This window comes from Molothrus aeneus, unplaced genomic scaffold, assembly GCF_037042795.1.
Source record: "Molothrus aeneus isolate 106 unplaced genomic scaffold, BPBGC_Maene_1.0 scaffold_310, whole genome shotgun sequence".
Taxonomy (NCBI): domain Eukaryota; kingdom Metazoa; phylum Chordata; class Aves; order Passeriformes; family Icteridae; genus Molothrus; species Molothrus aeneus.
Window position 1 is genome coordinate 1 of NW_027098975.1, and position 70,419 is coordinate 70,419.

The 70,419-nt window shown below is 47.6% G+C and overlaps 1 protein-coding gene, 2 long non-coding RNA genes and 1 pseudogene across 3 annotated transcripts; 2 read left to right on the forward strand and 2 right to left on the reverse strand.

The window, feature by feature from the left end:
* Positions 1-738: 738 nt before the first annotated feature.
* Positions 739-9,458, reverse strand: LOC136570386 (uncharacterized). Its single transcript, XR_010785535.1, has 3 exons — positions 9,305-9,458; positions 8,653-8,724; positions 739-886 (listed from the first exon to the last, which is right to left on the reverse strand). It is a non-coding gene; the product is annotated as an uncharacterized lncRNA (long non-coding RNA).
* A 729-nt stretch (positions 9,459-10,187) lies between these two features.
* LOC136570385 (uncharacterized) lies at positions 10,188-14,418 on the forward strand. Its single transcript, XR_010785534.1, has 3 exons — positions 10,188-10,341; positions 12,026-12,104; positions 12,291-14,418. It is a non-coding gene; the product is annotated as an uncharacterized lncRNA (long non-coding RNA).
* Positions 14,325-18,583, reverse strand: LOC136570384 (cytochrome P450 4F3-like). Its single transcript, XM_066570863.1, has 12 exons — positions 18,398-18,583; positions 17,987-18,131; positions 17,560-17,613; positions 17,101-17,228; positions 16,616-16,746; positions 16,135-16,402; positions 15,783-15,849; positions 15,579-15,708; positions 15,376-15,509; positions 15,230-15,294; positions 15,063-15,145; positions 14,325-14,963 (listed from the first exon to the last, which is right to left on the reverse strand). Exons 1-12 carry the CDS (start codon positions 18,581-18,583, stop codon positions 14,783-14,785), a joined length of 1,572 nt encoding a protein of 523 aa, XP_066426960.1. The 3' UTR covers positions 14,325-14,782.
* Positions 18,584-19,052: 469 nt separating this feature from the next.
* Positions 19,053-22,201, forward strand: LOC136570382 (N-acetylmuramoyl-L-alanine amidase-like; annotated as a pseudogene).
* The last annotated feature ends 48,218 nt before the right edge of the window (positions 22,202-70,419 follow it).

A 70,419-nucleotide genomic window follows, 5' to 3' on the forward strand; every position in this document is an offset into this window, starting at 1 on the left:
GGGTTTGGATGGGGACAGCACCCCGGGGTGCCCCGCGAATGGAGTTGGGTGTCACAGGGGTGGGGACAGCACACCTGGGTGGCCCCCTAGGATGGATCCAGGTGTGCCACATGGGACAGGGGCGGTGGGGGACAGGGACATATCCTTGGGTGCCCCCAGATGGATTGCTGTGTGTCACAGAGGACAGGGGCGGTGGGCGACAGGGACAACCCCCTGGGTGCCCTTGGCGGACCTCGGTGTCCTCTCCCCAGGAGAGGGGCTGCTGCTGAGCAATGGGCAGCGCTGGGCACGGCACCGGCAACTCCTGATGCCCGCCTTCCATGGGGATGTGCTCCAGAATTACCTGGGAATCTTCAACCAGAGCACCCGTGTGCTGCTCGTGAGAGATCCCAGATGGGCATGAGTCTCCACCTGCACCCCAAATCATGAGTGCTGCACCCTAAATTCTGACCTGAGTCCCTCCCGCACCCAAAATTCTCTTCTGCACCCACTGCTGCATCCTGAGTCCTGTCCTGCACCCTGAGTCCTGTCCTGTACCCAAATTCTGTACTGTCCCATACCCCAAACCCAAAGCTGCCCCCAAACCCCAACCCACCCCTCGTTCATCGCCACATTCCTGTTCCACACCTGCTTCCCACTCTTCCCCCTCTCCCACTCCTGTCCCACCCCCCAGTTTATCCCCTGTCCCTGATCCCCTCCCTGTTCCCTCCCCAACCCAGTCCTTCCCCGCAAGTGGGGGTCAGTAGCAGTGGCAGCTGGTGGGGGGCCAGTGGAGTTGGAGGTGCTGCAGCCCCTGAGCCTCCTCACCCTGGACACGCTCCAGAAGTGCATCTTCAGCCACGAGAGCCACTGCCAGGAGTGAGTGTCACCTGTCCCCATTGATCATCTGTAAGAGACAGTCTGAAGTTTTCCTCATTTGCCTCACAACCATCGCAAAGACAGAGATCCCTCATCTGCCTCACGACCACTGTCATGGACGGAGATTGAAGCCCCTTCCCACGGACTGAGACCCTTATAACTCTAACACAGGGGGCTGGCCGGACTGAGGTAAGATGTTTGCCAAGTGTTGCCTGCAGGTGTGTTCCCTGGACCAAGAAAACAATTGGTCTCGCTCACTGCTGAGAACATGGACTGTCTGTAAACTTACCTCTTCCCCACCTTGGTGGAGGACTATAATACAACCAACACTTTGAGATTCTCCCTGTCGTGACAAGACGGATCTATTAGCTGGACCACAAGGGTTTCGTCTCTCCACTGGTAGCTATTCCCCCCCTCTTTCTCTCTCTCTCTCTATCCTTTATTCTCCTTTCTAATCCTTCTATCACATCTGCTGTGGGCACTCAATAAAGGGCGCATTTGTTTGGATTAATACTAAAATCCCCTTCCGTGTTGCTTTTGCAGTCTGGGATAAGTTAATGAACCATCATAACTCCTGCTTGTATATAAGTGGATCATGACACCATCCTGGTGGTTGTGGTGCCTACCATTGTCCCTGCTGGCCATCCCTGTGGCTGTGCTGGCCCTGCTGTAGTCCCTGTTGACCATCCTGTCCCATCATTGTCCCTGCTGGCCATCCTGGTGGCTGTGCTGGCCCTACCATGGTCCCTGTTGACCATCCTGATGACTGCATAGGCCCCACCATAGTCCCCACTGGCCATCATGGTCCCACCACTGTCCCTGTTGGTCATTCTGGTGGCCCCAATGGTCCTGCTATCATCCACGCTGGTGGCCACAGTGTCCCCTACATTGTCCTGGTACAGGCGGCCCAGCGAGTACATCCAGGCCATCCTCGAGCTGAGCTCATTGGTGGTCCGGTGCCAGCTACAGCCATTTCTCCACCCATGGTGGCTCTACAGCCTCTCCTCTGATGGCCGGTGCTTCGCCCGCCTTTGTGCCACTGTCCACGCCTTCGCTGCTGATGTGGTGCAGTGCCAGCGCCAGGCACTTGCCTGCCTGGGCCACCAGGCCTGGCTGGACGGCCACTGGGGACACAGCATGGACTTCATCGACCTCCTGCTGCTCACCAAGGTGGGGCTGGGGTGGTGGCCATGGGGACATGGAAGTGGTTAAGAGGGTGGTTGTGGCCATGGGGAGATGATAGTGACCATCAGGGGATGATGGTCAAGGGGATGGTGGTGGCCATGGAAGGGTTGGCCATAGAGGCCACTACCATGGTGGTGGCCATGGGGGGCTTGGGCATAGACTGGTGGCCACAGGGGAACAGTGGTGGACATGGGCAGCATTGACCATAGGGCTGGTGGCCAGTGGGATTGTGGTGACATAGGGTGGTGGCCATGGGGCCAAAGCGGTGGCCATGGATAGGATTTGGCCCCAGGTGGCCCACGGACTGGTGGCCCCAGTGGCCCATGGCTCATCTTGCCCCTGCAGGACGAGAATGGCCACACCCTGTCGGATGAGGACATCGCGGCTGAGGCTGACACCTTCATGTTTGAGGGTGAGCATGAGCTCCCAGGTGCCATTGGGAAGGAGCCACTCCAGTGTCCCCTCACTCACCCAATGTCCCCACAGGCCACAACACCACAGCTACTGCACGGGGCATCCCACTTTTGTGGCCCGTAGAGGCCAATAGCCTAGAAGCTAACGGCACCACAAACCCGGTAAAGAAAGCAAGCAAGGAACTGAGTTCCCTAAGAACTGCAGTTTAAATCACCTGTAATTCTAGTGCACGAAGATCCAGACAAGAACAGTGGGCTGTGAGTATCGTTCAGTTGGGTGGATGTGACAGTGTCTGATTGAAAGTGAGAGAGTGAGACTCAATATTATTGCGGAGTGATCAACGAGTCCTTCTCTCTGCAGTTCCATCACCCCGCGAGGGGCTTGGCCAGTGAAGGGACCAAGCGAGTGGTGTGAGACAGTGGTCACAATGGGTCAGGGGAACAGTAAGACCTCTGGCTCAAGGACCCCCCAGAGAGGTTCAACGAGCCCCCAGAGAGGCTCAAAGGGCCCCAAGAGAGGCTCAAGGTTATGGGGCCCCCAGAGAGGCTCTAAAAACAAGAAAGGGAGTGAGTAACCAGAGATACCCCCTGGGATTAATGACTGCACATTGGGATGCAATGCCCTCTTGGAAGGGGAAAAGTAAAGAAAGCGGCTACATTATTGTATGGTAGAGAGGACTAAGGAAGAAATTAGGCCTGATCATTTATATTGGCCAATGTTTGGGTCCTTTGATGACTGGATGTGTGAAGCTTTAAATATTTATGTAAATAGTAAGGAACCCTTTGATCAGGAGGAAAGTCATTATGTGGCACTTTGGAGGGGGGTCTCTGTAGCGATAACATTATACCCCCTGAAAACTAAAAACAGGAGAAAGATGGAAGAAAAAGAAAAAGGTTGGGAACCATTAGACAATTTGCCCCCTCCCTATCAAGGGCAGGAAACTCTCTCCTCCCCTGAGAGGCCCAGGAGCTTGACAACTCCAGCCCTATCACCACCATCTAGTAGGACTTGGAGCAAGAGGAGAAAACAACGTGAGGAAAATAATTCTAGTGGGGAGGAGAAAGATGAAGAGACTATTCCCCTTGAGAGAAGTACTTATGGGTAGAAATGATAGGGGAATAGGGTTGGTAACAGTCCCACTTAATACTGGGAATGTAAGAGAATTTGAAAAGGAAATGGGGCAGCTGCTTGAAAATCCTTTAGGGGTTTCCGAGAGCTTAGACCAATTTTTAGGCCCAAATACCTACATCTGAGATGAGCTTCAAGCTATATTAGCAATACTATTTACTATAGAGGAAAGGGAAATGATTAGGCAAGCAGGAATGAGAGACTGGGAAGAAGACACCAGGCAGGGTCCACGTGGTGATCAAAAATGGCCTAATCAGAATGAGCAGGACAGACAAAATATGAGGGACCTTAGAGATATCATTAGACAAGGGATACAGCATGCCTCGAGGGCAAAATATTAACAAGGCCTTCAGTGTACGCCAAGAAAAAGATGGAACACCTACAGATTGGCTTGAGAGGCTCAGAAAGGGCCTGCAAAAGTATTCAGGAGTGGACCCAGATTCCCCAGTAGGAGTTGCATTGCTTATAACTCAATTTGTGGCAAAATTATGGGGAGACATACAAAAAAAAAAAAAAAACAAAAGGCTAGAGAAATGAGAGGATTGGCAGGACTGCGGTCTCCAAGAGCTACTGTGGGAAGCCCAAAAGGTGTACGTGAGGAGAGATAAAGAAAAACAAAAGGCAAAAGCCAAGATATTTGTAGCAGCTGTGAGGGAAACTCAGAAGGGGGAAAAGAAAGCAGAACAGCAGAACAAAGACCTAGGGGAGATTGTAAGAAACTTCCCCAAATTAGAAACCCCAGAGATGGTCCTGCAGATTATCATTGCCATTACTGAGGAAGAAGAAGACACACAGAACGAAGCTGTAAGCAACGACAAAAAGATGAAAAAAAAAAGAAAAAAAATGTTTGAAGAGGACAAATAGGGGTGTCAGGGGCTGTACATCTTGGGGACCAGAACATAGAAAAAGTCCTTGATAAAACCAAAAACAGGTCCACAAGGGGAAGAAATTACCTTTTTAGTAGACACTGGAGCAGAAAGATCATCTATACAGCACCTCCCTAAAGGGTGTAAAATTAGTAAAGAAATTGCTCGAGTAGTTTTGGGAGCAAAAGGGGAACCACTTAAGGTAGCCATACTTAAAAATGTTGAAATTTAATCAGAAAATAAGATTTGTTTGAATGATTTGTTATTGGTACCAGAAGAAGAAAATAATTTGCTAAGAAAAAAATTAATTCTAGATTTAGGAGTAAATTTAGAAGTGAAACAAGAACTACAGGTACACTTTTATACCTTAATGTCACAAGAGAAAGACAAAATTAATCCAAAAGTGTGGCACCATAATAGGAAAGCTGAAGATTGGACCCATTAAGATAGAAATAAGTAATCCAATTGTTTCCCTAAGAGTATTAGAAGCTTTGAGGGTACCATCAGGGATAGCTGTTGTCCACGTAAGAGGATACCAGAGGGGAATGGATTATTGGACTCATGGGAATAATTTGGCTGATGCAGAAGCACAAAGGGCAGCAGTATGCTTACCCGTGTTCTTAAATAATTTGAATAAAAGTGAAGATGATACAAAGTATCAAAAATGCTGTATCTCAAAGGAAATACAAGTGATGGAGAAACTAGGGGCTAAGCAAGAAGGGGGTAGGTGGCTTTTACCAGCTGGTAGAGAAATGCTATCTAAAAGTTATGTTAAAAGAATAATTCACCAGTTACATTAATGAACTCATTGGCCAACACGAGCACTAAGCGACCACTTTTTAAAGTTTTTAGGGTGTCTAAGAATATTTGATATAGCAAAACAGAAGACACAAGGATGCATTATTTGCCAGAAAATTAACAAGAAGACATCTAGACAGACCCCACAGAAAAACTGCGAGGAAGGCAGAAAAACTGCGTATAGGCCTTTTGAAAAGATACAAGTGGATTTTACCAAACTACTGAAAGTGGGAAGATATAAGTATTTGTTAGTAATAGTAGACCAATTAACTCATTGGGTAGAAACCTACCCTGTGACACGAGCAACAGTACATTTTGTTACAAAGATTATTTTAGAAGAAATAATTCCACGATTTGGGATGATTGGAGTGATTGATTCGGATCAAGGTTCTCACTTTACCTCAAAAGTGTTAAAAGAAGTAATGAAAGCTCTAGGGATCTCTTGGGAATAATATACCCCTTGGCACCCTCAGAGTTTGGGGAGAGTAGAAAGAATGAACCAGGCCCTAAAGCATCAGCTAGCAAAACTAACAATTGAAACAAAACTATCTTGGATTAAGTGCTTACCACTGGTGTTGTTAAATATTCGAACAATGCCGAACTCAGAGCATGGGATCTCCCCATATAATGTGTTATATGGGATGCCATATTCTCAAGAGATGCTGGGAGATATAATAACCTGTACTGAAAAGGATTGCAATTGCTATCCCTTTGGAAGCACTGAATGAAACTATTGTAAGGAGAGGTGGTATTATCATTGTTGCAGGGGTTATCCTCCAAGTGGATTGTGTCCAGAGTGTAAACACATTGAACAGAATTTAACTGAATATATTGTAAAAAAGAAAAGAGAATAGAGGAAGGGACATTAGAACTAGATTCTTATGAGTGGTGGATGTTATGGAAATACAGATTAAGAGGGGGACGATCAAGTGAGGCAAAAAATAAAAAGATTGAGCATCGCAAACGTAATCGAGTCCCTTGCGGATCCGAGCCAGTCAAAGCAAAGAAGTGGGAAGTATTTAAGAAACAGCACGAAACCTGGGAAAGCTCATACAGAACCCCTGAAGAATATCCTTGCTGCTGAGAAGATGGTACCCCTCACTGCTGGGAGCACCCCACTAGGCAGAGGAGGTAGAGGGATAATAAAACTGTGGGGCCTTCTGGTACTGCTGAGTCTTCCATGGAATGGGATAACCAATCCCTGCTTGAAGGGCTACCAAAATGTAAAGTATGGCTGGACCACAGCCCGAGCATTTGCAGCAAACACTCATATTAATGCAGGATGTTATGAGCCAGGAAAACTTGAAACTGTACAATAGGAGAAAAGAGTTACTGGGTAGCAACAAATTCAGGAATGGGAGAATGGGCACCTCAAAACTATCAATTTTGTCCCCAGGGAGAACCATTCCTCTGTTTTACCAAAGGTGGAATGTGGGGATACTCAGATAAAGGGGGAGTACAAGATAAATTCAAGGAAGAATTAGTGAAAAAAGTCACAAAGAATTTAGGGGAAATTCAAACCAAAAAAGAACAAGAGCAGGAAGTGATCTGTATAAAAAAATTAAGAAAAGACTCAGTGATCGGGACCTCCCTATGTTAGGAAAAAAATTTGTGTATTGATCTGATGCAAAAAGTAGTTAAGGAATTAAATGTGACTAACTGTTGGGTTTATGGGGATCCCAAATGACTGAGCAATGGCCATGGAGAGGAGAAGGGGTTGGACCTGATCAGTTGATATTATGGAACAGGACACAAAGATTTAATGAAATTCAACCTGAGGGGTAAACATTGAGTCATGAAGTAGTAGGTCAAATTTGTATTTCTAGGAAAGGAAACAATTTTACTACAAACGTAGGACACACCCATTGCAAGATAATATATACCACCAACTCCACTTTTACAACGTGGTGGCCAAAACCACCAACAGGTTATTGGTCTATCAACTGTACCAAGGGAACTGTTTTCTGGAAAAGTGTAACACATGCTAATCCTTTTGAAGAGGTAAAAGATCTTAGGGGATATTGGGAAAATCTGGGGCAGATGGCTGAAAATTAGACAGCTTCAAATGGATTATTTTCAATTGCTGGTAAAAGGGCATATACTGAATATCAAAGAGATGGAGAGGTACCTGTACGATTGGAATTATACAACCTGCATTCTTTTTGCTACCAAAGAGCCAAGGTGAATATTTAGTACTACCTCTTTATGAAACTCTGCGCAGAAGAAAACAAACTGAAATAGGAGGAAAACAGTCCTGGAAAAATGAAGAATGGACTTCCCAACAGATCATAGATTACTACAATCCTGCCTCCTGGGCTCAGAATGGCAGTTGGGGTTATAGAACCCCTATGTATATGCTTAACCTAATCATTAGATTACAGGCCATTGCAGAAATTACTTCTAATTAAACATCAGAGGCACTGAAGCTTGTAGCTAGACAACTAAACCAGACCAGAGCGGCAGTATATCAGAATAGGCTAGTCCTAGATTATTTATTAGCTGAAGAAGGGGGTTTTGTGGAAAATTTAGTACATCTGAGTGCTGTTTAGAGATTGATGATAATGGAGAAGCTATTACAAATTTGGCAGGTGAAATTAAACAAGTTGCATGTGTTCCAGTGCAAAAATGGAATTCCACATTAACTGACAATTGGTGGAATAATTTGTTTGAAGGAGCCTAGTGGAAAAATGAGGGTTCATGTTGCTTTGTTCTGCATTAGGTCTATTGTTTATACCATGTATGGTTCCATGCTTTATTAGGCTAATATACTCAGTGATCCAGGGAATGCAGATTTCAGCAACGCCCATAAACCCTAAAATAACAACCACCACGGGAGAAGAAACTCAATCCCTTATGATAGTCAAGGCAAAGCAGAACCAAAAAACTGCAACACAAAAAGTATTAGCTCAATTTGAAGCAAAGACATGAATCAATAACATAAAGGGGAAGGATTGTAAAAAATGTTTTTGTGGTTTGTGTCAATTGGCAATGGAATCAGCAAATGCTTCTATCTGCTGTGTCCAAAATAGACACAATGAAAAGTTTTGAAACTTTCTGACCAAATAGCCAAATAAAGCAACAAAATCAAAGAAGTATAGTAGAGTAAAAGAGATGAGGTAGCAAGACGGCTGATACTTAGAATAAAATAGAGGAAGTTGGGGTAAAGCTAAGAGATATTGCAACAAAGCAATTAAATGCTTATGTGTAATAAAAAGCTTGATACACTTGGCAAAATCATGTAGCAGACAGCAGTGTAAGGCCTCCCTCCAGAAGGATAGGAATCAATGGCCACTTGGAAAGATTATTAAATTCCTGATCCTAGCTTATTGTTATTTGCTGATTTGGACTAACCAAGCACATTAGAAAATGCTTTGTGGGCTTAAAAACAGTAAATATACTTTACCAAACTTTTAAGTGGTGTGTGCCGTGAGTGGAGCAGTGACTCCCCGGCCAGCCAGCGCTGCTTGCTTGCTTGCTTTAAAATAAAAGGATATAGAAATAAAATTCGGATTGACTATTGAAATTTTATATCAATTCAAACGCGGCTCCCAGGTGTTCCAGGGTCCCTTTTCTCCAGCATCCCTCCACTCCAGGCACTCAGCGCTTCCCCTGCTCCCCGACTATACTTTCAGGGTCGGGGAGCCCGGGCCCCACTCATCTCCCGGCTCCACCACCCCTCCAGCCTGCCGGAGCTCCCCCAGCTCTGCTATCGCCCCTCTCCCCACGCCGGGGCTCCCGCCTTTCATCCCCCGGCTCTCACGGAGATCCCCAAAACCCGTATCCCGCCCCGCCGTAACCGGGCGATCGCCACGTGGGGCCCGCAAAATCCCCCCAGGACCATTTCCGGCTCAGCTTTGCACTCCTGCGAGATCCAAAAATATCTCCTCATCAAATAAATAAAAAATACCTCTCTCAGCGACACCGAAATACAATTGGCAATCGACTCCGGAATCGGCAGGGCCTAAACCACAGCAAAATCTCCCTCTCCCCGCCAAAAAAAAACACTCCCGGAGCTGCCGCGATCGACTCGGGGCGCGCTTCTCCTCCGCGCTCACCTGCGGGATGCGGGGCAATGCGATGCTGCCGGGGCCAGCCGAGCAGCGGGCTCAGCGGGCTCGCCGTGGAACCCCGCAATGCTCCCTCCCCTGCTGCTGCTCCTCCTCGAGCTGCTCGCCTTCGTGCTCCTCCTGTTCCTGCTCCTCCCCTTCCCCTCTCTCTCCCCTTCCTCCCGCTCCTCCTCCGCCCCCGCCTTAGATCCTCTTTTCGCAGCCCCTCTGCCCCACGGCCGTAGCAGCACCGGCTCTGGGGTAGGGGGAGAAACCCCCAGAGCCCCCAGCGATGGGCAGGGGGCTGGGCTCCTGGGTGATCCGTGATCACTAAGACTACGGATCGCCGAGTCTCTGTCCAACGAGAGTCACTGTGGGTTATCCAGCGCGGAACCTCCCATGGGGGATGGAGCTGAAGCAGCGCACGAAGCTCCTCCCGCACTGGGGGCACCTGCAGGGATTCCCTTGGTGCTGCCTCCCTTGGCGTCGGGTCCCGGTGGAGTTCTGGGAGAAGCGCTTCCCGCATTCGGGACGCTGTCAGGGCCTCTCCCCAGTTCCAGGCAGAGGAATTCCGCTCTGACCGATTTCCTTAGCAGTGACTCCGCAGTTCTCGGGAAGAGCCGCAGCGCCCAGCGCTCCCCACTTCCACCCCACCTGCGCCACCGCTCGTACCTAGAGAGCCCCGGGAGCGGAATTTTGGCTCGGGGGGAGGGGGATGGGACGGACGGACCTGCACTGGGGGGCCCCCGAGCCCCCTGCCCATCGCTGGGGGCTCTGGGGGTTTCTCCCCCTACCCCAGAGCCGGTGCTGCTACGGCCGTGGGGCAGAGGGGCTGCGAAAAGAGGATCTAAGGCGGGGGCGGAGGAGGAGCGGGAGGAAGGGGAGAGAGAGGGGAAGGGGAGGAGCAGGAACAGGAGGAGCACGAAGGCGAGCAGCTCGAGGAGGAGCAGCAGCAGGGGAGGGAGCATTGCGGGGTTCCACGGCGAGCCCGCTGAGCCCGCTGCTCGGCTGGCCCCGGCAGCATCGCATTGCCCCGCATCCCGCAGGTGAGCGCGGAGGAGAAGCGCGCCCCGAGTCGATCGCGGCAGCTCCGGGAGTGTTTTTTTTTGGCGGGGAGAGGGAGATTTTGCTGTGGTTTAGGCCCTGCCGATTCTGGAGTCGATTGCCAATTGTATTTCGGTGTCGCTGAGAGAGGTATTTTTTATTTATTTGATGAGGAGATATTTTTGGATCTCGCAGGAGTGCAAAGCTGAGCCGGAAATGGTCCTGGGGGGATTTTGCGGGCCCTACGTGGCGATCGCCCGGTTACGGCGGGGCGGGATACGGGTTTTGGGGATCTCCGTGAGAGCCGGGGGATGAAAGGCGGGAGCCCCGGCTTGGGGAGAGGGGCGATAGCAGAGCTGGGGGAGCTCCGGCAGGCTGGAGGGGTGGTGGAGCCGGGAGATGAGTGGTGCCCGGGCTCCCCGACCCTGAAAGTATAGTCGGGGAGCAGGGGAAGCGCTGAGTGCCTGGAGTGGAGGGATGCAGAAGAAGGGGACTCTGGAACACCTGGGAGCCGCGTTCGAATGAGGAGAGGATGAGCCCTGAGATCCCCAAAAGACCCTCAGCATGCCTGAGCAGGACCCGGGGTAGGGGGGATGCCCAGGACCCACGGGCCCCCAGCAGCTCTGAGAAGAGGAACCCCCAAACCCCAGAATAACAACACTGGAAACAGGGAATGCCTGGGAGAGGTTTTTTTGTCTCCTTGATTTTTGGAAGTTTTTCTGGCCACCAGACACCCAGAGACTTCTAGAAATGGACTTGGCCAGTGGGACCTTCAAAGCCAATGTCCTGGTTTAGGGCAATTTTGGGAGAAAAACCTCTAAAGGTGTTTCCTCTAGAAGAGCAAATTCAAGCAGCCCCTCCATCATCTGGTTCTGGAAAAAGATTTCCTTGGAGACAAGTGGAAAAAACTGTTTCTTTAACAGGCAAAGCACTCACCAGCCCCAAAAATAACAATATTAAACAATAAAACCTCTTGCTATTCCAAAAGAGATGACAAACTCACAAAGTCCCTCCGTGGGCTGTAGCTTGGTTCGCTCAGTCTCTTATCAGTCTCTCAGGTGCTGAAAATGCCGTGGCCCAGGCCTGGTGGGGCTCAGGTGTGAGCACCTGGTGATCTTCTGGGTGTTCAGTCCAGAGCAGGTTTAGACAGGTCCAAAAAAAAGGAAAAACCAAAAACCACAGTCCAGGGAACTTCTCCTCTGGTAGCTAAAACTAACTAAAAGCAAAGGAGGGCTCTGTCCCACTGTCTGTCCATCTGCAGACAACAGAAGAGCAGGAATGTGGAGGAGTGAAGGAGGTTCTGAAAACAAATTCCGTGCTTCTTCTTCCTCCCTCTGTGTTCTCAGAACCAGTGTTAAAGGTGCAAAACTTATTTCAGACAAATGGGGATACAAGCATCATAAATTCATCCCTGGGACCCCCAAAAGACCCTCAGCCTGTGTAAGCAGAACCCAGGAGAGGGGGAATGCCCAGGACCCATGGGCCCCCAGCAGCTCTGAGAAGAGGGACCCTGATAACCCCAAAGTGAGGACACTGGAAACAGGGAACTCCTGGGAGAGATTTTTGGACTTCTTGCTTTTTGGAGATATTTCTGGCCACCAGACAGCCGGTGACTTCTAGAGATGGACTTGGCCAGTGGGACCTTTGAAGGCAATGCACTCACATCTTGTTTTTCCCTCAAATCAGGATTTCCCATTTCCAAACCTTATCTGGATAGAGGAGAAGTCTGCGAGGAAGAGGAAGATGCCTTGGGATAGCCTGGCAGGTGAGGAGGAAGTCAATGCCCCTTTCCCCCTCTCTCCTGCTCCATCTCCCAGCCCAGCACGGCCCCCGGCTGCAGGACAGCCCCACTGCTGATGCTGTCCAGCCAGGGATGCACTGGGGGGATCTCCTTCCCCTTCCCTGTGGCACGGAGGCAAATCCCATCCTTTCCTTGTCCTTCCTCCCCCAGGGAAGGAGCTGAGGATGGAGACCAGGGAGGACAAATCTAGGGAGGCAGAACCTTGTGGCCATTTTGAGTGGCTCCATGGCGCAGGAATCCAACGGGGAGGAAAAGCCCCAGAGAACCTGCAGGAGGAGGGGCTCCAAACCCAGCCCAGGATGCTCCAAGGAGGAAAGACCCTGTGCCAGGAAGGCAGCCAGAGATCTGGCCAGAGCTCTAAGCTGGTGGTCAATGAGCAGCTTGATGATGGCAAGAAGCCCCACCAATGCTTGGAATGTGGGAAGAGTTTCCTCACGAGCTCACGCCTGGTCCTCCACCAGAGGATGCACACCGGGGAACGGCCCCATGAGTGTGGGGAATGTGGGAAGAGCTTCAGGATCAGCTCCCACCTGTACCACCACCAGAGGATCCACACTGATGAACGGCCCTTCAGCCTGAGCTCCAGTTTGATCCGCCACCAGAGGATCCACACTGATGAACGGCCCTATAAATGTGGAGAATGTGGGAAAGGCTTCAGGAAGAGAACTGAACTGTCATCAGATGATCCACAGTGGGATATGACCCTATGTGTGTGGGGAATGGGAGAAGGGCTTCCGTAACAGCTCTGACCTGATCATCCACCAGACAATGCACACTGGGGAATGCCCCTGCATGTGCTCAGAATGTGGGAAGTGCTTCAGCCAGAACTCCAACCTGATTGCCCACCAGAGGATCCACACTGGGGAGAGGCCCTATGAGTGTTCTGAGTGTGGGGAGAGGTTTCAGAGTCAATACCATCTCCTCAAGCATCAGCAGATTCACACAGAATAGAGGCCCTTCTGCTGCCCTGACTGCGGGAAGGGCTTTAAGAAAAACCACCCTCCTCACCCACCAGCGGATCCACACTGGGGAGAGGCCCTAACAGTGTCCCAAGTGTGGGAAGAGCTTCTCCCAGGACTCTACCGTAACCCAACACCAAGGGAGGCAGCAGTAAGGGATGCCCTACAAGTGCCCTGTGTGCAGGAAGAGCTTTGAGTGCTGCTTCAACTCCATCCCATATTGGAGGACCACCATTGGATGGTTCACAGTGACTCTCACTGGGCAGAGACATGGTCATCCATGGTCCTGGTGATCCATGTTAGGAAGACACCTGGCTGGTGGTCTCCACATCTTCCTGGCTCCCCTTGGGCACTTGGACGGAGCCAGAAAAAAATCCATTGGGATGCAAACAGACATCAGAATTTCATAGGGGACAGCACAGTTTTTTACTTTCGACCCCCAAAAAGTCTCACCTTTTGCATCCAATCATTTCTTCGGGTGGCATCAAGGAATACTGGATTGTGTTGGAGGTCTTTTCCAACCTGAATCATTCCATGATTGTAATTCTCTCTGGCCCACAGGCATCTTCCACAGCCAAATAGTAATGGACTGGAGCAAAAAAACAGGATTTTGGAGACAATGGAGTAGAAATCCCTCTAGAAAAGGTCTACCTGTAGTAAACCCCATAGATTTAGGAAAAGCACCATGGAGGATATGAACAATAGGAATGCTGAAACAGCAAAAGAAAATTCCTGTTTTCTTGTCCTCACCCCTTAACCTATCTCTGTAACCCTATAAGGCAATGTCATGTTAACCCCTTACCCATTGGTCAAGCTTGGATCCTTTCCAACCCTATAAAAGAAGCATACTGTACCCCATTAGTTGAGAAAGAAGAAGAGCAGAGACCCTTCACGGACCTCCCCAAATAAAGCCATCTCCATGGAACAGCCTGCGCCTTCTCCTTCTCCTCTCTCTCCGTCTGCTGCAGCCTCAAGCCCAGGGCACCACTACCTAGCAAGCAGAGCTGAAATCCTGAGAGCTTGCAATCACCATAGAGCTGATAATCACCATGCTTGCTGGATGGCAGCCCCGCGGCGTTGGCATGAGCGAGCGAGCTTCAGGCACCCGGTCCTTACCCAGGGACTGAGCTCCTGAGCCCTATTGCTCTGCTTTATGATAAGGCCAAATAAGAGGCTTTATTATCTACCTTCTACCCGCCCAGGCACATGGATACTCAGCAGCATGGACACGTAAATCCTTTTATTTTGACTTTGATTTTCCTTCATTTTTCTTCATCCCTTCACCCAAATATTGGCGTAAAATAAAGACATTCAGCTAAGACATGGATAGTGACATTGGGGGACATGGTGGGGATGGGGACATGGACAAGGACATGGGTGAGGACATGGCTGTGGATGGCGATATTGGGCATGGGGGGTGTCACAGATATAGATGGTGATATGGGGTTATATGGCCATGGATGAGGACATGGAGGACATGGCCATGGATGGTGACACAAGTGGCTAAGGGACAAGTCCATGGGTTGACATGTCCATGCCATGGAGTGTCCCATGGCCAAGGACAACACATCTCCTCCACCACCATGATACTGTCCCTTTCATGCTACCATTTATTCCCTGCTCCTCCCCTGGCTGTGACACCTGCCTTGCGGGATGTCCCCATGTCCTGGTGACCCATGTCACTCAGGCCACTCCCACCAGTGGCTCCAGCAGCAGCCAGAGCCCGTCCTCGGCACGCAGGATCAGCTCGGGCTTGCGGCGCGGGGGTGGCCTCATGTTGTCCCTCCGCAGCACGAACCGGGACAGTGTCAATGCCACTACCACCTTCATCTCAGCCATGGCAAAGCTCTGCCCGATGCAGTTCCTGCCACCACATCGCCACTGTCACTGTCACCCCACTGTGAACTCAGCCAGGGACAGGGGTGACACTTGGGGACACTCCTGTCCCCACTCCAGCACATACCTGGGGCCAGCAGAGAAGGGGATGAAGGACGAGGGGGACCGTCCCTTGCTGTTCTCCAGACTGAACCTCAGAGGATTGAACACCTGGGGTGACACTGACACAGTCACACCAAGGGAACACAGCTGTCACCACCATGGTGACAGGTACACCTCATAGGGTGGCCCTACCTCAGGCTCGGGCCAGAGGTCTGGGTTGTGGTGGGTCCCGTAGATGCTCATCAGGCAGATGACCTCTGGTGGAATGGGAATGGCCGCTTTAGGGAAAGCAGATGAGGGTGGGTGGTGACACTGGGGACACCCTGGCCATGCCATACCCTTGGGGATGACACGGCCATCACACAGGGGGATGTCCTCAGTGCAGCGCCGGGACACAGCAGTGACAGGAGGGTGCAGCCGCAGGCTCTCCTTGATGCACATGGTGGTGAAGGGCAGCTGAGACAGGTCCTCCCTGGGGACAAGCAGGGGTGGCACCATGTCCCCAAGCCACATGACCGGGGAGGCCCTGGGGACATCTCACCATTCAATGTCTGCAGTGTCCCGGCCAGCCAGGAGCTCCTGGACCTCCTGGCGGCATCGCTCCTGGTGCTCAGGATGGCTGGCCAGGTTGTAGAAGAGCCATGCTAGGCCACTGGCCGTGGTGTCATGGCCTGTGGGGACATTGGGTGAGTGAGGGGACACTGGAGTGGCTCCTTCCCAATGGCACCTGGGAGCTCGTGCTCACCCTCAAACATGAAGGTGTCAGCCTCAGCCGCGATGTCCTCGTCCGACAGAGAGTGGCCATTCTTGTCCTGCAGGGGCAAGATGAGCCATGGGCCACTGGGGCCACCAGTCCGTGGGCCACCCGGGGCCAAATCCCATCCATGGCCACCACCCTATATCACCACAATCCCACTGGCCACCAGCTCTATGGTCAATGCTGCCCATGGCCGCCACTGTTCCCCTGTGGCCACCAGTCTATGCCCAAGCCCCCCATGGCCACCACCATGGTAGTGGCCTCTATGGCCAACCCTTCCATGGCCACCAGCACTCTCTTGACCACTTCCATGTCCCCATGGCCACCACCCCAGCCCCACCTTGGTGAGCAGCAGGAGGTCGATGAAGTCCATGCTGCGTCCCCAGTGGCCATCCAGCCAGGCCTGGTGGCCCAGGCAGGCAAGTGCCTGGCGCCGGTGCTGCACCACATCAGCAGTGAAGGCGTGGACAGTGGCACAGGCGCGGGCGAACCGCCGGCCATCAGAGGAGAGGCTGTAGAGCCACCACGGGTGGAGAAGTGGCTGGAACTGGCGCCGCACCACCAATGAGCTCAGCTCGAGGATGGCCTGGATGTACTCGCTGGGCCGCCTGTACCAGGGAGAATGGGGGGACACTGTGGCCACCAGCATGGATGAGAGCAGGACCATTTGGGCCACCAGAATGATCAAGAGGGACAATGATGGGACAGGATGGCCAGTGGGGATCATGGCAGGGCCAGCAAAGCCACCAGGATGGCCAGCAGGGACAATGGTAGGGTCACCAGGGCCACCAAGATGGTCAATGGGGACAGGTGACACTCACTCCTGGCAGTGGCTCTCGTGGCTGAAGATGCACTTCTGGAGCGTGTCCAGGGTGAGGAGGCTCAGGGGCTGCAGCACCTCCAACTCCACTGGCCCCCCACCAGCTGCCACTGCTGCTGACCCCCACTTGGCCTGCGGGGAAGGACTGGGTTGGGGAGGGAACAGGGAGGGGATCAGGGACAGGGGATAAACTGGGGGGTGGGACAGGGGTGGGAGAGGGGGAAGAGTGGGAAGCAGGTGTGGAACAGGAATGTGGTGATGAACGAGGGGTGGGTTGAGGTTTGGGGGCAGCTTTGGGTTTGGGGTATGGGACAGTACAGAATTTGGGTACAGGACAGGACTCAGGGGTGCAGGACAGGACTCAGGATGCAGCAGTGGGTGCAGAAGAGAATTTTGGGTGCGGGAGGGACTCAGGTCAGAATTTAGGGTGCAGCACTCATGATTTGGGGTGCAGGTGGAGACTCATGCCCATCTGGGATCTCTCACGAGCAGCACGCGGGTGCTCTGGTTGAAGATTCCCAGGTAATTCCGGAGCACATCCCCATGGAAGGCGGGCGTCAGGAGTCGCCGGTGCCGTGCCCAGCGCTGCCCATTGCTCAGCAGCAGCCCCTCTCCTGGGGAGGGGACACCGAGGTCCGCCAAGGGCACCCAGGGGGTTGTCCCTGTCGCCCACCGCCCCTCCTCTGTGACACACAGCAATCCATCTGGGGGCACCCAAGGATATGTCCCTGTTCCCCACCGCCCCTGTCCTCTGTGACACACAGCAATCCATCTGGGGACACCCAAAGATGATGTCCCTGTCCCCCATCGCCCCTGTCCCATGTGGCACACCTGGATCCATCCTAGGGGGCCACCCAGGTATGCTGTCCCCATCCCTGTGACACCCAACTCCATTCGCGGGGCACCCCGGGGTGCTGTCCCCATCCAAACCCCCCCCCCACTCACCCAGCCAGGGCTTGAGGAAGCCGTAGAAAATTTTATCCTTGGGGGCCACAAAAGCTGCAGGATACAAGGATGGGGTGGGCAGGGATTCACTGGGGTGCCATCAGGTTCCCTGCGTGGGGACACTGGGGGTGGCACCACCCTGTCTGCACCCATTAACCCTCAGGTGGGGACCCTCTCCCAGCACCCATGGCCACCAAAGGATGAGGGTTGGGGGACAACTAGAGGCTGGACATGGTGACACCTTTGGGTGGCCTTGGGGAACCTCAAGGACAGGTTGGTGGCCACTATGGGGTGGCATTTGGCCTGCCAATGGTGACACCTCTGGGGACCTGTGGGCTTGGGTTGGTGGCCACTGCCAGGTCTCTGTGCCAGGTGCGGTGACACCCATGGGTGGCCCTGGGGACCCGTCTGATGTCCCATGTCCTACCTGAGGCACTGAGGAGTGGCTGGAGGGTGCTGGGGTGGAAGAGGCGCAGCACAGGCAGCCAGGGAAGTCCCCACCAGAGGCAGCCATGACGATATTGGGCCACCAAGGTGTCCACCTGCTGTAGGCCTTCCTCCGTGCTCTGGCCCTGGGGACAACAGGACATGTGTGCCATTGGGGGCACAGATAGGCTCAGGGACATGTGTGTCCTCAGCACACTGCCAGCCTTGGGGACATGTGTGTCTGCCCCACTTTCCCCTTGCAGGTGCCACTACCCCGTCCTCACCATCCCCCCAAGTGCCACCACCCCATTCCTTCGGTCCCCTCACAGGTGCCACCACCCAATTGTTCCTTTGCAGGTGCCTCCACCCCTGTCCCCACTGTCCCCGCAGATGCCACCCCCTGTCCCCTCACCATGCCGGTGTGTCCCAGCAACCAATTGCGCCAGGGCGGGATGGGGAACTTGTTCAGCTGGAGACAAGTGGCCCGGAATCGGGTGACAGCCACCAGCGCATCCCAGAGCCACCGCAGCAGCAGGGCCACCACGAAGGTGCCCAGGGCCACCGCGCCCAGGGAACCTAGCGCTGTGGCCACCGCCATAGAACCGCTCCTGGGGACGGGGCAAAGGTCGGGTGTGGGCGGTGTCACCAGCGGGGTCACGTGACGCGGCGCGGGGTGACGTGGCGCGGCCCTGCGTGTCACCGGATTCTCCTTTTGTCCTAATACACATTCTGGCGGCAGCGTCCTCTGACACGTCCTGGTGACTTCTTGTGCTGACATGTCCTGGTGGCAGCGTCCCCACATGAGTATCCTGGTAGCATCATGTTCCATTCTCCCTGTGTGTGTCCCTGTCCCCCCTTCACTCTGTGTATCACTGTCCCCCACCCCTATGTTCCTATCCCTCTGCACGTGTCCTTGTCCACTGTCGTGTGTCCCTGTCCCCTTGGAGTGTCCCCTGTCCGCCCCCCCCTCCCCCCCCCCCCCCGGCGGGACCAAAGTCCCCGAGGTCCCGGGGCCGTGTCCTTCAGGATATTCACGTGTCCCGCAGGGTGTTCCCGTGTCCCGTAGGATGTTCCCGTGGCTGTTCCTTGCACTGGGAGTCTGCACCTCTCCCGGCACAGAGAGGGACACCCCATGACACCCCACAGTACCAACAACACTTTGACCTCTGGTTTTGTGTCTTTTCTCCTTGGTTTGGGCCCTTTCCCCCTCTTTCAGGTCCTTTCTCCCTCTCTAGGGTCCTTTAACCCCATTTTGGGTTCTTTCCCCTTCTTTTGGGTCTTTCCCCTCTGTTTAGGGTCCTTTCCCCAGTTTTAGTTGCATTGTTCAGATTTTGGTCTTTTCCCTTAATTTTGGCTGCCCTCCCCCTGTTTTTGATTCATTTTTGGGTGCCTTCCCTGTCTCAACCCCATCCCCACCCTTCCCCTCACATGCCCGTGCTCCCTGCACACCCGCATGCCCCCAAGGGTGTCCCGCATGCCATGTGTTCTCTGTGACTGACATCATGGACACCCTCGAGTCCCCAGCCCAGGGCGGCTCCCCTACCACCGCCACAGCACTGGGCCAGGGGTTGAGGGTCTGCAGCGTCTTGGAATGCCACGCAGGGCTGGGTGAGCACCCCTGGGACCCCCTCCTGGGTCTCACTCCTGGGCAGTGGCAGCTCCTGACCAAGCTCCTGCGCTGTGACCCTGCAACCCTGGACTATGGGGCCATGCTGGCCCCCAACAGCTCCATGGTGGACGTCGGTCCCCTCTTTGCCAGCATCCAGATGGGCCTGAGGTCTGAAAGATTTGGGCAACCCCTCCCCAGCCTCAACCCCCTGCTGATCCTCTCTTTACTGTCACCATCACTGAGGCTTTGGGGACATCTTTCCTGGTGACAACAATGGGACCATGCTGGAACCCAGCAGCTGCTGGGATGACATGGAGAACTAAAATTACACCTTGTAGGGCCTCCCGTCCCCTGGCCCCATAGCTGTGGTCATCAGGGCCATGGATGGGGTGGTCCTGGGGGCGCAACTGGCCCAGGACCCCATCCTGCTGGCCAAGTTGCTCCTGTTGCTACTACAGGACCAGCAATGTCTTGGAAATGGGGAGACCGCCCCCCTGCCCCCAGCAGTTATGGCACCAGGATTTTGGGGCGCTGGTGTGGCCAGGACAGCTGGAGAAGGAAGAGGCAAAAGGAGGTTTTGGGGATTCTGTGGGTGCTGTCACACACCTGGCAGCTCCTTAGGGATGTGAGGACATAGCAGGTGGAGGTCTTGGCTTGTCAGGTGTCACAGGAGTTAAATGAGTGCTATGTGGGTATGGGCAGGGGATGTCACCCCCTAAACAGGGCTGTCACCTCACAAGTGGGGGTTATCACCCCCTAAACAGGAGTTGTTACCACACAAAGGGGGCTTGTCACCACACAAATGGGGGTTGTCACTGCACAAATGGGGTGGGAAGGAGTGAGAGAGGACCCCAGGTGAGTGGGGTGGGGTCACTCTCATGGGTGGGCCCTGAGAGATGACGGCAGGGACAGGTGGCTTGGTGTGGTGGGACATCTTTGGGTCCCCTGGGTGGACACCATTGTGTCCCCTGGGTGGACACCACCATGTCCTGTGGATGGCCACCACTATGCTGCCTGGGTGGACACCATGGTTTTCCCTTGATGACCACCACTGTGTCCTCTGTATGGACACAACTCTGCCCCTGGATGGCCACCACTCTCTCCCCTGGTGGTGGTCCCTGAATGGCTGTCCCTAGGTGGCCACCACCATGTCCCCATGGCCAACACTGTTGTGTCCCTTGGACACTGGCCCCCTCATGTCCCCGCCAATGGACACCCTGAGTAGCCCCTTCTCATCTCCTCAGTAACTCCCAGGAGGACCCTCCCACATCCAGGCTGAGGGTCCCTCAGATGTTCCCATGTGTTCCCAAAGACCCATCAAGCTCCTTGTCTCCGCATGGACTCTGACGTGTCCCCAAGGACCCACTGAGCCCCTTGTCCCCACATGGACTCTGATGTGTCCCTAAGGGCTTAAGGGATATGTGGAGCCCCTTGTCCCACTGCATGTGGGGGCTGGTCCCTACTGGGGCACCCTGTAATTGCTGTGGCTCCTGCTGGGCTCCATGTTCCTGCACCACACCCTGGAGCCAGTAAGGCCATGCTAGAGCTGCTGCACCTGTTCCCATGCCATGAGGGACATGCAGAGCTTCCACCAGGATACCCACAGTTGGGACAACATTGGCTGCAGGTCACTGGCACCCTCTGAGGGAGCTGGCACCCCCCAAGGAAGCTGTCATTGTACCCTGGTGGGCCCTTTCACCACCCAAAGGACCTGTTGCCCTCCAAAGTCCCCATCAGTGTCCCCTTGTAAGTCCCCACCATTGTCCCCCCTACTGTCCCAATCACTGTCCCACCATGGCCCCTGTCACCCTCTGTGGTCCCTTTTGCCCCCCATGGTCCCCATCCCTGTCCCTTTGCAGTCCCCACCACTATCCCCTCATGGTTCCCACCACTGGGTCCCCACTGTCAGGTCCTTGTAGCTTCGTGGTGGGCTCGGACAGGTACCTGTACGAGGGTGAGGGGTGGCACTGGGTCAGTGCCCACACCAAGGACTTCAATACCAAGGGCTTCAGCACTGGCATCATCCAGGACTTCTTGGCCACCCTGGTGGACCCCGACACCCTGTCCCTGATGCAGGATGAACTCCAGCCCTGTGCTGTGCACTCTGGCTGCGTCCAGCCAGACTTCACCCTGTGTGGCCAGCTCAGCCCCACCAACTGTCCTGGCAACGCCCTCTTCCAGGAGATCCAGAGCTTGGGGTGGGTGTCCCAGTGGGGTTGGTGGGAGGAGGTTTGGGGTGATGATCTCTGGGCACTGATGGAGCAGAACAGAGTGTTCTTTGCTTTTCAGTTGGTTTTTGCTGGCTGAGGCAGAGTTTTCCCTGGACTGTCTTTTTTTCTTTCCCTTTTCTTGGAACTGTTCAAACCTGCTCCAGACTGGGACCTGGAGAGCACTGAGAGCTTGCACTTTGTGGCCTATGGGGGCCTACCCTGGGCAGCAGCCTTTCCCAGTGCCGGAGGGATTGATAACAGAGCAAGCATCCACAGGAGAGACTTTCTGAATTTGTTGTCTCTTCAGAGCGGCGATTGAGTTTTGTCATCTGGTATTGTTCATTTTTTTGTGCTGGGGAGTGCTTTCCCTGGTAAATAAACAGATTTTTTCCACTTCTCTCAGAGGAAATGTTTCCCAGACCAGTTGAGGGGAGGGGCCGTGGGGGGGGGGGGGGGGGGCCTGAGACATAAACTTTAAAGAAATTTAGGGATTTTAGAGGAGCTGAGGTTTTAGTTAGAGATAAGCCTTATTAGAGTTTATCCAAATAAATAGGTAGGCCTTGATGAAGTTAAGAGTTAGTAGTTAACGAATAATTGATTGCTTGTCAACATCATGTTTGCTTAGCTGGGTTTATCATGAAGAATATAGAAACTCATAAATAGCTTTTAGGAACGTAAGACAATTGTAGGCCACCTCTGTTCTGAAACCAATTGAAGATGGGGAATGGGAGTTCTACCAATGGGTTCATTTGTCATATTTGCATTGAAAATGTAGAAAGTTCAGAACCAGGAAGACTTCATTTATTTCCTCATTTTGGAACCCCTCCCCATGAAAGGGACCACTGATTCATTTTGAGGAACAAGCTACACGTGCTTAATAGCTTTTGAACTAATTACCATATGAAGTGGGGAATGATGGGATGTACCTAAATTATGAATATGTATTTGTCTTTTGGGTATTCAATACTTGTATAGATAAAAAGACTCTGTTATCACCTCTAAATCACAGTGTGTATTTGGGGGCTATCCCGCACGCTGCCCAGCGTTGCAATAAACATACACTTTCTAATTTTGAACTGTTAGAGAGCCTTTGTCCGTCACAGTTGGATATCAGTACTAGATCAATATTTTTAATAAATCACCCCTTCTTGAGGATTGCTGCCAAATTTGCCCTAAACCAAGACAAGCAGGATCTGCGATTTAGAGAATGATGGAATCACTTTGGTTGGAAAAGACCTTTAAGAACATTGAGTCTAAATGTAATTAGCAAACACAACCATCAAGCAATGTTTTGCTGTCTGAAGAGAACATGGTTTATCTGGTAAGCTTTGCAAGTATTTGTGTCATCACAAGCATGCATGTCCAATGCATTAGATGGGTATATAATAAGAAACCTGTGCAAATCCACAGAATGATTCTCAGGGTAGGATATTGGCATGTTTCATCCTTCTTCCCGACTTCTTCCAATGAATTATTTTTATAAAGTAAGGATTGGAATTGTTACTCTTTTGATGGTTCTTGTTGTATTACTGACAATTTTTTGCATAGGAATGCCAAATGGGTTAATGCGCCTAGTTTTTCAGATAAAGACCAAGATTTAGTGTTGCTTAAGCTGGAGGCAGAAATATTTAAATCCTCCAGCCTCCTTCTTAGTACCTAATTTCTATTACAATATCAGTGCACAATCTTGTCCCTTAAGGTCCAGCTAGCTCAGTTTATACCAACAGGGTGACATTAGTAGGGCTCACGTGATGCTGCACACAGAAGCCCTCGGGGTGCACCTCTAGCAGACAGTAATTCATGCACTTGGACCATCCCAGTGCTGACTTTGGATCACCAGAAGAGTAGAACTAGAGAGATTTGATGGAGAGCTCTCTGGAGGAAGTGGCCTGAAGAAGACAGCAGAAATCCCATCTGTGTGTTTGTACAAATAACGTGAATACCATTTACAGAAAAAGATCTTCAAATGGATCTAGCTTTTTCTGCAGACTATTTGTCAACTATATGCATTACATGGACAGTTCCACTGAGCATCTGAAATACAGCTGCGTTTAAGTGGATTGATTCAGGGTTGGAAAGCGGTGAAATAAAGCTTTTCAGGAATAGCTGACATCCAAGTCCCGCAGAAATTTACCTATTTTTAATGTCCAGATGCTTTTTAAAATCATGGGTGACCATTTAGCTACCTAATAGCTTTAATCAGAAATACAAAGAAAATTTTAAACTCCCATCTTTTATAGCTTGAATATTTTTCTTTGTTTATTTCCTGGTTTCCAATTCAGGTCTACAAATCATATGATTAGGTAATGAGAACTCATGCTGTATAAACATATTTCGTGCTATACTTCCAAGTCAAGGCCATGTTTTTCCCGGAACTGTTTAAAAAAATAAAATTCTATCTGGATTCTCTCTAGCCCACACTCATCATTATATAAAATCATTTAAATATTATATTTTGACTTTACATGGTGCAATTATATTCAGAAATCCAAGGCTCTATTGTTAGATTGTTTGTATGGTTTTCTGGCAATTCTAACTTCCCACAACCACTCTTGGCAGCTATATATTTTTGCAGCAAGGCATCACAGGGGTCTGTGAGAAGTTTGAATGTGAAGCAGAGCTGACATTAAAATACACGTGACATACTCAACATATTTCACTTCCGAAAGTTACAGTTTGCTTAGATGGAAGGAAATATGAAATAAATAAACCTCACACAACATTTCTAAATCTTGGAAATCTATTACCTGAACTTTGAGTCAGTTTGCAGGACAGGACTCTGTAGAAATGCAAATGTGAAGTCCAAGGAATAGAGCAGAAGGTGTATTGGGCAGGGGTACAGAAGATTGCTCTGAAGGGTGATGTAAGCAAGATTGCATCCTATAAAGATAGCAGCTGCTTCTGCTGGTGCCAACATAGAGAATTTGCGCCACCAGCCTAGTTTTCTGGGGACATTTGACCTGTACACTCTTGAGGGCTTGTAGATGGGAATGAATGTGTCCTTTGATCTGTTTTTTTCTTTTGAATGTCTATGACCTGACTTGCTATTGTGTACTGTACTGTATCGTTTTATAAACAGACATGTTTCATCTGTTTGAAAGCTGTAGTTGAAAGTGAGCTTGCAATCATGAGTTGGCTGTCAAAAGAATTAATTTTCTGCTTTAAGCAAAATATCAATAGAAACATTCCATCCACTCCTATGATACAGATTCCTTTTGAATTTACAGGGTAATTTGCATCAGTGAGTATACTGCATGTGCAATAAATGCATCTTGCTTGGTTTCTAATGATGATAATAGTCCTCTTTGTATTACTCTAAGGATTGAACTCACCATCATTATTTTCCTGTTCTCATTGAACTGTAAAGGAAAAATAGTTTTGCATTAACCAAGGAGTAAAATGCATGGATTTAGCATCATTCTTGCAAGTAGTCCTCGATTCTGAAAATACCTCTCAGAAGCTGCATCAAATGGGAAAGCTAGAAAGATGGCAGAATGCAGAACCTGCCATTTAGGATCAGGTACAAAATAACACCCAAGAAATTCTTCATGGATGCTGCATAAGTACAAAGACGCCGTTATTTAAAAGAGAAAAATAGTCAATGTGAAACGTGTTTGATGAATAAAAAGCTATGCTAATCAAGAGACTACAGTGCCAAGTGTGCTACAAGGCTTTTTTGTAATTAACATCATTCCCAGCATGAAAAAATACTATTTTTATTGTAGATTGCTTAAGAGTGCACAACAGTTTGGAAAAAAGTGCTTTGCTTTTTCTATTCATAGGAACTGTGTATCATGGTAAGAGATACTGTAAACAGGTTTTGGAAAACAATGTTATTTTGAAGATTCATTCTATTCATAAATACTTCCCATGAAAAAATTTGATCTGCTCTCCATCCTGAAGACTCTTAAAGGAAAATGTCTTTGTTGCATTCTCTTCACACTAGTTCAGGAGCTCAGTCTTACCTGCATTCTAATGCTTTTTTATGTTCCTGATGGCATGGCTTAGACATCCTTGTCTCCATTACCATCATGATTTCCAGATCAAGTGATGAGAATTTTTCTTCAGGATTGGTGAAGTTAAGTGTCATAACATTTTTGTCAAGTCAATTTGAAGGGGTTTTTTTGCCAAAGGAATCTCTTCCTTCCTAATGAAAACCATTGGCAATAGCAAACCTACTCAGTTTTTCAGGAAGTCAAATAATACATCTCCACTGTACAAGGTCCTCAGTTTGTTTTTTTTTCACCAGAAGAAAACTGCTGTTTTCTTCTTCTTCTTCTTCTATCACCTTAGACTTACTTTCTTCCAAAATCTTTTTAAACCTTTAGATTACTTTCACAGTGTGCTATAGCATATGTATTTGAAAAGACCATTTGTACATATTCAAATGGCTTACTTCTAATCTATTAAGAAATAGCTGTACTTCTATTAAGGAAACATAAAGGTGCAGTAATATTTTTTCTTCTACAAAATTTAAAAAGCCCCAACTATTAAAAATGATACCAGCAAATGATGTCTGTAAGACTGAGGCAGGAGACTTTTTTCCAGAACAATGTGCAGTTCTTCCCAATTCTATTTTTCCCTCCGATTACTTTGTACAAAAATAGTTTTACACAGTCTTCTAATAGTGGCGTGTTACTAGTGGGGTAGAGTATTGCCCTGCCAGCATTGGAATTGACTCGACTGTAGTTGTGTTCAAATTTGCTGATGAGACAAGGTTTTTTTGCTGAACGCACTTCAGCAAGCAAGAGAGCTTCTTAGTCTTAAGATGCTATGAGTCCCAGAAGAAGATGAATGAGGTGATGACATGCCTTGTGTTCTGAAGAGAGATCAAAACTTATTTCTGGGGTCACCCCCCCTCTTGGTACAGAAAGCACACAGAGGGCTTTGAAGCAGCACTTTCACCCTCTTTGCATTCACTAGTAAATCGGAGACAGAGCTTGCCCCAAGGTTTGTGCAAAAATACTCTTTTGATGCAACTCTTAACCAGACAAAATCTCTGGGAAAATTTGCAGTGGCAGAAAGCAATTTTCCCTTCCTGGGAAATCTACTGAAACGGTTCAGAAGTTATTCCCATTCCCTGTTGCTAACCTCTGCTGTCTAGCTGTCCGATATGTTTGGGACCATGTTGAAATCATTCTAAACAATGTACTGATGCCGCACTGTTGAGTAAACATAGGTCTTTTCCATAGGTGTCAGGGAAAAATATTTCTGTTGGTAAAAATGATAGAAAACAATACCAGCATGGCAGAAAAACAATTACATCAATAGAATGAAGATGCCCAGAATTCTTCTTTTGAAGTTACACACAGTCAATATTTTCTAAAGAAGGTTGTGAAACTTAATAAGGAGTACATTCCACGTGACTGGTGCACAAGTTCATGTTTCCACCTTACAAAATACATATTATTAAAAGAAAAATGTTCTGCCTTGTAGAAAAGTAACCCATTCGTAATTTGATCAAAGATAGGATTAGATCAAGTATTCCTACAAGACAGTAGTAGTACTAGGAAAAGCCTTTTGGCGTCTATTTAACTACAGGAAACTTGAGAAAGCAGAAGAGTGTCCTTCCCTGCTGCAAGCTGTACTTCCTATTTGCTAGTGCTGCTTCAACATTGTCTAAAGAAAACTTGCCAAAATAAGACTATTGTATACAAGCAACTGTAACTATCCATTCCGTTCCAGCTAATTTTAACTAGCAAGTATGAGTCACACACTCTAATGGAATATTCTAATGCATAGATAGAGCATACCTTCACTAATAAATGGGGACTCTGGAAAAAGGAGCAAATGCAGTTGAATTTCAGGGAAGGAAATTATTGGAGTGCTAACTGCAGTCCCTCGACTTCACAAGAAATGATGTCTGGTAATCCCAACCAGAAACATATAGAAATCCATTTTCAAATGGGTTGCATCTATGGTCCTCTGCTCTTCCTATATGAAGAAACTGTGGTTTGAATCAATCTTCAAAATAGTATGCCTAAAGACCTTAGATGCCTCCAATTCTTTTTTTTTTTTTTTTTTCCAGAAGCAACTGTCTCAAAACCTTTTTAAAGCTGACATTTTCCCTTAAGATGCCATATTTTAAAAGAGCACCTTGTCATTTAACAGGGTATTCCAAACATCATTTACAAGTTTAGACTGAAAGTAACACTTTTCCTAGTAATCTTTCATTTTTTGCAGCTCAGTGCTAACATAGGCAGCAAAGAAGAGAACAGACCACAGCTCTTTCTGGAGCATCTTGAACAAATGCCCTTGCTTATGTTCTAATCATTCACTTCACCAAAAGACCTAATGATGAAGAAAAGGTTGTGAAAGCATTACTAGTAGTGTTACATGGCAATGTACTGGTGTGATTTCTCAAGTAGAATTTGTATCACATAGATGATACTTGGCAAACAGCAAATGAAGGGGTTTTCTTCAGCTCTCAGACTGATGATTACATGTCAGTAATTTAATAAAAAGATAACAAGAAGAAGGTTATTTTTTAACATGTGAATTTAATTACACCCCTGCCATGGACATCTGAATCTTATGAATAGACAGTGTCTGATTTAGAAAAAAATAAAGAATTACCACAGTTTAAAGAAACATAGGATCATAAACCCTTTGCTGATGGAACGTAGCCTATTCATTGGTTGAAATGAAGCAGGTAGACAGGACATATGAAATATTTTTTTGTGGATCAAACATTGATTTTCTAAAGTGATGCTGACAGATAGTGAACTCACCAACTTAGATATTGCACAGTAGATAAGAGTACATAACTTGCTCCATCAAGTAATCCCTTGGAACCATCATCCAAGGGAATTTTCCCCTGCATCTGTGAAAATATGCCTACCTTTTTCACAATACTTCTGCAGCAGCATTCTTAGGCCTGATCAGCTGGTATGGAGAGGGAATTATCGGCAGCAAGGTGACTGGCCAGGGCAATTTGCTTCAATGGATTTTGATCTCCCGGATATTTTGCAGACCTGCTTCAGCCCTGCTTGTCAAACACAGCCTTTAAAGGGTGCCAAACAATTGTTAGTCTGTACTGGGCCATATGCTCTTTATTCTCTCCCTCAACTTCTCCATCGCCTCTCATCTGTTTCACATGAGCTATGTTCAAGGTCCACAGGCTACTTTTCACAGAATCTTCAGGCTTGATGCAGTAAGAATGATGACTAGAACACAGCTGGGATCAATTTTCCAGTTTGGATAAAATGCATTCTGCACACAAATCCAATGAGAAGGTGTTCCCCCTATGCCCAGAAAAACCTTCACTAGTACTAGTGTTCTATGTAAACTGCAACTTAGTCTGAAAGAAAAGCTTTTTTCTGAGAGTGTCTAAGAGCTTTGTATGAAGCACAGATATTTGATATATGCAATTTTGAATACCAGAGGAAAAAGAAAACGGCACGAAGTTTTTAATGGTACTGGTTTTAATTTTAAAATCCATGCACCTTTTCAAAAAGTGTCAGCTCAAATGCCCATCAACATATTTTAGTCACCTGTAAGTCAGTATTCATATAAAATGTGATTCAAATCAAAAGAATTTCAAACCTTTCCTCAAAGTTTATATGCCTAGATTTAATACTTCTGACACATATTAGATGAAAGGAAGACATTTTTTACTGTGGGGGTGCTGGAACACTGGAACAAGTTGCCCAGAGAAGTTGTGGGTGTCCCATCCCTGAAAGTATTCAAGGTCAGGTTGGATGGGGCTTTGAGCAGCAACACAGGAGACTCTTGATGGTAGAGAAACAAGGTTTGAATAGAGAAGAAACTCAGATTGAAGTATAGGAGCAAGTTTTCCCTCAGCTCTTGGGGTAAAATCAAAGTGTTACAAAATTACCTTGATCTGTGATTTTCACTACTGTAACAGGTTAATGAAAACTATGCAGAAGATAGCAAATTTTAAAAGAGAGAAGAATTACAGCATAAAATACATGGGATGGGTTTCTACATGGGACAAAATCTCTGTATTTCAACACTTCCTCATGTTAGGATTTCATGAAGTGCCAAAGAAGGCGGCAAAATATCATTCAGGACATTATTTACTGGAGTTCAGCCTGGCCTTTAGTAGGAATTGGGTTTGAACATAATGCAGATATACCACACACTTTCCCTTCACTGAAAAATTACTGTTTACAATGAATAAGCAATGAGGATATAAAATTGACTGAAAGCATCTTAAAAATGTAAAGTATTTAATTGTAAATGATCTGTGATCCAAATAGTTCTTCCACCTTAGTGAGGGACAAAAGAATTCTTCCATATCATGATGGTTTAAAATTGTATAAACCAATGTTTTCTTCTGAAAAGATATTATCTATTTTTTTCTATTTTTAGAAGAAAATATTCCTAGACATACAACACATGAGAACAAAGTAATTTTAAAGAAACAAATGATATGAAAATATTCCCTACACATAATTAAATGACAAGCTGTGTTTTAAATAGGAGGTAGATATTAAACAGAATTTTTACACCAGATATTTGAATTGTTGCACCAGCTATTTTGCCCACAAAGAGAGGTATTTAGCATTTCGGTCTTTTCCAAGGTGTTCATCATCTGCTATGCTGACCTCTGCGTGGGCCTAGGTGTGTGTGGAAGGGGGGCATGTGAAGGGGAGTGTGTATGTTTGCTTAACACTTGTTGTGGCAGATTCATGCCTCAGCTCCATCATTTGTTTTAGAAACTTCACAGAGAGTGGATATGAAGTTTAATATCAACAAGAGATCAATTCCCAAATCATCCATTTTACCCTACCTTATAAATCATATGCTTTGTTGCATATTTTATCAAATATACTTTCAAGCCACACGGAGAAATGAGAATGTGGAGAATCCCTCCAATGTCTTGCAACTTTTATGCAAATAGAGTTTCAAGAAAGCATAATTTCTTTTTAAATACATCTGGGACAGGCATGATGGTGGTGTCAAGCTGTTGGAGTTTTTGTTGCTGGGAGAAGTTGTACAAAAGGATTGGTTTTTACATTGACTAGTTACTGAATCAAGTGCATGAATACATTGGAAATTCAACTGGGGGTTCCTTTTTCTAGCAGATTACTTCTAGAACGAGCTTGCAGACTGAAGCTGACTCTTTTGCTCTCTTTTTGTTTCTTACCTATTTTCTTGGCTTCTTTACCACTATCTACACAATTTTGGAACTTTTTTCCCAACTAAAATTGTTTCATAGTCTGATAATTAGGATACATTTTTTACAAGGAATTTTTAAAAATCTTTGTTTGAGTTAAGAAGGTTAAGGACTAAGGTCTTTTTCTTACCTTATCAATATTGCGATGAAATTGATAAATAAAGACCAACTCTTTCTTTTTATTTTCAACCCAAGTAGATAATTCCCATACATTAATACATTTTGTGGACCAAAATTTGCCATTCTGATGTAAGTTGTCCCTTCTTAACAATATACATTCTGTGACTATGTTGACAACACTATTGGTGAAGATCCTAACTGGTCTTAAACACACATAGGGAGAAATTTGCTCAGCCAGTGTCAGTCTTAAGCATGCGTATCAGAGGATCTTTCTATAGCTGGGGAATTTTCCCATGAAAGGGATTCAGTTATGGAAGAGACACTTATCCCAGAGTTTTGCATTCTTCTTGAGCACTACTTAAGGAACTTAGATCCCATGTCCATTTGGATCTCTCTCTGCACAGATCTTTGTCATGCCAGTGCTTGAAATGCATCTCTAAGAGAATTCACTAGCACAGAATGAACGAGAGTGGAAGGCGTCAGTGGGGCTCACCAGGTCCAACCCCCCTGCTTAAACCAGGATACCTAGAACCTCTTGCCCAGGATTATATCTGGGTGTACTTTTCATGTCTTCAAAGATCCAGGCTCCACAATCTTTCTGGGCAGTCTGTGCCGTGGTTCAGTCGCCCTCACAGTAAAAGATCATTTGGTGATGTGCAGAGGCAATCTCCTGTATTTCAGTGTGTGCCTACTGCCTCTTGTCTTTTCACTGAGCATCCTTGAAAAGACACTGGTTCCCTCCTCTTTGCACTATTCCTTCTGGGATGTATGTGTGCTGCCACCTAGAGAAATGTCAAAAACCTTCCTGAAGCCCAGGCAGACAATATTCCCTTCATCTACCGGGCAAGTTGATTCATCAGAGGAGTTTAAAAAGTTGTTCAGCATGAAGTTCCCCTGGTAAATCCATGCTGACTATGTTATTTTGTCCTCCTTCATGTGCCTGGCAATGCTTTCCAGCAATAGCTGCTCCATCAACTTCCTGGGGATAAAAATGACGCTGTCTGGCTGGCTTGTACTTTTCCAAGTCCTCCTAGTTGCCTTTTTCCAAGATGGGTGACATTTGCTTTCATCCAGTCTTTGGGCACTTTCCTCAGTCACTATGATCCATCAAACATCATTAGGAGTGGCCTCAGAATAACATCTGCTAACACCCTTGAGACCTGTGGCTGCATCTCAACAGGGCCTGTGGACTTCATGGAATACGTACCAATTCAGTGATTATGCCCATAAAAGTTTGCATGGGATAACAGAACATATTAACAGGTACCTGAAGAGTGAGTGAAAATCTATGGAAGCAATCCAAAAGGACAAAGACTTGAGTTCCCTTTTAGACAAAGCATCCTATCATGGAGCTGAGCAGCTTTAGATCTAGGGAAGCTTCCCCTCTGAAAGGATGCAGAAGACATTCTTTTACCCGTATCCACTAATAAAATGTATTGACCATTCGCTTGCAATACAAAAAAACTAAATTATTTCCAAAATTGTTGCCGCCTAACTAGACAATCATGTACTGGCTGGGTATTCCCCTAACAGATGACAGCACCTGCTTGATGCCTCTTATGCCTACAGACTATTTGAATTAGGTCATTTGAGTGGGGATTACTGGTCTGGGAACTTTCTTTCTGATGAATTTGGAAGATTTACTGAAGCAAGGACCTGAAGATGAAAACTTCATTTCCCATCAGTGCACTTTAACATCCACGGCTGCAATGCCATTGTTTCTCACCAACTGAGTCAAGAATTTATGACTACAAAGTGGATCAGCTCCAAAAGGAAAGATAAAGGCTGGAAAACATTCTCTCTTGGTAAAGCAAATGAAGTGACTAAATTCTAATCACTCGCTGGCCTAAAGCTTCAAGGAGGGGGAGGTGGACCAGGTTTCCTTCCACTGCCGTTCTCTTTGTCACCTCAGTGTTTTATAGGGGTATGCAGACATTCAAAAAGAGAGCTTTGCTGAATTCATAAAATTCAGTCTTAAAAAATAACTTGATAGCAGCTGAAATGAAAAGAACAAATAAAATGCAATTAATTCCACGGAAGCTTGAAATGATTATTTCTTCATTTTGCATTTGAGGATGTATATTGTGTGAGTTTGTCTTGTATTGTTCTACAGGTTTTCTAACTGGCACACCTTTCTTTATGAATGGACTGTCCTTTCCTAAATGCTCTCATATGGAGGAACATGCTTCTGATAAGAAGAGCACTAGGGTGTCTTTACTTGACCTTTTATTTTTACTGATGTTTGGTCCTTGGAAATGAATGGGGTTTTTCAATTGAAACGTCTTACTATTGTTCCCACAGGATAGGCCACAGGCTCTTCTGCTCAGAGCTGTCACTAGTCAGCTATTCTCCTATCTGCCTTTAAGTAGTTGAATGTTCTGGTCTAAAAGTAGCACCTTCTATGTAGCCATGCTCTTAGCTGCCAGTGTCATCTTGAATCCAAACACCCTCCCGCAAGGGACCGCTGGTTCTGTAGTCAACTAAGGGGGAAAAAAACGGTCCATCCATGCTTCCTGATTTAAAATATAAAGGTATATAAAGGTATGGTGTCCCTAAACGATTCTCTGCAGTTGAACACTACTTATCTTTGCCGTGTTTCTTCAACTCACTTGCAAGTCATTCATGCGTTACCTTATTGTGAGAATTGCTTGGTTTGAAGATGATTTAAAAGGGTATGAGAATACTTTTGTGCCTCTGCTATAAGGATGCTTTTCAAATCCACACAAACTTCCTGCAAATGCAAAAGCATTCATCCTGTATTGTCCTAGGCTACAATATAAAAATGTATTCTGCTCCCAACCTCAAGAGCTGCTGAAACCGGGAGGGGCATCGTTTTTTCCTTATCTCCTTATCTCTTAATGGGGCCATCCATGTCTTGCCACATGACTCAGAGATGACTCCCTCCAGGAGCCATTTCTGTTTAAAGGGTAATCAAGGAACCACTGCATGACTCAGAACAATTTGAGCCCATTGCAAGATGCTCTGCCCAGGGGGCAGGAGCTAAGCATCCCCAGCTGGATAGAATCTGAGTTTTGGGACACCACAAGCAGTCTTTCCACTGGCTTCCTAGAGGAACGGCCACCCTCACCCACTGGTCTTCAGAGGACAAGAGCTACCAGATGGTTTCTACAGGATCACCACTTCAACAAGACCATTTCATCCGGACTGCTGCCACCACCCTAACTAGCAGGGTGACAGGTCGTATTCTGTCCGTGGTTTTTCTTTTGTATTATTGCATGTATTTGGTTTTTCCCCTTTTCCTAATAAATTGTATTTCTGACTTGGAGTCTTGCTGCCATGCTGGATTTCTTCAGACCGACTAGCTCCTGACACCAACAGCCAGAGCGGGCTGCCCCCAGAAAGCTGTCGAATCCAGGGTGCAGCTGTAGGGCACAGCTGCTCTATGGCACAGGTGGACTGCATTGGGGATAGGACTGCGCCGAGGGCAGGGACAAGGAACAGGGAGAGGTCTTCTGTATGTTTTCCAAAGGAGTTTCTTCCCTGGAGGGTCAGGGACAGAAAGACACTGACTCAAATGCATACATCAACTTAGAAATGGGGAGAGGTCCCAGAGGAGGATACAATCTTTAACACACTGGGAGCAACTGGGGGTGGACCACAAGGCGGGGAATACAATGTTTAAACCAATAGGGGACTACAGGGGAGGAGAATAACTTAAACAAACCAATGGGGTTTTGAAGACTATAAAATTGATAGGGAAGTTTCTAGAGAAAGGGGCAGGCTTGGGGAGGGATTGACATTCAGTGGGAGGAGGAAAAGGGAACAAAAGGGCAGGTCTTTGGGGAGATGGACAACTAGGGCAAAAACTAACACCACGGGGGGAAAGGAACCATCCATTAATAATAAAATATGCTACAACAGCACAAAACCGGAAGTATTCTAAAACTGACTACTCAAACTGCATTGCAATCAAAAACACACACTGCAACAGCGACAGCATCTCTTGCTGCTTTTGCTTTCAAACCAGAAGAGGTGCCAACCAAAAAATTAGCAAACTTAAAAGTTAACTGGCTGCAGTTTTGATTTCCTTCTTAAATATATTACTGCTTGTCTAATTGGCTTAGCAGCATGTCTGTTCTTAGTGCCAAGCAGGGATTCACTTTGCCAGGCATGGAGGAAGCTTCTAGGAGCTTTTCACAAAAGATTCACTTCTGTGGCTGGCTTCTTCCCTCCCCACCAAAAACCAAGCCATGCAAAACCAACACCTTAACTAATCCCTAGTACTTAGTACGCATCCAATAATTCCTTTTAAACTATACTTTACATTTTTTACCAAATGCCCTGAAAAGAAATGGATCCATAATATTGATCAAAATAGTTCCAGTTCAATAGAAATATTGGGTCATGCAACTCTGGTTTACATCACTATTTTTTGTACAATCAACAGGAGCTTTTTTCGCCTCTAAAGAAATGTTTCCTGATGGTTTGGATCAGAAGATCCAGTATTGCCATGGTGAGATTTTTGTTTTGAAGGCCATAAGCTGTGCTCAGTGTTTTGGGTATATTCTTTGTTGTGCCTTGCATATATTTTGGATAGAAAGCCAGTAGAGATGATGTCCTTGCTGCAGTAGCCATGCTAAATAAGGCAGAGCGTCTGGCTGATGTACTGGAGCTGTAGACTATCCACCAGTCTCCCAGGGCGGTGAGGATCTCTAAAGGAATATAATCTTGGCTATGCTCTGGAAGTTTTACAGAGAGAAAGAGCCTCATAGCTCTAATGATTTGTCTCCTGGAGTTCTGAAGAATATGTTGTAAAGAAGAAGGCTGCTGTCTTTCGCAACAATCTTCCGCGCATTCAAGAGGATAATTTAACTTCTTGTCTGAGAATGAAAGAAATATTAGTAGTAATTAGTTCTTTTTTCTCTGTCGGTGCATCACTGATTGAGTTTGGGTAGGTTACATTTTATTTCTTTTTTTTCTTTAAATATTACATCGTAAGGTGTTCCAAATTCCCAAATTCTGCTTCACTTTATTTTGTAGGCCAGACTGGTTCATCTTGTCTCAGCTGTATTATTGCAGACCATATCTGAATGAATTTTTTTTTTTTTTCATTTTGAACATTATTAGATTTAAACTGTATGAACAGAACACTTGATTTATCATTATTTTAGCAGTTTGGAAGGAAATAGAGAATTTTTAAGAAAATGACGCAACTCCACTTGTGGTTTTCAATGGAAGAGAAGAATAACAATGTCCTACATTCACAGCATTGTTTGCAGTAATATTGCAGCTAGTTTCCAGCAACTTAGGTCAGGTTCTGGAAGCAGGCACCCATGATAGAATAGAAGTCTAAGCAGTTTCATTTTGGTGGCTTTTCTTGAAAAATAGCTAATATGTCTCAACGTTGTGCTGAATCTTGTTGTACAGACTCTTCTTTTGAGGTCTGAACTCCTTGCTGGTCTACTGTATCTCAGAATCAGCTACAGTAAACCTGTGTTTCCTTATAGCTTTAAGAATTTGGTTCTAATCTATAAAAGCAAGAAAAGGTTGCCATATTAATACAAGAGAAAGAAAATGTTAGGAAAGCAGTTAATGGCATGGGGATTTTTCCTACAAATTGGAGCAGAGATTTAGTTGTTTGATGGGGTTTTTTGCTTCTCAATGGAATTTTAGAAGTGGTTGGGAAAGAAAGTGTGGATTTTTCCAGGTTTGCCTTTAAAGAAGAATAACAGGGGAAACTGTTAAGAATAACAGGGGAAACTGAAAAGAATTAATCCAGAACTCTATGCCTTTCATACAGAGTTTCAGAAGTGAAAAGCAGGAAGAGACAGTCCAGACAAGATGATTGAATAGAATGAATTCAAAATAGCTTTCTTTTCCCTCTGAATTCCAGCTCTAAACCTTATTAATATTAAGGTATTAATAGGAAATACATCTGTCCTAGGGTGACGTTATGATGCTTGTATCCCCATTCATGTGTTCTGTGAATGTTGGATATCATGTTCTGTACCTTTAAGACTGGCTCTGAAGAGGGAATGTTTTGTTTTGGTTTTCTTATCAACCTGGCGGGACACAGAGACTGCAGCTTTTGCTTTTTCTGCTTTTGCTTTTGGCTTTGCTCTCTCTCACTCTTGCTTGCTTCGCTTCTGCTTGCTTTTGCTCATTAGCTAGTTTAGCTAAACTGTCCAAATTTCTTCCTGGACCGTTTCTCCTTCAGGTCTTCCTGACCATTTTGAACCTGCTCCGGACTGGGACCTGGGAAACACCGAGAGTTTGCACCTTGTGGCCTGCAGCAGCTGGCCCAGCGCCGGAGGGACTGAGAACAGAGTGACCACCCCCTCAAGAGAGACTTTCTGAATTTGTCATCTTTTTCAGAGTGCTGTCATCCAGAATTGTTCCTTTTGCGTGCTGGGGGGTGCTGTGCCTATTAAATGAACAGGTTCGTTCCACTTCTCTCTGAGGAATCCTTCCCGAACCAGTTGGGGGGAGGGGCCCTAATTTGGAAATTCTCCTCCAAATTTGCCCTAAACCAGGACAACATCGCAATCTCTAAGATTTAAAAATGGACGATGAAGTTTTCTATCCAGTAAAGTGTAAGGCTTCACATTTTAATCTGATTTGCATTTTGGTGAAAGCCGGGCATCCTTTGCAATTTACCAGATAACAAGGGATTTAGAACAGTAAGTATGCAAGTAATCTTTTGGACCCTTCATCTCCCTTCTTATGACAATGAATACATTTATTAAGCTTGTTGTCCTGGTATGTTTTTATTCCATCAGGGGATTTGATCATACAAATGTCTAGTCATTCTTTCCTTGTTTTCAACCACTCTAAGAGCATTAATCAGAACTATTCAGTAGTTCTTGATCTGCAACAGTGACAAGCACTAGACTGGTAAGAGTCAGTGGGCATCAGCAGATCCCCTATGACAGCACGTGGCGGGCTGTTCTGGCAGGACTGAAGTTTGAGGGGCTCGAATTCTGTGAAATAGAACATTCGAGGGATGGGAAACATGGAAACAAATTCTCAGCTTTCAACCCAACACATGAAGAAGTAATAAGGCAGGTAATTTTCTGTGGAAATTTCTTTAGCCCCAGTGTTGTGGATGATGATTACTCTTCCTACCTCCTTTGGCCAGCTACCAGCTTTCCCCTCCATTACTCTGCTTATGGACAGAAAACCAGAAGAAGGGTTTTTTGACCAAAACACCTATCAGGACCTTAGAGTGTTTTTTGCTCCAAAATGTTTCAAGGCAGATAGGGAAACAATTCCATTTTCGAGAGTGTGTTGAGAAGACAAGTTTGAAAGTTAAAAACCATGGGTTCTTTTTCTATATATGTTACTGATTGTGCTTATTATCTTAGTCATGTTATATATATATATATATTTGGTAGGGTTTGTTCTTTTTTATTTTTCTTGGGTTTTTTTTGTCCTTTTTTTTTTTTTTTTGATTCATCCTTGAGATAAAAGGCCAAAAGTACAGAAAAGTTCTGTACGGTTAAAACACTTTTGAGATGCCTCATGCTGAAAAACTTGTAGCTACTGCTAAGGCCCATTGGCCAATTCCTGCTTCATTTCTGAGAAGGCCCATTGGCCAATTCCTGCTTCATTTCTGAGAAGCTATAAAATTCCCATCTGTATTTTAGTTCTAACAATTTGTTGTTATGGTGGAGATGCAAATTAAGAACAACCATTTTTGAATCTGTAGGGATGTATTTACCATTTTGTAGCTGCCTTTTCAGTTTCTGAGCCACTATTGAAAAAAAGGAGAAGTATCTACACTGTTTTCAACCTGTAGACCATCCACTACTGTCCACATGCTCAGATTCAAAGGCAAACAAGCCTGTCTGGCCTCATTGGGAGGAATTATTTGCATTCAAAATACTAGACTAGTATTTGATTTCCACCAGCAGAGTCCATTGGGCAGCTCCTGTCATCTGCATTTCAATATTTAATCCTCCTCTATGTTTACTGTGCAAAGCTCTGTTGCTCAATACCCACAAATCAAAGCTATTTAGTCTAATTTAAGGCTGAAAAAGAATTCAAAATGCCTTCAAAGGATTCAAAAAATCATCAGACAATACTGCAGTTCAGTATTCAGGACAAGAGCATATCCCACAGTGTGGTGGTTTGACAGGAAATGTGTTTTCTGGGATGCTGTGGTTAGGCCAATGGATGTTCAGATTTTAATATTGGCACCTAAGGTGGCCATTGGGACATTGGATGCACCTCTGAGAACACAGGGTTAAAAGCAGGGCTCTCCCCTGGGAGGCTCTCTTGGGTTCCGGTCAGGGAAAGGTTCAGATCTCCCCTGCCTGGCTGCGGGCTGGGCGGGGCAGGGGAAGCCACCCAGCCCGGTGAGGTAGGCTGGGTCCCTGGCCAGAAGGGAGGTGAAGGCCCCTGCAGGATGGAAGGGTGGAGGAGCACTGAGAGGCATTGGGCAGCCCCCCCCCCCCCCCCCCCCCCCACCGCAGGAGAGACAGAGAGAGAGCTGGTGCCTGTTCTTGGCCGGCCGAGAAGGAGAAGAGGGGAGTGCAAGAAGGGGCCTGGCAGGGCAGCCATGGGAGTTCTGGACAGACAGAGCCTCAGATTTTTAACCCTTTTCTTGGATGATGGAAACCTTACAAATGCTAATCCTCCTGGAGTTGAATGAGAAGAGAGATATAGAGGAGATAAGAGGAAATGGGCCACGAGAGAAATAGAGAAGAACGCAGGTGGAAGAGATGATGGAGTAGCTTATGCTGGACTCTTTGTGTGTAGCCATGGACAGAGCCATGTTTCCTTGTGATACAGGGACTGCATTCTAGGGGGAGGCAATGCCTCAGGACCAAGAGGGTTCGGTGTGGGTACCCCTCGGCCCCAGGGGGTGAAAAATATGGGGGGGACAGATGTCCCAAAATTGAGACTGTGCCTTTTTGCAGTGGGATGAAGCATCCTTAAAAGTCGACCCTAGAAGCAGCTCTGGTCTGTGTTCAGTGGTGAGAGCACTGGACATGAAAGGAATAGGTCACCACTGGCACAAGAAGGACTCCTTGTCCTCTTGATGAACTGAGGATTGAGTATTCTGAAGGGTGGTGCTGGACCGAGAGTCGATGATTTGGGGGATGTATTGTATTGGGAATTTGGGGAGGAGGAGGAGGAGATGTATTTGTGAAGTTTTCATTTTCCTTGTGTGTTTCTTTTTTTTTTTTTTCCTTTCCCTTGTAGTTTAGTTAATAATTTTTTTTTTTCCCCTAAGTGGGAGCCTGCTTTGCTTATTCCTGGTCACATCTCACAGCAGAAACCAGGGAGAGAGTATACTCATGGGGGCACTGGCATTGTCCCAGTGTCAAGCCATGACACACAGGCTGAGAGAATGAGGGCTGTTTAGCCTGGTGAAGAGAAGGTTGCATGGAGACCTCACAACACCTTCCAATATCTGAAGGGAAGCAGGAGAGGGACTCTTCATTAGGAACTCTGGAGACAGGACAATGGGCAATGGCTTCAAAATGAAAGAGGGCAGGTTGAAATTAGATACTCGGAAGAAATTCTTCCCTGTGAGGGTGGTGAAGCACTGGCACAGACAGCCTGGAGAAGTTATGGACACCCCAACCTGGTGTTCAAGGCCAGGCTGGATGGGGCTCTGAGCAACCTGAGCAAGTAAAAGGTGTCCCCGCCCATGTCAGAGAACTAGATGGCCTTTAAGGTCTTTGTCTACCCCGGCCATTCTATGATCCTGTGATTCTGCTGTGGTAGCGTTCAGGATGGAGCGTGTTCTGCATGTTGGCCATTTCCAATACACCATTGGTTCCAGGTGCCTTACACTAGCTTGCTCCCTGAAAATTCGGTCAGAATGAAGAACATCTCTATATATATTAGACACATAATAAATGAAGAAATGGGTTTGCACATTTGTCCACTAAGTTGTGGATGAGATTGCTGTGAAGTTTCATTTGGTTTTCTTGTTTGCTCATGAGGCCGACGGTCCTTGTGTCAGCTGCCTCAAAGGCAGCATTTGCCTCCTCCTCCTCCCTTCTCCCTCCTCCCTCTTTCAATTTCTTTCCCTTGACAATTTAATGTCGTTTTCCCTTTCATACCTGAAAATCCCTGCATGCTTCTGGGCTTTCTCCTTTTTCATGCAGATCTTCTTCCACCCCTGACAATCCATACTTTTCATACCATAAGGGCCTGCTTGCAGGCATAAAAGACTTTGATTCCTTATTATATCTATGGGAATTTAATTAATAGCTTCATGCCTTTTCATAGAAAGAGTAGGGAATTGATAGCTTGTTCCCTGAAGTACAGAAGGAAGAGAATGAAACATGAATCATGTGGAGTGGAAAAGTTGCTCTCTATTTTCTTCCAAGAACTACCCCAAAAGATACAGGGGGTGATGAAGCCTGGCTAGATGAGTTTCCCTTCTAATGGAAGGAAACAACCACGCCACTTCATACAAGTCAGTCCTATAGAAGAGAGAAATTCACTTCTGGGAACATTGCAGGATTTGAATGCAGAGTCACACTCATCCTTTGTTGCTTTGTTGTCTGCTTGGCATGGAACACGCTGCTTTGAAGAGGGAAGTGACTAACAGACAGTCCACTTTACAAACACATATGCTTCCCTCTTCTTCTGAGACCTCAGCACAGAGCCCTCTTTGGCATGGTACTTCAAGGTAAGAAGGAGCGGGCAGAGGGCACTGCGAACAGACAGCAGTTTGCAGGTTGTATAGGAAAGAGGACTGCCCCTTGAATGTGGTGCAAATACAAACTTCCACCAGTTTCAGGGGTACACTTCAGCCAAGCTTGTTGTCCTGGCACATTTTTTCTCTGTGAAACGCTTTGCGGTATGATCTGGACGACAAGAGATGCAGAATACGGGGCTACGTAGTGCTGAGAAGGTAAGTGTCTGGCCCCAGTGTCTTTTGGCAGAAGCAGTGCACTAGAGCCGTTGGCTGCTGCCACAATGATCTGTGTGAGAAACAGATGCCTAATCCCCTCCGGGAGAGTAAAAGCAGGATTGGTTACAAGAGTCGAAGAGCACTGGGCTGGCGGCTGCCGCATACCAGCTGTAAAAGGAGCATGACTCCTACTGGCCTACCAACCAAACTCATGGTGGCAGCGGTAAAGATTAAAGTTCAGTGAGAGCTATTTGTGCTGCTACCTATGGCCCTTCTGTGGAAACAAATGTGCCTACCTTTAGGTTCCGAGATCCAGAGAACACAATGGTAGTTGCAGCGGAAAAGGGAAGGACAGAGCGCACTGGTGAGTTTGATGTGGCTTACACAGGGCAGGCAGAAGGTGCAGCCCAAGTCTCGCTTTTATTTCTAGAGCCTTTTTCTACGCAAACAGCTGCTGGATGTTTGCAACAAAGATGTGAGTGTGAAAAAGTGAGGGCAGGTCTATGTGGGAAAGAAGATACAAAGCATTGTGCGCAGTTTAAAAGCTGTTTAGAAAAAAAAGGAGTTACTTTGAGAACATCTTCTGTCTTGACACTTCCACCTGTGTGATCTTTAGCTGCTTTGGACATGGCCACAATGAAAGAATGTGAAAATATTTGCGCTGCCAATGTCAGGTTGCACAGGAAAGAGGGTAGGTTGGCAAATGCCTTCTGTCCTGGCACATCTGTCAGTCAGAAGTGCAGCTGAAAACGCTTGGCTATAGCGATAGTCTCTGTCACTTTGAGAGAATGTGCTGATGCACGTATATATATCATTGAGAAAGTCCGTGAGAATCGCTAGTATGTTTCGTTTGGTTGACAGACTGCAAAGGGAGCGTTATGGCCAGCACTGCCTTTTTGTTGTAGGACTTTTTCTTTGAGAGCAGCCGCTGGACATTTTGAAGCAGTTTGGGATCTTCAAGCGTTAGAGTGCAAGATGGTACCTAGATCTTGAGGGAAAGTGCATATCTCCAGGAAGCTGAATGCAGTTCAGTGGGTGCAAGTTACATGTTGAGCAGCTGATGGCCCAGAAAACTTTCTAAAATGAAGAGGCCATGCTGCAATTGCCTTTTATTTTGAAGCTTCTAAACTGTGCAGCCAACAATGAAATGATTCTTTTTCCTTCTCTGCTACATGCAGGATCCCATTCTGTCAGTACCCGAGAGCCAGGATCCACAGCGGAGCTCTTGTCCCTACACTGCTCCCACACGAACGGGGCTGGGCTAGAAAAGTGCTTGTCTTTTTCCTGGGCACTGTCAGCGCTCTTCTAAATAACCACACCACAGCATTGTCAACTCACAAAACCAGGACACGCACCGAGCCCAGCTCACAACCACCCCCAGGACCCAGCCAAGTCAGAAACGTCCCTGCTCTCCAATCAACTGTGTCAGGACAAAAGGATTTCACCGATCTTCCCCTTCCAAGTGGATACTCTTCTTTGCCCCACACTCAAAGGCCGACACCAGATCTTCTGCCCTAACAAACTTTTTCTCTCTCACAGAGCCTGGTAACAAACTTGAAAATGTCGGCCGAGCTCGCAAAACTGTTGGTGGAGAAAGCTCTTTGCTGCCTACAATTTCAATTGCACCCATCAAACTATAAACGTGCACCCTGCTATCGCCACTTTCCTTCTCAGCTCTAGGTACCACCGTAAGCCTTCAATCTCTCAGAGTCAGGATCCAAATGGGATGGCACCAGGGACTGCTCACACAGTCCCTAAAGCTACAAGGGACAAAAACCTGTCCTGCAGAGGCCTGGCCTGGCCTCTGCATTCCCACTGACAGTTCAACAACTCTAACCCAGAGAACTGCCTATTGGGAAAAGCCTTTCAATTCACTGAGACCACCCAAAGTGGCCACCCAAACTTTGCCAAAGGGAGGAGGAACTAGAAGCCCATCTCAAAAGAAATGGCATCCCCTCCTCCAAAATCCAAAGCATCCAGGGCCTGATCCTCTACAAAGGTGTCAGACCACTGCTATTGGGCATTACCTGTGCGGGGCACTAGCTAGGCTGCACACCAAGACCCAGCGCAGCTCTTTACCTTGTCCAAAAGAAGTGTGCTGGCAGAATTTCAAGAAGGCTGCCTTGAGAAAGTGGAAAACACAGGCCAAATGGATTCTTTCAGGAAGGAGACTGCCTTCCAAAGATGGATACCGACTCCATGATTGTACAAATTGAGTCAGTGCTTCCAAACCAAATATGCCAGGATAGAAAGTTGCTGCCGCCCTTAAGCTGCACGACACAGCTTCTTATCTGCACCTCCAACACTGGGGCTAAGTTCTTTCCTTCCCATGAGAAAGCATTGCTGTTCTCCTTCAGGAACTTACAGAGCAAAAGTTGCATACCACGTCCGGTACTGACTCTGTCCAACAATGGCTCCTACACAGAAAGGACCAGGACAGAAATGTCTTGCTGTACTATACCTTCCCACGATACCTTATCATCAGCCCTACCAACATTGCCACCGTATCTTTTACTTCCCAAGCAAGGAAAGGCACTCCAAGTCACTTGGCTTTGCCTTGCCTCCAGTACCATGCCTAGTTTTCCTAGCCTACCCTACCCTAGCTTTGCTTGCTTGCCTATGTCTGCCTTGCCTAGCCCTTCAAATAACTTCCTGGCTTTGCTTTGCCTTGTCTATCACTCTTTGCCTTGCCTTCCATGCAGGTAAGGCAATGCAAAGGAAGTGTAGGCAATTGTAGGCAAGTCAAGGGACAGGTTGGCAAGACTGAAGCCGTGAGGGGAAAGCAAATGGAGTGGTAGGTGAGACAAGTCCCAGAAGTTAGAGGCAAGGCTGGGCATAGGAGGTGATGGTAACCGGAAGGGCTAGGCAAGGCCAAGCCCTGTAGGAAAACTGCAGGCAGGTCAAATGTGAGGCATGGGTATGCAAGGGAATGCAAAGCAATGGAGAATTAGCAGGGCATGGCAAGGAAACTGGTTGGTTGCCCAAAGCAAGGCAAGTGGCAGGTCCATTCAAAGACTGCTGGTACACAAAAGCGGCCCGGACCGACCGCTCTGTCCAGCCTTGATCTTGCATGGGTCATGTTTAATCTGCACCTAAGACACTTGAGTTGCCTGCTTTCCTTTGTATGCAAAAGAACTGTCATTCTGCCCCTGAAGCCCAAGGGTGAAAGATGAACTTTGTGTCCAAAATTCAAGACATGTAAGCATAGATGTCAGAAGAAAGCTGTCAGGACAGATAGGTGTGCTTGCACGTGGCCTCCTCCAGGCTTCCTCTCACAAGCTCCTGAAACGCTGGGGCCTTGAGAAAAAAAAGCCAGTGGAAGCCTGGAGAATCCTAGGAGAAGCAGGCAGGGCAATGCATGTGGAAGAGATTCCACAAAAAGAGAGGTGGTGAATTCCAGGTGGGGGACTGATGAGCAAGGTAATGCAAGGCAAGGAAGGGGTTCAAGGACAAGGCCAGACAAGTGGTGGCTTTGCCAGGCAACACAAAAGAGAGGGAGACAAGGCAATAAGAGTCCTAGAAGGAGAAGGAAATGAAAGATTGGAGCTGGACAAATGGGAAGGAAAAGAAGGATAGGTGAGCAAGTCAATACAAGGCACTGGCTTGGTATGAAGGGCAAGGGAAGGACATGCATGGGTCAGGAAGGCAAGGGAAAAGAAAGGAATTGTCAGCAATGACAAGAAATGCAAGATTGGGTAGGAAAGGCAAGGCAATGTGGGGGAGGGATAGGCAACACAATGGGTATCTTAACAGGAAATGTCCATGCACAGCAAGGCCGAAGGAGAAGTGGTAGAGAGGTCAAGGTGGGAAATAGGTGAGTGTGTGCAGCCAAGAAAGAAAGAAAGAAAGTGCGTAGCTCTCGTGTGTGTGTGTGTGTGTGTGTGTGTGTGTGTGTGTGTGTGTGTGTCTGTGTGAAGTTTGCAGGATGTAAAGCAAAGAAAGGTGTCTCTTGATTGTGGAGTGAATGGATGTTTTCGAACGTAAGTGGCAAGGTCCAAGCAACCTTTTCATCCTGGTACATCTGTGTCTGTGAGACATAGTCAGAAACGTCTCCTTTTAGATTCAGACTGCAAGCAGGACATAGAATGTGACTGTGTGAATAGCTGAGCAGGAAAGCACATCACATCAGCATGTTTCAACAGAAGCAGTTAGTGCGAGAAGGAGATGGACGTGTGGGACTCCAGCAATATGGCAATGCACTCAGCTGAGAAGCAAAGTGCAATGCCTCGGTGTATGCTCTGAAAATAAAAGGCTGCAAGGAAAAAGCAAGATTTCACAGGCCAGTGAAATCTTTCTGTCCTGGCACACTGAGCTGTTTGAAGGTGAACCGCTGTTTGGTTTCACTAAGGACTCGGAGACATGGAGAGGATGTGCTTGTCCATGTAGCTGAGAAGGAAAGTGAGAATCACCGGTACGTTTGGCAGAGTTTGTGGGCTGCAAGGAGAAGGTGACGGCCAGGCCTGGCTTTTGGCTGTGGCACTTGTTGCAAGGAAGAAGCTGCTGGATGGTTAAGCTTTTGGGGATCTGCAAGAGTGAAAGACTACGCTGGTACCTCATAAAACTAATGCTTGTTGATCATCTGGCTGAATCTATGACATAAACCAGAAGTGAAATTTCCCCCCATTTCCCTCAGTTTTTTCACCTTTTCATCCAACAGCCTGGGCCTTTTTCAAGCTGCTGTCAAACGCCTTGCCTTGGAAGCTAGAAGTATCTCAGTTCACCTGCTAAGAAACACAGAAAAGAGCTCAAGTCAATTTCAGAATTGCCCTGAGCAGAGCTGGTGTTTCGGTACCGTAAATTTCCATTGCGAATATGTGCAAAAATCACCATTTTATTAGGCAAAGATTTGAAATACACTAGCAGCTTCATCTTCTTGTCGCTGCAGTCCTTGGAAGTTTTGCTATTTACTGAAACAGGAAACAGGTCAAACACGAGAAGCTTAAGAATCCAAGCTCACTGCCATTGTACAAATAGCACAAACTTGAATTCAAGTTACCATTGTAACATACAGAATGGCTCTAGTCAAGCAAATGGATGTGTCGTCCTTCACGGGGGCAGAAAACCTTTCTACCACGTGAACTCTGGGAGTAATCCATCATGCCTCAGTGTGCTGTGGCTGGTCAGAGAGCTACACGATGGGTCTCTTTGCCTATGGCACTCTCAGGGCTCAAAGCTGCACATAAACTCCCTCTCCTTACAGACACGCTAGTAAAGCCCACCGAAAATGCTGTTCTCCAGACAGCTTACTGAAACCAGCTAGGAGTTCCCAGCATCACGCTGGGCACTTCTGTCCACAGATGGCTTTGCTTTTAATGAACCAGAACAGAGCTGCGTTTTTCTAGTCTTTAGCTCTACTAAGGTATTTGATGTAACATGGTGTGAAAAAATCTGTTTCGACAATGATAATAACAGAGGGGATAATGTACCTTTTGCTGCTCCATTCTTCTTTTGCTGCTCCATTTTGCTTGCTTTGTTATTGCTTTCTGTCAAAGAAACGCCAGCAAAATCCCTCATCAAGTCCTGCTGTGAAGACAGACTGCCAGAAAGGTAGAGAAACTTTGAACCTTTTCAAGACCCTTGTAGCACATGTCTTGGTCAATTTGTATGCAGATCCCTTCTCCAGCAGGACTTTTTTGCACCGTTAGCGCACATTGAACTGAATCCAGTACAAAAGCAGTGAATAGAGGAACTTTTCTTTTCATTGGAATGGTGATAAAAATGCATATCAAATAAAAGCATTTTAGAGCAGCAGGAAGATTTTCTATGTAGCTAGCAAATCATAAAAAGATGCATATTTACCGGTGGGGTTCCTCTGGGAATTTCAAAGAATTCCAGACAGAAAACACAGCTTAGTAAACTGCAAATCTAAATCACAGTATCTAGAAAGGTGACATGAAAAAGAGCAAGAGGAAGAAAACCAAAAAGAAAACCAAAGGAAGCCAGAAATAAGGCACAACCTCTCCTCCTTCTCCGCTTACTACAGTACCTTAGAAGTACCTACGAGTGTCCTAACAGTCACATAAGTAGAAAACTGTGCCAAGAACAATTGTGGAAACTGGAAAACCATGCTATCCCAACAGAAACATAGGGTTTGCTTTCACGACGATTAAATCTGCATGCAATGCGTACGGTAAGGGTATGTTTTGTATATTCAAAAACAATTCAAAAATATTTCCAAATTGAAGGGGCTGCTTTTTATTTCTTTTGAATTACTTGGCTAAATATGGTGCACGTTAAAATACTGCAGAGATGTGGTTCATTTTGTGTGCTTAAGAAAGTCAAGTATTGGAGAGTGTTTTTGTTACTTCTTTAGAAGGTTAGAATATGCGTAAAAGATGCTAGCTGGGGACTTACAATTAATGAATTATTTACTGTCACTAGGTCAAATGACATTAGCTTTCAAAAAGGAAAAGTAGTCTTATTCCACGTGCCAATTTTAAAGCAGATTAATAAGCCTTCAGCAGAATATGGATATGAAGAGGGATATGACATGAAAGGGTAAGCAACACTGGTGACAGCAAAAGGCTTACCTGCTTCACACAAATACAGGAGATAAACTACTATTTTTACACAAACATTGCTATCCAGAGCTTTCCTTGAAAAGTTTCAATGCCAATCATGACAGTAAAATTCGGAGTGACAGTAAAATTCACTCTATCATGAATAAAATTTACTCAATCATGACAGCAAAATTTACTCAATGATGAGTAAAATTCTTCGTGTAAGCGAAGTACCTTAAGCAAAGGGTAGCTCAAGCATAATTGGCATTTGATGTCAACAAAGGCAACTTGGCCTGCACGTGTCACATCTACTGCATTAAAAAGCTTACTCTGTCTCAGATTCCTTTTGAGGGATACCAACGCAAGCCGTTAAACTGCATGAAAATGATGACTTAAAGGAGGACATATTAGAAGAATGGAATAATGGTTAATGTTCTTTTCCTTCCAACTGCTTTCTTTGCCCTTCTAAATTTTTTAAGTCCTTCCTGGTATCACCGTGATAGCAGTGCAGCAAGTGTTTGGTTGTAAGCTGTCCATATTGCCAGCTTCTGGACTGCCTTCAGAAAACTTCCCACTGGTTTTGGATAGAAATCACAAGCAGTAGAGATGACAAAGACTGCAGAAACCTTCTCATCTCCTTCTAGAGCAGGAGCGTGTCTTTGACCCACTCTTAACTAGACAACTTTCATCAGTCATGAGAGAGTCTCATGTTCAAGAGCTAAGCAATGACAGCTGTAAATGACAAAAAGCACACTGATATTTTCTTGGGACTCCAGCAGAGAGCAATGAAGGAGCTTGAATTCACCTTCTTGGAAAGTTTGAAAATGCACATGAAGTTTAGGAGAGGAGCTAAGCCATGGTAACTTTTGTTGAGTATGTCTGCGTAGACAGAGTTTCCATCACCGCAGAAGGAATGTCATTTAACCCACATAATCATCTCTAGCTGCTAAGCTGCGCTTACTGCAGATTATCCGCAACATATTTTACAGGGTGAGCTTTTATGTGTAATCCCTGAGTAACATTCCAGAGAGAAGTATTTTGGAGGGGGGGAAAGCCCAACTCTTAACTTTTTCAAATAATGGTTACATTTGAAAGTCAAAAAAGATGTAAAACCTTTCTTTCCTAGACGTATTACCAGCACAAACTGTACCAGAATTTACGACGCTTTTATTATGGCAGCATAACTCTACCGTGGACGCTCTGGCTCTGGACTATTCCTTAAGAAACAAAGTCCCCGAGAGAAATAAAACAAAATTAGCCAAAAATATTGGGCTGGATGATTTCAAAGGCTATGTACTAAAGGCCAAACACTTGTAATAGTAGTAAAGAGTGGACTAAAAGTTAAAGCATTATTCAGTTCAAAGATATCTTGTTCTCACAGAAGACTGTAAAAAACCTCTCTTTTTCTGGGTCTGTTTTGTGCATTTAGATGTACCTTCTACTCCTTTCCACTGTATGCGAATGTTTATGACAAGGTTGGAGGACCTCATGTAACCTTCTATAAGTAAAGAAAGAGAAGCCAGTAAAGCAAGGCAAAATTGTTAATGGCAGGTGGAAAGAGGGAGGCCAAGAATAGAAAACAAAAGAACAATAATAATTAAACGCCCTCCCTGTCTTCTGTGAAAAGTAAAGGCACAGACAAGAAAGAACAACTGCAAAATTCTCACGAGAAAAACGCACTTTATCTGGCTCAAGTATTTTGTGCTACATTTCTTGCTGTTTTCTCATGCCAAACATCTTAACCATTGAAGGTGTCCCTTTTCTCTTTCTGGAATACAGCTAGGAAGATGGCTGTGTCATTGCTGTCAAGCTGTTATTCTCAGAGGTGTCCAGTTGAAAGTCCTAGATGAACTGATTTGCTCTGTCTCTTTAATATGGCATGACTTAACCACTTCCAGTTTCAGCAGCTGGACTTGCCCAGCCCTACAATTCTTTAATCTTTGAATGGTTATATAAGCTCCTTGGCAACTGGCATTTGTAAGTCCATGAAACTGTGCAGAATTTGCACTATGAGATGATGCCAAATGAGTCATGGCAGTAGATTAACTAGGACATGCAAAGCAGAGAGGAGGGAATGAGAGCACAAGAAGAGGGTACAATCTCCTTTTTTTCTGCAACAGGGCTAACACCGTAGAAATCAAAAGGAACACAAATCCTCCTAGGGGTAGTTCTTGCAAAAAACAAAGACTTCTTTTTGTGTTCACAGATCACAGCAAAATGCGGATGACAAAACCAGGCCATTAAGTCACATACAGTATGAAGCAGTATGAAAGAGGAAAGCAGCTGAGAGCGTCAACCCTGCTGAGTAGTCTCAGTATTCTTCTCGACATTAGCAGAAATTTGAAATGAGGCTCTGAAAATTACAAAGGAGGCAGAAGAAAAGGGAGCAATGACTCCTCTGGCATAGTGTTTCCTAACAGGGATCTTCAAAATGTAAAGATTGTATCATCCTTTCAACTGAAGGAAGGTATTAAAACAACAAGAAGGAAATGGCATCACATGCTAGAAAGACTGGGCAGTGTACTTCTAGACAGAAAGGCCACTGATGGAAAACCGACTAAACTGGCACCAATGCAGCAGCATTGTATTAAAGCCCAAAAATACCCACCGCTTCACTCTTTGCCATTCCGTTCATACGGACACGGCAGCTCTGCAACATTCCTACTGATCATCTCCTTGGCAAACTGGGAGTGAGGCTCCCTAGTGATGCAGAGTCCCCAGGCAGGTGCAGAGGAGAGCTGCTTTTTTGCAAAAACCAGGCTTTTGAAGCACTCAGGCCTTTATCAGTTCCATAGCTTTAAGCCATAACAAAATTCATTCAACCAACCATCCTACACCACGCTGTGAACACGTGACGATTCTAGAACTTGTTGATCTACCTCTGATTCAGCGGCCTCACCTTCCCATAGTCCTTTTCTGCTTAGCCAAAGTATCGGGCCTCAGCCCAAGGCCTTCCTTTTGTAAGCTTCTACCTATATGCAGCAGCAAACCACTACTTTTTTCCGTGCCAAGAGTTTAAGTAGATGATTTGCATCTGCCCTTCCGGTGAAACATAATGGGGAGAGAAAATCCTGTCGGAAATGTTCAGTCCTTCAGTTTTCTAGACAGGCCAAATCAAAAGAAAAGCAAGCTATAGGATTGTGTACTTGCTCTTACAAAGCACCTGCTGCCCTCTGACAATGAACTAGCAGAAAACCAGCAAAAATAAGACTTGAGGCAAACAACCCTTTGAAGGGAATTATGACATGATAAAGAAAGACAACACATTTCCAGCTTGTCGAGATACTTGAAATGTCAGCAAAGGCTTGAGGGCAAAGGCTGAACGAATGGGGAAAGGTTACAAGAATCCCAAGAAAAACATGACCATGGATTAAAAGAATCCCAACAGGTCAACTGACCTGTTGAAGTTTTCAGGAAATCAGTGGCTGCTGATTTAGATAGGCCATTCAAGTTAATTTACCCGCGCACCTTCCACTCCTTTTTCACCTGTCACCATCACAGGGTGAATTGTGACCATGGAATCACAATTCTTTGGATTCTGTTCTTAGCTTTAGGAGACAACTACAGCAGCTGAAGTAGCTGTTACTGATGTGATACCCAGGAACACAGAGTTGACATATTTCATTCATGTCCAATCACAACTGGCAATACTAAGAGGATAGGATTGGCCTCTTTTCATGATGCTTTTCTTATTTTACAGCCTGCTATGATTCTGCTGAAACTTTTTCATTAGTTTCTCTCTAAAAAGGAGAAAGTCCAATGTCCCTCCCTACTGGTGCAGGTTTACCATTCGGTTTGTCGAGTCTAAAAATGGAATTGGAACTAGCAGGAATTACTGTGTTTAAAGCGTCCCGTCCGTTCAGACAATCTCAGGTCGATAAAAGCCTAGATGTTATTGGCTAAATACTGTTTCCCCCAAGAGCGGACGCACGCAATTTAATCCAACTTTTTATAACAAACTCCAATAATACAGAATCCAGTCACACAAAAGAGTCACAAAGAAGCAGGAAGAATTATCGGACCATTTAGGGTAGCAAACTTCTCACCTTCTTTTGGAGTGAGCATAATCTGCTAGCTGAAGTAACAAACTTGAGGACAGAAATCGCCCTACTATTGAGAAGTTGTTGACAAGGGAACCACCTAAGCTGTGTGACTTTCCCTTTTCTATCCATTGGTCAAGCCTAGTAGCCTAAAATTTACGGGCTCAATCAAAGACAAATGCAATCTAGTCAGAGGTCTATGAAAAGTCCAAAACTAATCAGAATTCTTCTTAGACAATGGAAATGGAAGCAGAGCTACCAATTTCCTTGCAACATATCCCTAAAACTCATTCCTTTCTAGTCATAACTAATGTATAGCCACCAGTACAATCAGGAAAAGATGAAACTTACAGATGTCAGCGAGGGAAGGATTTGAAAGAACTCTTCCCATTATTCATCGTCTAGACAGCAACTATCATTAAAATCAGAGCCCTTTTAGTAGGGCTTTCCTTGTGGGAAATTCAGGACTCCAGGACAACGGAGCAAGAGGATTAAGCAGAAGCCGTTGATTGTTGACATGATGCACTTACACATTCTAAATCTCTGCACACGCTAGGCCCGCATTTTTATCTTGGTGCCTTTGTTATGTCCACGCATTCTGTGCGCACCTCTCAGAAGATACGTTTGGTTACAGTCCAGGCGCTTTGCTGCCCCCCGTTATCGAGTTCTTGTAGTCTTGGAATTTGGTTTCTCAGCTTCTCTTTCTTATTTTAGCACGGCTTATGTCTTAGTAACCTTGATGAATTCCAGAGGGCTCTGAGAAAATTCTGATAAGAACATATTCCAGCTGGATGGCTGGTGCACCCTTTAGTCTAAGAGGTTCAGATACATTGCTACAATTTCCCCCTTCTTCGTCTTGCACCAGCTAAACCCTTTCCCACCCTATTTTCTTCCAAGACGCTCACCACTTTCATGATGCATGGAATAACAAGAAGCAATATAATAATGACTACTAGTAACAACAAAGTTCCCTTTACAAGATCTTTCAACCATCGAGTTGTTTCCCATCTCTCAAACCATTCAGGCGTAACCCTCTCATTCCCAATCAATTTCTTCATGTTATCTTGTCCTTGTTTGAGTTTCCAGTGAATGACTGCAGAATGGTTAGAAAGGTTCAAAAACCACATTCCTTCCAAATCCTCACACTCTTGCCCATGTGCTAACAAGAAAGCTAGAGCAGCATTATTTTGCAGTGTGCAATGACTAATGGTATCTACACCAGTGAGAACCTGATTTAAAATCGCTGATCTTACCTTGAGTCGTTTGACGACCCAGCATCGCAACTTATTAAGCAAACTCAAAGCTTGACGAACAGCGACACCTGCTGTCAGGAGTGGCGCAATTAATAGAGAGGAGCGCCCAAACCAGTACACAATTGAGGCAAAGGCGTTTTAAGCTTAGGCTTCTTCTTTCAGTTCCCTGGAGGCGAAGGGAGTTCTTCACACACAATGCATTGTGCCGCTGGCGGTAAGTTCCGGTGGGGCGCTTGTGCCGAAAGACGCCCAGGACACAATGCCGTGTTGTTAATATTTGTTTGTCGCGTTTCGGAAGCTGCTCTTAGCCGAGTCCCCCGGAGGCGAAGAAGCGGCTTCTTCGCACACAGAGCATTGTGGCGAGCGCAGGGAGCTCCTGAGAGCGGTTTGTGCCGAAAGAAGCCCGGGACCGGCACTTAGCTTCGGAGAGCTGCGTATCTGCGTCTTCTGCGTGTCTTGCCGCTCAACACTCAGCAAAAAGCTTTTCCACCATATCTTGCAAAGAGAAACTCTGCCAGGAAAGAAAACATCCGAAATCTTGTTCTAAAGCTTGCACGGAGGTCTGCAAAGAGTTTGGCAAGAATGAAAGGGAGTTGTCCAAAACTCGTTCTTTTCCAATAGAATAACCATGGAAAAGGCAGGAGAGTGGTAAAGTTCTGTTTTCTCTAAGTATGAAGGCTGCCCACACTGTGCCTGTGTGATGCAGCTTGCATCTTCACCTTTGGGAAGTTGCCGCTCGCCGATTCTCCCGGAGGCGAAGAAGCGGCTTCTTCGCACACAGAGCATTGTGGCGAGCGCAGGGAGCTCCTGAGAGCGGCTTCTGCCGAAAGAAGCCCGGGACCGGCACTTAGCTTCGGAGAGCTGCGTATCTGCGTCTTCTGCGTGTCTTGCCGCTCTACACTCAGCAAAAAGCTTTTCCACCATATCTTGCAAGGAGAAACTCTGCCAGGAAAGAAAACATCCAAAATCTTGTTCTAAAGCTTGCACGGGGGTCTGCAAAGAGTTTGGCAAGAATGAAAGGTAGTTGTCCAAAACTCGTTCTTTTCCAATAGAATAACCATGGATAAGGCAGGAGAGTGGTAAAGTACTGTTTTCTCTAAGTCTGAAGGCTGCCCACACTGTGCCTGTGTGCTGCAGCTTGCATCTTCGCCTTTGGGAAGCTGCCGCTCGCCGATTCTCCCGGAGGCGAAGAAGCGGCTTCTTCGCACACAGAGCATTGTGGCGAGCGCAGGGAGCTCCTGAGAGCGGTTTGTGCCGAAAGAAGCCCGGGACCGGCACTTAGCTTCGGAGAGCTGCGTATCTGCGTCTTCTGCGTGTCTTGCCGCTCTACACTCAGCAAAAAGCTTTTCCACCATATCTTGCAAGGAGAAACTCTGCCAGGAAAGAAAACATCCAAAATCTTGTTCTAAAGCTTGCATGGGGGTCTGCAAAGAGTTTGGCAAGAATGAAAGGTAGTTGTCCAAAACTCGTTCTTTTCCAATAGAATAACCATGGAAAAGGCAGGAGAGTGGTAAAGTACTGTTTTCTCTAAGTCTGAATGCTGCCCACACTGTGCCTGTGTGCTGCAGCTTGCATCTTCGCCTTTGGGAAGCTGCCGCTCGCCGATTCTCCCGGAGGCGAAGAAGCGGCTTCTTCGCACACAGAGCATTGTGGCGAGCGCAGGGAGCTCCTGAGAGCGGTTTGTGCCGAAAGAAGCCCGGGACCGGCACTTAGCTTCGGAGAGCTGCGTATCTGCGTCTTCTGCGTGTCTTGCCGCTCTACACTCAGCAAAAAGCTTTTCCACCATATCTTGCAAGGAGAAACTCTGCCAGGAAAGAAAACATCCAAAATCTTGTTCTAAAGCTTGCACGGAGGTCTGCAAAGAGTTTGGCAAGAATGAAAGGTAGTTGTCCAAAACTCGTTCTTTTCCAATAGAATAACCATGGAAAAGGCAGGAGAGTGGTAAAGTTCTGTTTTCTCTAAGTCTGAAGGCTGCCCACACTGTGCCTGTGTGATGCAGCTTGCATCTTCACCTTTGGGAAGCTGCCGCTCGCCGATTCTCCCGGAGGCGAAGAAGCGGCTTCTTCGCACACAGAGCATTGTGGCGAGCGCAGGGAGCTCCTGAGAGCGGTTTGTGCCGAAAGAAGCCCGGGACCGGCACTTAGCTTCGGAGAGCTGCGTATCTGCGTCTTCTGTGTGTCTTGCCGCTCTACACTCAGCCAAAAGCTTTTCCACCATATCTTGCAAGGAGAAACTCTGCCCGGAAAGAAAACATCCAAAATCTTGTTCTAAAGCTTGCACGGAGGTCTGCAAAGAGTTTGGCAAGAATGAAAGGTAGTTGTCCAAAACTCGTTCTTTTCCAATAGAATAACCATGGAAAAGGCAGGAGAGTGGTAAAGTTCTGTTTTCTCTAAGTCTGAAGGCTGCCCACACTGTGCCTGTGTGATGCAGCTTGCATCTTCACCTTTGGGAAGCTGCCGCTCGCCGATTCTCCCGGAGGCGAAGAAGCGGCTTCTTCGCACACAGAGCATTGTGGCGAGCGCAGGGAGCTCCTGAGAGCGGATTCTGCCGAAAGAAGCCCGGGACCGGCACTTAGCTTCGGAGAGCTGCGTATCTGCGTCTTCTGCGTGTCTTGCCGCTCTACACTCAGCAAAAACCTTTTCCAGCATATCTTGCAAAGAGAAACTCTGCCAGGAAAGAAAACATCCAAAATCTTGTTCTAAAGCTTGCACGGGGGTCTGCAAAGAGTTTGGCAAGAATGAAAGGTAGTTGTCCAAAACTCGTTCTTTTCCAATAGAATAACCATGGAAAAGGCAGGAGAGTGGTAAAGTACTGTTTTCTCTAAGTCTGAATGCTGCCCACACTGTGCCTGCGTGCTGCAGCTTGCATCTTCGCCTTTGGGAAGCTGCCGCTCGCCGATTCTCCCGGAGGCGAAGAAGCGGCTTCTTCGCACACAGAGCATTGTGGCGAGCGCAGGGAGCTCCTGAGAGCGGTTTGTGCCGAAAGAAGCCCGGGACCGGCACTTAGCTTCGGAGAGCTGCGTATCTGCGTCTTCTGCGTGTCTTGCCGCTCTACACTCAGCAAAAAGCTTTTCCACCATATCTTGCAAGGAGAAACTCTGCCAGGAAAGAAAACATCCAAAATCTTGTTCTAAAGCTTGCACGGGGGTCTGCAAAGCGTTTGGCAAGAATGAAAGGTAGTTGTCCAAAACTCGTTCTTTTCCAATAGAATAACCATGGAAAAGGCAGGAGAGTGGTAAAGTACTGTTTTCTCTAAGTCTGAAGGCTGCCCACACTGTGACTGTGTGCTGCAGCTTGCATCTTCGCCTTTGGGAAGCTGCCGCTCGCCGATTCTCCCGGAGGCGAAGAAGCGGCTTCTTCGCACACAGAGCATTGTGGCGAGCGCAGGGAGCTCCTGAGAGCGGTTTGTGCCGAAAGAAGCCCGGGACCGGCACTTAGCTTCGGAGAGCTGCGTATCTGCGTCTTCTGCGTGTCTTGCCGCTCTACACTCAGCCAAAAGCTTTTCCACCATATCTTGCAAGGAGAAACTCTGCCAGGAAAGAAAACATCCAAAATCTTGTTCTAAAGCTTGCACGGGGGTCTGCAAAGAGTTTGGCAAGAATGAAAGGTAGTTGTCCAAAACTCGTTCTTTTCCAATAGAATAACCATGGAAAAGGCAGGAGAGTGGTAAAGTACTGTTTTCTCTAAGTCTGAAGGCTGCCCACACTGTGCCTGCGTGCTGCAGCTTGCATCTTCGCCTTTGGGAAGCTGCCGCTCGCCGATTCTCCCGGAGGCGAAGAAGCGGCTTCTTCGCACACAGAGCATTGTGGCGAGCGCAGGGAGCTCCTGAGAGCGGTTTGTGCCGAAAGAAGCCCGGGACCGGCACTTAGCTTCGGAGAGCTGCGTATCTGCGTCTTCTGCGTGTCTTGCCGCTCTACACTCAGCAAAAAGCTTTTCCACCATATCTTGCAAGGAGAAACTCTGCCAGGAAAGAAAACATCCAAAATCTTGTTCTAAAGCTTGCACGGGGGTCTGCAAAGCGTTTGGCAAGAATGAAAGGTAGTTGTCCAAAACTCATTCTTTTCCAATAGAATAACCATGGAAAAGGCAGGAGAGTGGTAAAGTACTGTTTTCTCTAAGTCTGAATGCTGCCCACACTGTGCCTGCGTGCTGCAGCTTGCATCTTCGCCTTTGGTAAGCTGCCACTCGCCGATTCTCCCGGAGGCGAAGAAGCGGCTTCTTCGCACACAGAGCATTGTGGCGAGCGCAGGGAGCTCCTGAGAGCGGTTTGTGCCGAAAGAAGCCCGGGACCGGCACTTAGCTTCGGAGAGCTGCGTATCTGCGTCTTCTGCGTGTCTTGCCGCTCTACACTCAGCAAAAAGCTTTTCCACCATATCTTGGAAAGAGAAACTCTGCCAGGAAAGAAAACATCCAAAATCTTGTTCTAAAGCTTGCACGGAGGTCTGCAAAGGGTTTGGCAAGAATGAAAGGTAGTTGTCCAAAACTCGTTCTTTTCCAATAGAATAACCATGGAAAAGGCAGGAGAGTGGTAAAGTTCTGTTTTCTCTAAGTCTGAAGGCTGCCCACACTGTGCCTGTGTGATGCAGCTTGCATCTTCACCTTTGGGAAGCTGCCGCTCGCCGATTCTCCCGGAGGCGAAGAAGCGGCTTCTTCGCACACAGAGCATTGTGGCGAGCGCAGGGAGCTCCTGAGAGCGGATTCTGCCGAAAGAAGCCCGGGACCGGCACTTAGCTTCGGAGAGCTGCGTATCTGCGTCTTCTGCGTGTCTTGCCGCTCTACACTCAGCAAAAACCTTTTCCAGCATATCTTGCAAAGAGAAACTCTGCCAGGAAAGAAAACATCCAAAATCTTGTTCTAAAGCTTGCACGGGGGTCTGCAAAGAGTTTGGCAAGAATGAAAGGTAGTTGTCCAAAATTCGTTCTTTTCCAATAGAATAACCATGGAAAAGGCAGGAGAGTGGTAAAGTACTGTTTTCTCTAAGTCTGAATGCTGCCCACACTGTGCCTGCGTGCTGCAGCTTGCATCTTCGCCTTTGGGAAGCTGCCGCTCGCCGATTCTCCCGGAGGCGAAGAAGCGGCTTCTTCGCACACAGAGCATTGTGGCGAGCGCAGGGAGCTCCTGAGAGCGGTTTGTGCCGAAAGAAGCCCGGGACCGGCACTTAGCTTCGGAGAGCTGCGTATCTGCGTCTTCTGCGTGTCTTGCCGCTCTACACTCAGCAAAAAGCTTTTCCACCATATCTTGCAAGGAGAAACTCTGCCAGGAAAGAAAACATCCAAAATCTTGTTCTAAAGCTTGCACGGGGGTCTGCAAAGCGTTTGGCAAGAATGAAAGGTAGTTGTCCAAAACTCGTTCTTTTCCAATAGAATAACCATGGAAAAGGCAGGAGAGTGGTAAAGTACTGTTTTCTCTAAGTCTGAATGCTGCCCACACTGTGCCTGTGTGCTGCAGCTTGCATCTTCGCCTTTGGGAAGCTGCCGCTCGCCGATTCTCCCGGAGGCGAAGAAGCCGCTTCTTCGCACACAGAGCATTGTGGCGAGCGCAGGGAGCTCCTGAGAGCGGTTTGTGCCGAAAGAAGCCCGGGACCGGCACTTAGCTTCGGAGAGCTGCGTATCTGCGTCTTCTGCGTGTCTTGCCGCTCTACACTCAGCCAAAAGCTTTTCCACCATATCTTGCAAGGAGAAACTCTGCCAGGAAAAAAAACATCCAAAATCTTGTTCTAAAGCTTGCACGGGGGTCTGCAAAGAGTTTGGCAAGAATGAAAGGTAGTTGTCCAAAACTCGTTCTTTTCCAATAGAATAACCATGGAAAAGGCAGGAGAGTGGTAAAGTACTGTTTTCTCTAAGTCTGAAGGCTGCCCACACTGTGCCTGCGTGCTGCAGCTTGCATCTTCGCCTTTGGGAAGCTGCCGCTCGCCGATTCTCCCGGAGGCGAAGAAGCGGCTTCTTCGCACACAGAGCATTGTGGCGAGCGCAGGGAGCTCCTGAGAGCGGTTTGTACCGAAAGAAGCCCGGGACCGGCACTTAGCTTCGGAGAGCTGCGTATCTGCGTCTTCTGCGTGTCTTGCCGCTCTACACTCAGCAAAAAGCTTTTCCACCATATCTTGCAAGGAGAAACTCTGCCAGGAAAGAAAACATCCAAAATCTTGTTCTAAAGCTTGCACGGGGGTCTGCAAAGAGTTTGGCAAGAATGAAAGGTAGTTGTCCAAAACTCGTTCTTTTCCAATAGAATAACCATGGAAAAGGCAGGAGAGTGGTAAAGTACTGTTTTCTCTAAGTCTGAATGCTGCCCACACTGTGCCTGTGTGCTGCAGCTTGCATCTTCGCCTTTGGGAAGCTGCCGCTCGCCGATTCTCCCGGAGGCGAAGAAGCGGCTTCTTCGCACACAGAGCATTGTGGCGAGCGCAGGGAGCTCCTGAGAGCGGTTTGTGCCGAAAGAAGCCCGGGACCGGCACTTAGCTTCGGAGAGCTGCGTATCTGCGTCTTCTGCGTGTCTTGCCGCTCTACACTCAGCAAAAAGCTTTTCCACCATATCTTGCAAGGAGAAACTCTGCCAGGAAAGAAAACATCCAAAATCTTGTTCTAAAGCTTGCACGGGCGTCTGCAAAGCGTTTGGCAAGAATGAAAGGTAGTTGTCCAAAACTCATTCTTTTCCAATAGAATAACCATGGAAAAGGCAGGAGAGTGGTAAAGTACTGTTTTCTCTAAGTCTGAATGCTGCCCACACTGTGCCTGCGTGCTGCAGCTTGCATCTTCGCCTTTGGTAAGCTGCCACTCGCCGATTCTCCCGGAGGCGAAGAAGCGGCTTCTTCGCACACAGAGCATTGTGGCGAGCGCAGGGAGCTCCTGAGAGCGGTTTGTGCCGAAAGAAGCCCGGGACCGGCACTTAGCTTCGGAGAGCTGCGTATCTGCGTCTTCTGCGTGTCTTGCCGCTCAACACTCAGCAAAAAGCTTTTCCACCATATCTTGGAAAGAGAAACTCTGCCAGGAAAGAAAACATCCAAAATCTTGTTCTAAAGCTTGCACGGAGGTCTGCAAAGAGTTTGGCAAGAATGAAAGGTAGTTGTCCAAAACTCGTTCTTTTCCAATAGAATAACCATGGAAAAGGCAGGAGAGTGGTAAAGTTCTGTTTTCTCTAAGTCTGAAGGCTGCCCACACTGTGCCTGTGTGATGCAGCTTGCATCTTCACCTTTGGGAAGCTGCCGCTCGCCGATTCTCCCGGAGGCGAAGAAGCGGCTTCTTCGCACACAGAGCATTGTGGCGAGCACAGGGAGCTCCTGAGAGCGGATTCTGCCGAAAGAAGCCCGGGACCGGCACTTAGCTTCGGAGAGCTGCGTATCTGCGTCTTCTGCGTGTCTTGCCGCTCTACACTCAGCAAAAACCTTTTCCGGCATATCTTGCAAAGAGAAACTCTGCCAGGAAAGAAAACATCCAAAATCTTGTTCTAAAGCTTGCACGGGGGTCTGCAAAGAGTTTGGCAAGAATGAAAGGTAGTTGTCCAAAACTCGTTCTTTTCCAATAGAATAACCATGGAAAAGGCAGGAGAGTGGTAAAGTACTGTTTTCTCTAAGTCTGAATGCTGCCCACACTGTGCCTGCGTGCTGCAGCTTGCATCTTCGCCTTTGGGAAGCTGCCGCTCGCCGATTCTCCCGGAGGCGAAGAAGCGGCTTCTTCGCACACAGAGCATTGTGGCGAGCGCAGGGAGCTCCTGAGAGCGGTTTGTGCCGAAAGAAGCCCGGGACCGGCACTTAGCTTCGGAGAGCTGCGTATCTGCGTCTTCTGCGTGTCTTGCCGCTCTACACTCAGCCAAAAGCTTTTCCACCATATCTTGCAAGGAGAAACTCTGCCAGGAAAGAAAACATCCAAAATCTTGTTCTAAAGCTTGCACGGGGGTCTGCAAAGAGTTTGGCAAGAATGAAAGGTAGTTGTCCAAAACTCGTTCTTTTCCAATAGAATAACCATGGAAAAGGCAGGAGAGTGGTAAAGTACTGTTTTCTCTAAGTCTGAAGGCTGCCCACACTGTGCCTGCGTGCTGCAGCTTGCATCTTCGCCTTTGGGAAGCTGCCGCTCGCCGATTCTCCCGGAGGCGAAGAAGCGGCTTCTTCGCACACAGAGCATTGTGGCGAGCGCAGGGAGCTCCTGAGAGCGGTTTGTACCGAAAGAAGCCCGGGACCGGCACTTAGCTTCGGAGAGCTGCGTATCTGCGTCTTCTGCGTGTCTTGCCGCTCTACACTCAGCAAAAAGCTTTTCCACCATATCTTGCAAGGAGAAACTCTGCCAGGAAAGAAAACATCCAAAATCTTGTTCTAAAGCTTGCACGGGGGTCTGCAAAGCGTTTGGCAAGAATGAAAGGTAGTTGTCCAAAACTCATTCTTTTCCAATAGAATAACCATGGAAAAGGCAGGAGAGTGGTAAAGTACTGTTTTCTCTAAGTCTGAATGCTGCCCACACTGTGCCTGCGTGCTGCAGCTTGCATCTTCGCCTTTGGTAAGCTGCCACTCGCCGATTCTCCCGGAGGCGAAGAAGCGGCTTCTTCGCACACAGAGCATTGTGGCGAGCGCAGGGAGCTCCTGAGAGCGGTTTGTGCCGAAAGAAGCCCGGGACCGGCACTTAGCTTCGGAGAGCTGCGTATCTGCGTCTTCTGCGTGTCTTGCCGCTCTACACTCAGCCAAAAGCTTTTCCACCATATCTTGCAAGGAGAAACTCTGCCAGGAAAGAAAACATCCAAAATCTTGTTCTAAAGCTTGCACGGGGGTCTGCAAAGAGTTTGGCAAGAATGAAAGGTAGTTGTCCAAAACTCGTTCTTTTCCAATAGAATAACCATGGAAAAGGCAGGAGAGTGGTAAAGTACTGTTTTCTCTAAGTCTGAATGCTGCCCACACTGTGCCTGTGTGCTGCAGCTTGCATCTTCGCCTTTGGGAAGCTGCCGCTCGCCGATTCTCCCGGAGGCGAAGAAGCGGCTTCTTCGCACACAGAGCATTGTGGCGAGCGCAGGGAGCTCCTGAGAGCGGTTTGTGCCGAAAGAAGCCCGGGACCGGCACTTAGCTTCGGAGAGCTGCGTATCTGCGTCTTCTGCGTGTCTTGCCGCTCTACACTCAGCCAAAAGCTTTTCCACCATATCTTGCAAGGAGAAACTCTGCCAGGAAAGAAAACATCCAAAATCTTGTTCTAAAGCTTGCACGGGGGTCTGCAAAGCGTTTGGCAAGAATGAAAGGTAGTTGTCCAAAACTCATTCTTTTCCAATAGAATAACCATGGAAAAGGCAGGAGAGTGGTAAAGTACTGTTTTCTCTAAGTCTGAATGCTGCCCACACTGTGCCTGCGTGCTGCAGCTTGCATCTTCGCCTTTGGTAAGCTGCCAATCGCCGATTCTCCCGGAGGCGAAGAAGCGGCTTCTTCGCACACAGAGCATTGTGGCGAGCGCAGGGAGCTCCTGAGAGCGGTTTGTGCCGAAAGAAGCCCGGGACCGGCACTTAGCTTCGGAGAGCTGCGTATCTGCGTCTTCTGCGTGTCTTGCCGCTCAACACTCAGCAAAAAGCTTTTCCACCATATCTTGGAAAGAGAAACTCTGCCAGGAAAGAAAACATCCAAAATCTTGTTCTAAATCTTGCACGGAGGTCTGCAAAGAGTTTGGCAAGAATGAAAGGTAGTTGTCCAAAACTCGTTCTTTTCCAATAGAATAACCATGGAAAAGGCAGGAGAGTGGTAAAGTTCTGTTTTCTCTAAGTCTGAAGGCTGCCCACACTGTGCCTGTGTGATGCAGCTTGCATCTTCACCTTTGGGAAGCTGCCGCTCGCCGATTCTCCCGGAGGCGAAGAAGCGGCTTCTTCGCACACAGAGCATTGTGGCGAGCGCAGGGAGCTCCTGAGAGCGGATTCTGCCGAAAGAAGCCCGGGACCGGCACTTAGCTTCGGAGAGCTGCGTATCTGCGTCTTCTGCGTGTCTTGCCGCTCTACACTCAGCCAAAAGCTTTTCCACCATATCTTGCAAGGAGAAACTCTGCCAGGAAAGAAAACATCCAAAATCTTGTTCTAAAGCTTGCACGGGGGTCTGCAAAGAGTTTGGCAAGAATGAAAGGTAGTTGTCCAAAACTCGTTCTTTTCCAATAGAATAACCATGGAAAAGGCAGGAGAGTGGTAAAGTACTGTTTTCTCTAAGTCTGAAGGCTGCCCACACTGTGCCTGCGTGCTGCAGCTTGCATCTTCGCCTTTGGGAAGCTGCCGCTCGCCGATTCTCCCGGAGGCGAAGAAGCGGCTTCTTCGCACACAGAGCATTGTGGCGAGCGCAGGGAGCTCCTGAGAGCGGTTTGTGCCGAAAGAAGCCCGGGACCGGCACTTAGCTTCGGAGAGCTGCGTATCTGCGTCTTCTGCGTGTCTTGCCGCTCTACACTCAGCAAAAAGCTTTTCCACCATATCTTGCAAGGAGAAACTCTGCCAGGAAAGAAAACATCCAAAATCTTGTTCTAAAGCTTGCACGGGGGTCTGCAAAGAGTTTGGCAAGAATGAAAGGTAGTTGTCCAAAACTCATTCTTTTCCAATAGAATAACCATGGAAAAGGCAGGAGAGTGGTAAAGTACTGTTTTCTCTAAGTCTGAATGCTGCCCACACTGTGCCTGCGTGCTGCAGCTTGCATCTTCGCCTTTGGTAAGCTGCCAATCGCCGATTCTCCCGGAGGCGAAGAAGCGGCTTCTTCGCACACAGAGCATTGTGGCGAGCGCAGGGAGCTCCTGAGAGCGGTTTGTGCCGAAAGAAGCCCGGGACCGGCACTTAGCTTCGGAGAGCTGCGTATCTGCGTCTTCTGCGTGTCTTGCCGCTCAACACTCAGCAAAAAGCTTTTCCACCATATCTTGGAAAGAGAAACTCTGCCAGGAAAGAAAACATCCAAAATCTTGTTCTAAATCTTGCACGGAGGTCTGCAAAGAGTTTGGCAAGAATGAAAGGTAGTTGTCCAAAACTCGTTCTTTTCCAATAGAATAACCATGGAAAAGGCAGGAGAGTGGTAAAGTTCTGTTTTCTCTAAGTCTGAAGGCTGCCCACACTGTGCCTGTGTGATGCAGCTTGCATCTTCACCTTTGGGAAGCTGCCGCTCGCCGATTCTCCCGGAGGCGAAGAAGCGGCTTCTTCGCACACAGAGCATTGTGGCGAGCGCAGGGAGCTCCTGAGAGCGGATTCTGCCGAAAGAAGCCCGGGACCGGCACTTAGCTTCGGAGAGCTGCGTATCTGCGTCTTCTGCGTGTCTTGCCGCTCTACACTCAGCCAAAAGCTTTTCCACCATATCTTGCAAGGAGAAACTCTGCCAGGAAAGAAAACATCCAAAATCTTGTTCTAAAGCTTGCACGGGGGTCTGCAAAGAGTTTGGCAAGAATGAAAGGTAGTTGTCCAAAACTCGTTCTTTTCCAATAGAATAACCATGGAAAAGGCAGGAGAGTGGTAAAGTACTGTTTTCTCTAAGTCTGAAGGCTGCCCACACTGTGCCTGCGTGCTGCAGCTTGCATCTTCGCCTTTGGGAAGCTGCCGCTCGCCGATTCTCCCGGAGGCGAAGAAGCGGCTTCTTCGCACACAGAGCATTGTGGCGAGCGCAGGGAGCTCCTGAGAGCGGTTTGTGCCGAAAGAAGCCCGGGACCGGCACTTAGCTTCGGAGAGCTGCGTATCTGCGTCTTCTGCGTGTCTTGCCGCTCTACACTCAGCCAAAAGCTTTTCCACCATATCTTGCAAGGAGAAACTCTGCCAGGAAAGAAAACATCCAAAATCTTGTTCTAAAGCTTGCACGGGGGTCTGCAAAGCGTTTGGCAAGAATGAAAGGTAGTTGTCCAAAACTCATTCTTTTCCAATAGAATAACCATGGAAAAGGCAGGAGAGTGGTAAAGTACTGTTTTCTCTAAGTCTGAATGCTGCCCACACTGTGCCTGCGTGCTGCAGCTTGCATCTTCGCCTTTGGTAAGCTGCCGCTCGCCGATTCTCCCGGAGGCGAAGAAGCGGCTTCTTCGCACACAGAGCATTGTGGCGAGCGCAGGGAGCTCCTGAGAGCGGTTTGTGCCGAAAGAAGCCCGGGACCGGCACTTAGCTTCGGAGAGCTGCGTATCTGCGTCTTCTGCGTGTCTTGCCGCTCAACACTCAGCAAAAAGCTTTTCCACCATATCTTGGAAAGAGAAACTCTGCCAGGAAAGAAAACATCCAAAATCTTGTTCTAAAGCTTGCACGGAGGTCTGCAAAGAGTTTGGCAAGAATGAAAGGTAGTTGTCCAAAACTCGTTCTTTTCCAATAGAATAACCATGGAAAAGGCAGGAGAGTGGTAAAGTTCTGTTTTCTCTAAGTCTGAAGGCTGCCCACACTGTGCCTGTGTGATGCAGCTTGCATCTTCACCTTTGGGAAGCTGCCGCTTGCCGATTCTCCCGCAGGCGAAGAAGCGGCTTCTTCGCACACAGAGCATTGTGGCAAGCGCAGGGAGCTCCTGAGAGCGGTTTGTGCCGAAAGAAGCCCGGGACCGGCACTTAGCTTCGGAGAGCTGCGTATCTGCGTCTTCTGCGTGTCTTGCCGCTCTACACTCAGCAAAAAGCTTTTCCACCATATCTTGCAAAGAGAAACTCTGCCAGGAAAGAAAACATCCAAAATCTTGTTCTAAAGCTTGCACGGAGGTCTGCAAAGAGTTTGGCAAGAATGAAAGGTAGTTGTCCAAAACTCGTTCTTTTCCAATAGAATAACCATGGAAAAGGCAGGAGAGTGGTAAAGTACTGTTTTCTCTAAGTCTGAATGCTGCCCACACTGTGCCTGTGTGGTGCGGCTTGCATCTTCGCCTTTGGGAAGCGGCCGCTCGCCGATTCTCCCGGAGGCGAAGAAGCGGCTTCTTCGCACACAGAGCATTGTGGCGAGCGCAGGGAGCTCCTGAGAGCGGTTTGTGCCGAAAGAAGCCCGGGACCGGCACTTAGCTTCGGAGAGCTGCGTATCTGCGTCTTCTTCGTGTCTTGCCGCTCTACACTCAGCAAAAAGCTTTTCCACCATATCTTGCAAAGAGAAACTCTGCCAGGAAAGAAAACATCCAAAATCTTGTTCTAAAGCTTGCACGGGGGTCTGCAAAGAGTTTGGCAAGAATGAAAGGTAGTTGTCCAAAACTCGTTCTTTTCCAATAGAATAACCATGGAAAAGGCAGGAGAGTGGTCAAGTACTGTTTTCTCTAAGTCTGAAGGCTGCCCACACTGTGCCTGTGTGCTGCAGCTTGCATCTTCGCCTTTGGGAAGCTGCCGCTCGCCGATTCTCCCGGGGGCGAAGAAGCGGCTTCTTCGCACACAGAGCATTGTGGCGAGCGCAGAGAGCTCCTGAGAGCGGTTTGTGCCGAAAGAAGCCCGGGACCGGCACTTAGCTTCGGAGAGCTGCGTATCTGCGTCTTCTGCGTGTCTTGCCGCTCTACACTCAGCAAAAAGCTTTTCCACCATATCTTGCAAGGAGAAACTCTGCCAGGAAAGAAAACATCCAAAATCTTGTTCTAAAGCTTGCACGGAGGTCTGCAAAGAGTTTGGCAAGAATGAAAGGTAGTTGTCCAAAACTCGTTCTTTACCAATAGAATAACCATGGAAAAGGCAGGAGAGTGGTAAAATACTGTTTTCTCTAAGTCTGAAGGCTGCCCACACTGTGCCTTTGTGCTGCAGCTTGCATCTTCGCCTTTGGGAAGCTGCCGCTCGCCAATTCTCCCGGAGGCGAAGAAGCGGCTTCTTCGCACACAGAGCATTGTGGCAAGCGCAGGGAGCTCCTGAGAGCGGTTTGTGCCGAAAGAAGCCCGGGACCGGCACTTAGCTTCGGAGAGCTGCGTATCTGCGTCTTCTGCGTGTCTTGCCGCTCTACACTCAGCAAAAAGCTTTTCCACCATATCTTGCAAGGAGAAACTCTGCCAGGAAAGAAAACATCCAAAATCTTGTTCTAAAGCTTGCACGGAGGTCTGCAAAGAGTTTGGCAAGAATGAAAGGTAGTTGTCCAAAACTCGTTCTTTTCCAATAGAATAACCATGGAAAAGGCAGGAGAGTGGTAAAGTTCTGTTTTCTCTAAGTCTGAAGGCTGCCCACACTGTGCCTGTGTGCTGCAGCTTGCATCTTCGCCTTTGGGAAGCTGCCGCTCGCCGATTCTCCCGGAGGCGAAGAAGCGGCTTCTTCGCACACAGAGCATTGTGGCGAGCGCAGAGAGCTCCTGAGAGCGGTTTGTGCCGAAAGAAGCCCGGGACCGGCACTTAGCTTCGGAGAGCTGCGTATCTGCGTCTTCTGCGTGTCTTGCCGCTCTACACTCAGCAAAAAGCTTTTCCACCATATCTTGCAAGGAGAAACTCTGCCAGGAAAGAAAACATCCAAAATCTTGTTCTAAAGCTTGCACGGAGGTCTGCAAAGAGTTTGGCAAGAATGAAAGGTAGTTGTCCAAAACTCGTTCTTTACCAATAGAATAACCATGGAAAAGGCAGGAGAGTGGTAAAATACTGCTTTCTCTAAGTCTGAAGGCTGCCCACACTGTGCCTTTGTGCTGCAGCTTGCATCTTCGCCTTTGGGAAGCTGCCGCTCGCCAATTCTCCCGGAGGCGAAGAAGCGGCTTCTTCGCACACAGAGCATTGTGGCAAGCGCAGGGAGCTCCTGAGAGCGGTTTGTGCCGAAAGAAGCCCGGGACCGGCACTTAGCTTCGGAGAGCTGCGTATCTGCGTCTTCTGCGTGTCTTGCCGCTCTACACTCAGCAAAAAGCTTTTCCACCATATCTTGCAAGGAGAAACTCTGCCAGGAAAGAAAACATCCAAAATCTTGTTCTAAAGCTTGCACGGAGGTCTGCAAAGAGTTTGGCAAGAATGAAAGGTAGTTGTCCAAAACTCGTTCTTTTCCAATAGAATAACCATGGAAAAGGCAGGAGAGTGGTAAAGTTCTGTTTTCTCTAAGTCTGAATGCTGCCCACACTGTGCCTGTGTGCTGCAGCTTGCATCTTCGCCTTTGGGAAGCTGCCGCTCGCCGATTCTCCCGGAGGCGAAGAAGCGGCTTCTTCGCACACAGAGCATTGTGGCGAGCGCAGGGAGCTCCTGAGAGCGGTTTGTGCCGAAAGAAGCCCGGGACCGGCACTTAGCTTCGGAGAGCTGCGTATCTGCGTCTTCTGCGTGTCTTGCCGCTCTACACTCAGCCAAAAGCTTTTCCACCATATCTTGCAAGGAGAAACTCTGCCAGGAAAGAAAACATCCAAAATCTTGTTCTAAAGCTTGCACGGGGGTCTGCAAAGAGTTTGGCAAGAATGAAAGGTAGTTGTCCAAAACTCGTTCTTTTCCAATAGAATAACCATGGAAAAGGCAGGAGAGTGGTAAAGTACTGTTTTCTCTAAGTCTGAAGGCTGCCCACACTGTGCCTGCGTGCTGCAGCTTGCATCTTCGCCTTTGGGAAGCTGCCGCTCGCCGATTCTCCCGGAGGCGAAGAAGCGGCTTCTTCGCACACAGAGCATTGTGGCGAGCGCAGGGAGCTCCTGAGAGCGGTTTGTACCGAAAGAAGCCCGGGACCGGCACTTAGCTTCGGAGAGCTGCGTATCTGCGTCTTCTGCGTGTCTTGCCGCTCTACACTCAGCAAAAAGCTTTTCCACCATATCTTGCAAGGAGAAACTCTGCCAGGAAAGAAAACATCCAAAATCTTGTTCTAAAGCTTGCACGGGGGTCTGCAAAGAGTTTGGCAAGAATGAAAGGTAGTTGTCCAAAACTCGTTCTTTTCCAATAGAATAACCATGGAAAAGGCAGGAGAGTGGTAAAGTACTGTTTTCTCTAAGTCTGAATGCTGCCCACACTGTGCCTGTGTGCTGCAGCTTGCATCTTCGCCTTTGGGAAGCTGCCGCTCGCCGATTCTCCCGGAGGCGAAGAAGCGGCTTCTTCGCACACAGAGCATTGTGGCGAGCGCAGGGAGCTCCTGAGAGCGGTTTGTGCCGAAAGAAGCCCGGGACCGGCACTTAGCTTCGGAGAGCTGCGTATCTGCGTCTTCTGCGTGTCTTGCCGCTCTACACTCAGCCAAAAGCTTTTCCACCATATCTTGCAAGGAGAAACTCTGCCAGGAAAGAAAACATCCAAAATCTTGTTCTAAAGCTTGCACGGGGGTCTGCAAAGCGTTTGGCAAGAATGAAAGGTAGTTGTCCAAAACTCATTCTTTTCCAATAGAATAACCATGGAAAAGGCAGGAGAGTGGTAAAGTACTGTTTTCTCTAAGTCTGAATGCTGCCCACACTGTGCCTGCGTGCTGCAGCTTGCATCTTCGCCTTTGGTAAGCTGCCAATCGCCGATTCTCCCGGAGGCGAAGAAGCGGCTTCTTCGCACACAGAGCATTGTGGCGAGCGCAGGGAGCTCCTGAGAGCGGTTTGTGCCGAAAGAAGCCCGGGACCGGCACTTAGCTTCGGAGAGCTGCGTATCTGCGTCTTCTGCGTGTCTTGCCGCTCAACACTCAGCAAAAAGCTTTTCCACCATATCTTGGAAAGAGAAACTCTGCCAGGAAAGAAAACATCCAAAATCTTGTTCTAAATCTTGCACGGAGGTCTGCAAAGAGTTTGGCAAGAATGAAAGGTAGTTGTCCAAAACTCGTTCTTTTCCAATAGAATAACCATGGAAAAGGCAGGAGAGTGGTAAAGTTCTGTTTTCTCTAAGTCTGAAGGCTGCCCACACTGTGCCTGTGTGATGCAGCTTGCATCTTCACCTTTGGGAAGCTGCCGCTCGCCGATTCTCCCGGAGGCGAAGAAGCGGCTTCTTCGCA

What these genes read in the sequence shown, in the direction of transcription:
- LOC136570384 (XM_066570863.1), bottom strand. Translation starts at nt 18,583, where the DNA reads ATGGCGGTGGCCACAGCGCTAGGTTCCCTGGGCGCGGTGGCCCTGGGC. An exon ending in CACGAGAGCCACTGCCAGGA is followed by an intron (nt 16,403 to 16,615) that starts GTGAGTGTCACC and finishes TCCCTGGTACAG; the next exon opens with GCGGCCCAGCGAGTACATCC. An exon ending in TGACACCTTCATGTTTGAGG is followed by an intron (nt 15,709 to 15,782) that starts GTGAGCACGAGC and finishes ATGTCCCCACAG; the next exon opens with GCCATGACACCACGGCCAGT.